The sequence below is a fragment of the Barbatula barbatula genome (genome assembly GCF_947034865.1).
Source record: "Barbatula barbatula genome assembly, chromosome: 7".
NCBI classification, from domain to species: domain Eukaryota; kingdom Metazoa; phylum Chordata; class Actinopteri; order Cypriniformes; family Nemacheilidae; genus Barbatula; species Barbatula barbatula.
This window is the reverse complement of record NC_136770.1, coordinates 13,585,900-13,657,988: the sequence shown is the minus strand read 5'-3', so window position 1 is coordinate 13,657,988 and position 72,089 is coordinate 13,585,900. Positions and strand designations below refer to the sequence as shown.

Here is a 72,089-nt window from a genome sequence, read left to right as displayed (position 1 = left end):
AGTCACATTTATCAAATTCAAACATATCTATCGTATAATGTATGTCTCAATCTGATTGTGTCTGTACATTTGACACTTTCATTTGTCACTTTCAAATTCTGCGTGCAAATGTCTTAGTGTTTGTTATTGTGGAGTAAAAACAAAACGGATAAAGCAGTTCAAGTTCAAGTTTCAGTTAAAGTGCTTAATTATAGTGGCTAATTAGTTAAAAAATGATGCAACTGCTGTTATATAAGCAAAGGTTTACTGACAACATCTGACAGACGTATTTATTGTATTACAGTCTAGCATGCTGCATCAAAATAATCTATTACGGTAAATCTATCAGAAATGCATTAGGTTCAATTATCAAATTATTTATTTGATAAATATTTAATGAATCATCTGTTAACCCTAGTCTTATTTAGATGCATTGCATATACTGTATACCAAACAACAGTATACAGTGTATGAAATGGTTGAATTGTAAAAAACAATTCAGGCGGATGAGGTGCTCAAATATTTGATTATTTACAGACTATTTCTATTATTAAATGTAAATTATAATAATTATAAATGGGATGGTATGGGGTTGATTGTTGGTTTTACAGAAGGGATGCTTTTTGTTGGTTTCTTCAACAAGGGAGAAGCCATCCCCTCGCATCCATTTACATTTAGTCATTTAGCAGAAGCTTTTATCTAAAAACGACTTTAAGGGAGCAAAACAGCAATATATCATACAGGAGCAATAATACAATAGGTGCTAAAACTAATACGTTTCCACAAAAGCCAGGACAATACCTTGCCGGTGTCGGCATCCACCCTAAAATCAAGACCTGAGTGTATATGGACATTACTGCCTCTTGAACCAGTTGCTTTTCTCCCAGATAGCAAAGGTAATTGATTTAATGTATCCAGTTTAACTTTAAATCAACATTAAATCATTAATCTTTGCTATTTGGGTTTTTAGACTATAAGTTGTCTGTCATATTAATAATAGTTTTCATTTTATGATAAGTGATGCATATTCAAAACATCGTTTTTATGCAGTGCTACATTCATTAAAGTGTAAAAGGCAGAGAAATTACACTACCCATACAAACCCATGATTAAGAAAGAAAAAACTCTGCAACCACCCTCTGCTGGTGGGATTAGATATAATTTAAAGTGTTAATCTCTCACATCCTAAATTATGGACTGTTTAAAAAAAATTATGTATTTTATATTATAAATGTATATATTACTACAAATCTCATTCCCTTATGTTTCTGGTGTCTTCGTTAAGTAACATTATCATTATTAACATTAAACATTCTGATTGTTTTTTGAGCATACAAAACTTAGCACCATTATGTATCATACCACAGGGCCATACATACGAGTTCCCTTAAAAACTGATTTTTTTAAACGAACAAATAAAGTGGGTGGAGAGTGCTTCATCAACCCACAGTTGCAGAACTCTTTGTGATGTTATTAATAACAATATCTACCCTGCAGCATCTGAATAAGAATGACTGTAGAACACAGTACAGCAGTTTCACAACTTATTGAATAATTCAACCCTTTTCACTCACAAAATTCTACACATCCTTTGATCCGTGCATTGTAGTTTACAAAAAATGTTGGCTCATTGGTAATGCTGTTATAAGTGCATTTTAGTTTTGCTTAACATTAACACAATATCAAAATCCATTCTGGAGTTCAATGTTCTTCAAAAGATCCTCAGGAAGACTTTGGTCCTTTTTTCCCTTTAAAAGTTCCTGTGCCCCGCTTATGGTATTGCTGCATACGCAAGACCGGATAAGATGTACTCACAGGGTTTGTGTCGTGTTTGTAGTGACTGGGGGTGTTTTCTTGTTCGGGTCGAAGGCTTATTATATCCAGGGAGGTGTTTGGACAGTAAAGGGAAGGAAGATTGCTTCGTGTTCGCTGTTGATCGGGCTGCACATGAGTGTGTGACAGCTTTTGAGAATGAAGTTCTGCAGGGTTGGGAAAAACACAGCAAGAGGAAGGTAAGACCAGTCTATGGGGGCGTTTTCTCAGTTTAGGGCGATAGGTCAATGAATGCTGCAATGTGGCTTTGTGGGAAGAAAGGATAGACCAAGCCTTCTTTGGAACTTCTGATTGATTCTCTTTGTCAGAAGAGCATTGGCTGGGGTTCAAAGAAGACCGGTAGTGACTGGTGGATTTTGACAGTGGTTCAGGTTGAGACTGGATGAGAGGTTTGTAAACAGCTGCACGGGGACGTCTGATTGGAGTTCCCTCTACTAGAAGATTCACTCCCACATATTGAGGAACCTCTACGGCTGCCTGCAGAAATCGGATATTAAGTACATAGCACATGTATTTGTATTATTTCTTCATATTAACAGGTTACAGTTTTGACAATATTTTTGTTAAAGCAGAAAATCTCTCTTTGTTACAGTAAAAACATGTCTACTGTAGGTTTATATACCTGCAATATATGCTATACAATGTGTGTACGGTACCTGTTTGTATATAAGCTGGAAGCCACCAGTGTGAGTGTTGCGGTCACAGCGTCGGTCCAGCACAACGCGCAATGTGTCTTTCTGTACAGCGGGGCAGAGTCGAGCCGTGACCTTTGTGGAGGTTGCCATAGTAGGGCTGGCATTGATCTCCAACAACCAAGGTCGTAGATCACGTCCTAGCATGAAGTCTGCTCCGTAGAGCTCAAAACTGGCTTTTCGAGGTTCCACGCTGTCCTGTGCAGTCAACAGTGTTTGGATCACGGCCTTCTGCATGCCTGGTACTACCACCCCCTCCCACAGGTAACCACGACCTGAAGCAGCCAACCAGGACCGGAACTGAGAACAGGACCACATGCACTCTTCAGGCAGAGAAGGGTCACGATCTGGGCTTGGCTGAAAATGCTTCTGAATGGAGTTATTACAGAGATGGACAGAGCTGAGGGTACAGAAAAATAGAAAAGATCTTAGCATTCCCAGGCAACTGACACCTAAGAAATTCTTCTTAATGTTTGTTGTTTGATTTCTTACTTGTCTAATGTATGAGTGGAGTAGGGTTGGGTAGAAAAACGGAGGTAGCATTCGCGGTAGAACCACACTGTGAGAGGGTTCCAGTCTGTGACCAGGAACCACTGCCTTATATCAAACTTAGTGCCATGCACAAGCAGAGGCCGTTCCAAGTACTTCTGCACCACCCACTTACTGTCCTTTATAAGGGCGAGGTCTCCATCTACTAAACTCAATATCTCATCCAGCTTCTTCATGCATATTATACCTACAAATACCACATGCACAGATAATATTTCAGAGTAAGTGAAATAGTTTTGTATTGTATTTGTATTTGTAAAATGATTGGGATTATTAATGAATAGCTTTATCCAGATATTACAGACTTGAGACATACAACTGCGCACTTTATAATATACCTCGGCCCCGTGACTTGGCCCCAGGTTTAATGATCCAGATGTTGCAGAGTCCATCAGTCTCCAACTGAGGGCAAACTTGACGCATGTGTACCAGCATACATTTACAACGCTCCACGTATTCTTCATTTACCTCTATCTTCACTCTACCTTCACTAAAATAAAGAAATGTAATGCTATTTTGAAATTTAGTTTTCATTTACAATGACCATTTTCCAGCCTCTTTCCAGCCTTATCCCAAATGCTGTGAAATCCTTAAAAGTGTGCGACAAGGAATGGTCGTCACAAAAAAGGGGCTTCTGACCAACCTTAAATGGGCCATTTCCCCTTTTGTAAGGAGGAGCCTCGTATTTAGGTGTTTGGGAACTATTGTATCTATACTATAGTATCTGTTCTACTCAATCTTTATTAGGGCACTAGGACTCAGAAGCAATTTGCTAGAGGGTTCATATTAGCAAAGGAATTCAGTTCTGAGTTAAACCCCCTAATTTCTTAACCAATTAAGATTCCTAGATGGGATCCCACCCTATTGGCTGATATGTTTGTACATTCAGGGGTCAGTCAGCTGTCACTGTCTGTACGATGGGGGATGCATGTTAAACGGCTTGGGCTGAGCATCTGTTACCTCCTCCCCTTCAACTGTCAGTCTCCTGCCAGTTCCCTTTTAAAATCCAAAACATTCCTATACATCCAATCAAATCGCAGAGAAAGACGAAAGCCACGCCCACAAATGTTTCTCATTAGAAATTCCATTTCAGAAACTTTCACAACTTCCAGTTCACGGGGACTTTAAAAACCTTCTGAATTCACATGGGTATTTAAACCACCAAATGTGCACATCTAATCTATCAGTATGGTTAAAAGTTGATTTTTAATAATAAGGTTGATATTTACTTACAGAAGAAACTTAATGTGTTGACAAATAGCATGGTTTAAATTTGTTTTGCTAATATTAGTTTGCATTATTGCATTAACAATATTAACAAATCAATAATGCTTTTTCCTAATTTGTTTAAAGTCATCATGAAATCAAGCAGGAAATTTCTTGGTGTTTTACACAGTGTTGCAGTGAGTATTATAAATGATTTATCAGTGCACACAACTATTTTTTCGAAAATTAATTTAGCACTTGTAATCTTTAATCAAAAACATTAAGCTCCTCTCCCCCTCTCAACAACAACTCTTTACCACATGACGTCAGCAACAAAAAAGAGGTAAGACTCTACTGACTGTCCAATGGCCAGGCATTTTTTGCCCCCCCCCCTTTAGGCCCAATTTACAACAAACCAATCAAAATGGGAAAGGCAAAATAAAGCCCCGCCCTACATTTTGTTTTCAAGCTGTTTCACTCTGAAATACGTCACGATACGAAAAAGACGTCAATTGCATCTTCAGTTTCATGATGACTTTAAAGCTGAGCTAACTTTAATGATCAAGATATTTAGTATAAACATAAAAATACTCACTGAATAACTAAATAGTAATTCTGAAGAAACACCTTCCACTGTTCCTCTGAGAGGGTAGGTACAGTTTGCAAAGTGACGTCTATGTCGCAGTGTTCTAAACTGTTCAAATAATCCTGACAAACATGCAATGCATTGTCAATCAACGAAACTCCCACTCTCTGAATGGTGTGTTTCTTACGTGGCTTGCTTACACCTACAAAGGAGGAAAACCAGTTAGAATATATGTGTGAATTCTAATAGTGTGTACATGTAAGAATGTTACATACCAGGAAATGTAGAATCATGCATCTCTCCTGTTCTCACCCGCTCCAAATCGCCTCCATATCTCTCCACAACATATAGCAGCAGACTTGTACATGCAGTTCGTCTAAAGTCCTCTGTAAATCAAGATAAAACATAAACATTTCTCATTCCTCCAGGATCAATCTAAGGTTAGGGTTACCTGGAGAGGGTCAGCGGTCATAAATACAAATTGTCCCTGAGAGCAAAGCACTTAACTCTTGATTGCTCCAATGCTATGGGTGTAGTATAAATCACTTTTGAAAGAATAAGCATCTTTTAAATCACAAGAGACCAGATGACCAAGCAAGAAGATCAATAAAGGCAAGGACAGTTCTTCTAGACTAAAAGAACTGACCAATAAAAGCATGTTTCTCATCCTCCGCTCCCAGTCTATAGCAGCGTGGGAAAAAATGATCAGGGTCAGCTGTGTCAAACCACTGCAGATTTCTTAAACTCACACACAAGCCAACCTGATGAAAAGAAAGATTACACAATAATGAATAAACAACAGAACTATATTTTACTTTGGCAAACTGTTATTTGTTGAGTTATGATGAACCTTGGTGGTAAAAGATACCGCCTTTGCGTAATGATTGGTCATCTGATCTTTATGTAAAGACCGACAATCGATTGAATCCCTCTTTGTTGTCCAGTACAAATATGAGGTCTCATTGCGAACCAGCCGCGACTAGGGATTTAAAATAAGAAACTGATGTTAATAAACTGTTCTTAAAATAATAATCCAATAAGTCAGTTGCTATAGCAACCATCATCAAAATGTAATTTCACATCTTACCATTAGGTCATACATGTCATCTGCATCCTCATTCCTCTCTCCTTCCTCTCCTAAGTAAGCACAGAAACAGATAAGGCTGTTTGACAGCAGTCAGTGACTAAAAGAGTGATATAGCACAGACGTGTTGGAACAGGTGATGGTGTCAGGTTATCAGACTATCATATCAAGTTTAAAATGACAGAGGGTCATTAACTAAACAGTTACATTTCTTAGTCCCACTCTAAACGTACTGCACATTTTACTTCACAGGTACAGAAACAAGCATGTCTTATCTGTCTAGTCACATTAAATGGTGATGTACACAGTCTCAGTCCTGTCCTTCCAGATACTCTCACCATCACCATCACTGCTGTCAGCCTCATCTGTAGCCTCAGTCTCCTGTTCCCCATGCAGTCGGAGCTGTGGATAAGAGGGCCGGGGTAGTCGACGTTCCACCCATCCTCTCGCACGTAGGGCAGCGCGGATGACAGGGTATGGGCCTTGAATTGAGAACACCTTCTTTTCCTGCAGGAGTATAAGCAATCAATTGAATGTTCATGGTTATCATGTCAATGGCAGAATAATAACAAAAGTTGCCATGCAGTTCTTTTAAACAGTGCTGATGAATTCATTACTATTCATTTGTTTTAGAAAAACTAACCTTTATTGCCTTGTCCACTAAAGTCTTAGCTGTCCTCAGTCTATCCCCATTAATCAGAGGCAGATTTATATAACTACAGCGAACTCTTCCCTCCAAGGAGGACACTGAAACAAACATACACATGATGTTATTGTTTATTATTTTATTGGTAAACAAGAGAGATAATTTGCAACATTTAAATAGGTGGTGTACCTGGTATGTGCTGCATGATCCAGAATTTTAAGTCTCACATAATTTCTCAACTAAAGGTAAAAAGAATGAATGAAATTACCTTTATTGCCATTTTCATACACTCTGTCACCCCCTCCCCCCACACACCTACACTCACAATGGGATAGGTAAAAGCTGTTGGCGGATAAAATGAGACGCGCACACAATGCATAGTTAAACACTATAATTTGCCATCGCCTGGAGACAGCTCACAAAACACTGAGTCTATGTACATTCCTTCCTAACTAAGAACAGTTATAGCCTACAGGGTCTAAAGTAATTACCAAGACTATATTACATTCTTATTTTAATGGTTAACATATTCACATGACATTATAAAAGTTATAGCCTAATTAAATAACATGGATAAACTCCACAGATCCGATTGCGACAAAAATGAACAGAAGAAATTCAGTGAGCAAAATCACCTGGATTACCACGGTCGCCTGTGGTTATGGCACCTGCAGAAACCTTCTGTCGAAATCGATTAGGTCACCGGTGCACAGCCCGCAGAGCTGCTGATGAAAGCTCAATCAGCACCTGCGCACTTCACACATACTAGCTCCAGCTTGGTGTTTACATCACCCCTAACAACGGTCTCCTAGAAACGGATGCGCCTTTCGGTAAGTCAGACGGAACTCGTAACGCTACAGCTAGAGACGGAGGAAGTATTTTCAATTGCTAACAAAAGCAGCTTTTGTATTACCGGACATATTTAAATATCAACTTGTATTACGATCTTGGCTGCATTAGGTTAAAAAACGGTATGGTTATAAATAAGTACGAACATTAGTGTTGAATTTAATGCCAGGGGGGTTGAGCTCATTAGCCTAGTCAGTGATTTCCCATGCTACACAATAATAGCCCTAACACTCGCTATATGAATGGACGAGTGTTAACCGAGGATATTTTTGCCCGTTAAAATCTAACCATAATCAGTGTCTTAAGAGTTGTTTGTCAAAGCGTCGTATCATCTCCGCATGATAGCTTTGCTAAAACACAGAGGGCACACTTGTCATTCAGTATGTTAAAGCCTAATGTGCGGCTCATTATTTAAATTTAAGTCCAATCAAATATTTTTAAAATACATTTGAGATACAAATACATTAAAAGGTCACAATGTACAAGACGACGTCTTTACACATTTTTTCCGCATCCCACTAGATGGCAATGTATGCCTTTTAAAGTTGAAGAGAAGCTTAATACGACCAGTGTGAAAGATGTATTCAGAATTGGTAAATAACTTTTCAGAAGTCAACCACTTTAATAAAAAATATTGAATGTATGCTTAGCCTTTTTAACACATTGCTCTCTAATCAACAATCAGCACTTTTGCTCTAAAATGATCAGTCAATCAAAACTATGGTTTACAAGTCCATTATCATATGCGGCTGAAAAATATGCAGACTTCACAGAAATGATAGCCTATTCAAACAATGCTTTATTCTGGAGGGCAAACAATGCTTTAACAATGCTGGAGATTCCTATAGGCGCCGAACCGCATCAATCGAGTTACAGCTTCAGCAACAGTCCCGGTTCGAGCTCTCTGATTGGCTAATCGACATATGATGCTGCGCCTTCTGTACCTCTTTGCAAGTCCTGTAGAGCGCGCGCACCTAACCTAACAACAGCGTTAAAGTACAGACAGGTTGATTGCGCGTATTATGTCCTAGCGTTAGTTTGACACGGCACTGCGTGTACTTAATGTCTCCCGCGTTATCGTTTATGCATCAAGTCATTTAAAGTTATGCTCTAGGAACTAATAATCCAATCAGCGTCACTGTCCGTTCTCTGGAGGCTGCTTTGCTCCATCGCCGCACCTCTGATTAAGACTGAATCTCAGAGGCTAAGTTAACCATGCCTGCCGAAAACAGCGACCAGGAGAGCATGCTGAGCTATCAGGTAGCTAAAATGATGCGTATTTATCCTGCTTACTGAGCCTTTATTTTCCCTTCCAGTAACTCAAAGACATTTGATTTGGGCAACAATCCGTGATGTTGTATAACTTATATTGCGTGACAGAAATATCAATTTATATGAAAAAGCCTTTAAAAGAATCAACTAAAATTGTATAGAAACGCATAACTGGGTGTCCCATTAATGCAAGCGAACGGGATCAATAGTACTGAGTGTTCCCTCTCGCCCCTTTGGCCACAAAATATATTTTGATGCCGCGCTTTCGGTATGCATTGAAGTCCTCTTCTGTTTTTGCATGATAGCTAGATATTACTGATACCTGGATGTGAACTCTGTCCGTTGATGTTTATTATTACAGTGTTGTGTGCAGCAGTGTTAAAGGCACGTGCAGCAGCAGTATAGTGCCCGGATCATATTGCCGGAGACTGCAGTTCACATCATTTGTATATTATCCGCCTCGTTGGTTGTGTTGTTGCCAGTATAGTGGCATTTTTAGAGAATGCAGAAGGGCGTCCTTGCAAAGGGGATCACACAGTAGCTTTGAATTGGACTGTTTGATAGATCGAGACGGCACGTAATATATCATTTACTAGCCATTACACAAATGCCGCAGCAGGATGCACACAATGCCACGTATTAATTTGTACACTTAAGCTTGAACCAGTTGACGCTGTCTGATAACATTGCAAAATATGGCTTCCTTGGGGGCGCGCATATTGTCTATGTACCCCGTTACCCTGAAATGACCTTGACGCCATCCTCTCTCTAACTGTCCGTGTAGCAGCCCTACTGGTGCGCAGCTATTCTGTTGAGCGCGAACGTAAACCCTGGTGCAAGAGTGAGATGGTTATGTAGTTTATCAGTTGTCACGAAGTGACATTGTCATGTCTCTTTTGATACTGTGAAACCCATAAGAAATTTTATACATTTAAGTCTGTCCAAATTTACTTCAAAATACAGACACAAGCAGCATGAGATCAGTGAACAGGGCACGTGTCATAATTATATTAGCCTGAGAAACACAAGAGTTAATTCAGACACACAGTGGAGATCGCGATTTTGAGCTTCATTGCTTCCTTTGACTTGAATTATTATGTTTCACAATGTAGGGTTTTCCCAGAGAACTGCTATTCTTGGTCTTTTACATAAATTTTCCATGTGAACATCCTCCTCACCCAAAAAAAGTTTCAAGGAGCAAGAATTACATAATGTACTCTGCCCAGAAAGGCAATTTGTGTTTAATTTTCAACCCATTATTATTTTGACCGTAATATAACTTGACGCAATTTCATCATTCTTTCTGATCCAGCTATATCTTACCACCATCTTGACATATTTCGCTTGAACAATGTTATACACTTGTACAGTGTGTAAAACGATCAATGAATGTGAAATGCAGTGACGACATCAACATTGGCTGGTTAGAACCCATTGATGGTGAAACTGCAAATGCATTTTGATGACCCACATACTGACCTATCGCATACTGACCTGTTGTTTTCTCAATTACACAACTCACAAAGGCTATGGTGCCTTGAAAAAGACTCAAAATAAGACATTTTTGCGATTGGGAGGGGGATGGCCTTGAATATGGAGTGAGTCATTTCATTGTCAGAGTAACAGGTACTGCAAATCTTTTTCTCGCTGTGGTACTTTCAGCCCTCACTTTTAAACCAAAACCGAAGCTTTCACACTAGAGCTGAAAGGGTATTATTATAGGCTGCTCGTGGCTGGGTGTGTTTCGCGTGTCAGTGTCTGTTTTCCGGCAGACTGTGGCATCTGGAAGTGGCAGACGTAGTGGTCTGTGTCAAGTTTAATAATGGCTGGAATAAACTACAAGACTTTTAAAATCTGAACAGGTTCTTTTAGACTACAAATCATACATTTCCAGACACTTTGAAAGTTTCAGATAGAAACCCACAAACTTATCAAATCTGCAGACTGGCACAGACTTTCTGCAACAAGTCCAGACTGAAAATCTGGGCAGAATTCTTAGTGTATTTTAGCCATAATATAACTGTCAAAGCAATGTGCTTAAGTGAGAGAGACAGAATTAAGACTTTTTACCATTAAGAGCAGTAAAAGTCGAAAAGAAATGCAAACAAAGACACTCTATCCGCTCTATAGAAACTATTTAATTACCTATTATTATTGCGTTAAAGTGCACAGCAAACAGGTAATGTGTGTGTGATGTGTATATACCTCTATGAACAGGGACTGCAGAAGTGTTGCCTAGTGATAAGGGGAGGTGAAAAGAGGCAAATGTTTTCAGTGGAAAATGTCTCTTTGTGAGTGACACACACACAAACAGAGTAGCTAGGTGACACAAGAGCGGTCTAGTCTCAGCTCAAGTGTATGTGCTCATGATAGACAGTCTTTTTATCTCTCCATTTTCTCCTGTTCTTGTTACTTGTTTGCCACTGATCTGTATGACTAGAACAAAAAGACTAGTTTAAATGATACTTGATGAAAGTAATGATAACATAACTACAGATTGAGATTCTGTAGACAGACAATCAAACACATGTTGTCGGACACTGGTAGGCTACATATTTAAAATGCATTGTGAGCTAGTCTAGTCGCACAGTGATGTCTGGAGGTCAAGCCAAACTATGTCATCACACTGTCTGTCGTGCATTAAATACTTCATCTTTGTTGGATGACTGACAGTGTCATATTGTTGATCCAGTTACTGTACGGTGGGTTTGAAAACAACCAAGCCTCTTTTATGTGTAATACGCGAATGTGTGAATTTCTTTCTATTAGAGAAGCAATTAAACTAGTCATGACTTTAAGCAATTATCTGTAGGTCTTTTGTACAATAATTGCAGTTCTGGTGGTCTTTGATAAGATGTTTAGAGGATAATTATATATTAGTTAATTGTATAATTGTATAAGTTGGTAACAGGGTGACTGCGTTATGGAAAAGTACTGGAAACAAACTATGTAATGCAATACTATGTGACCTCAATCCTGTCCCACACTATGACTGACAATCAATACTTTAACCAATCGAACATACACATCACCCTCAAGCAAAAGCTGAAACATTTCCCTAGTGGGATATGCACTTTAAGAATTGTATATACATTATGTACTATATACAGTATATACAGTATTTTGTGTGTAATAATATTTTAGGGTTAAGCGGTTCACAGGGTAAATATTTTCATATTTTTCAATATTTTTGAAATTTGTCTACTTCAATTCAATTTTATTTATATAGTGCTTTTCACAGTGTGTATTGTTCCAAAGCAGCTTTACAGGAGAAAATAAGAAAAACAGAAAAACACAGAAAAGGTAAATCATAGGACAGTGCTGGGTGTTTAAAGAAAGAGCAAGATCATTCTAGTAAATAATTTCTCCCGGCGAGCAATCCAACACGGCTCTGTGGCGAGGAACCCAAACTCCATTGACGAGACATGGCGTAACACTGGTTGATCAAGGGCCGAAGCACTCGCAGGATTTATGATGTTACCATTCCAAATAAGATTTCTCACAATCACAGCTGACATTAGATTTACGCATTTGGCAGTGACTTTTATTCCAAAGCAACTTCCGTTATACTATACACTACACATTTGTTTGTAAGTGTGCAATCCCCTGGGATCGAACCCAAAACCTTGGCATGGCTAGTGCCATGCTCTAACCACTGAGCTACACTGACCCAGCTGCTTTTTGGTGAAAGTGTCCGCTTTCGATGCACCCTGTCGGCCACGGAGCTCACGCAGCCCCGCGGGTGCATCTCAGACCTCCGTGACAGAACGGCCCTAAGGTTGCCAGACTGGTAGCATCAGGATAGTAGGAAAGGAGTACCAGAAGTGTCCTCTGGAGCTCGAATGGCGGATAGAAATGCCTCTGAGACCCGCTGAGTTTCCATGGATGAGGACTTAGGTTTTAAACGGCAAAATAAAATCATGGAGGTCTGAAAAATCAGCTGCGTTTTGGTGAAAGTGTCCGCTTTCGATGCACCCTGTCGGCCTCGGAGCTCACGCAGCCCCGCTGGTGCACATCAGACTTCCATGGATGAGGACTTAGGTTTTAAACGGCAAAATAAATCATGGAGGTCTGAAAAATCAGCTGCGTTTTGGTGAAAGTGTCCGCTTTCGATGCACCCTGTCGGCCACGGAGCTCACGCAGCCCCGCGGGTGCTTCTCAGACCTCCGTCACAGAACGGCCCTAAGGTCGCCAGACTGGTAGCATCAGGATGGTAGGAAAAGGATACCAAAAGAGTCATCTGGAGCTCGAATGGCGGATAGAAATGCCTCTGAGACCCGCTGAGTTTCCATGGATGAGGACTTAGGTTTAAAACGGCAAAATAAAATCATGGAAGTCTGAAAAATCAGCTGCGTTTTGGTGAAAGTGTCCGCTTTCGATGCACCCTGTCGGCCACAGAGCTCACGCAGCCCCGCGGGTGCACCTCAGACTTCCATGGATGAGGACTTAGGTTTTAAACGGCAAAATAAATCATGGAGGTCTGAAAAATCAGCTGCGTTTTGGTGAAAGTGACCGCTTTCGATGCACCCTGTCGGCCACGGAGCTCACGCAGCCCCGCGGGTGCATCTCAGACTTCCATGGATGAGGACTTAGGTTTTAAACGGCAAAATAAATCATGGAGGTCTGAAAAATCAGCTGCGTTTTGGTGAAAGTGTCCGCTTTCGATGCACCCTGTCGGCCACGGAGCTCACGCAGCCCCACGGGTGCATCTCAGACCTCCGTCACAGAACGGCCCTAAGGTCGCCAGACTGGTAGCATCAGGATGGTAGGAAAAGGATACCAAAAGAGTCATCTGGAGCTCGAATGGCGGATAGAAATGCCTCTGAGACCCGCTGAGTTTCCATGGATGAGGACTTAGGTTTAAAACGGCAAAATAAAATCATGGAGGTCTGAAAAATCAGCTGCGTTTTGGTGAAAGTGTCCGCTTTCGATGCACCCTGTCGGCCACGGAGCTCACGCAGCCCCGCGGGTGCACCTCAGACTTCCATGGATGAGGACTTAGGTTTTAAACGGCACTTTGCTCTTGGGTGGTGATAGAATTGCCTGAGCTGGAGCTGGGATGGTCAGTCAGTCCGCAGGCTCTCGCAGGAGGATGGCACGGGATGTTCAGCGTATTATATTTGTAGTATTATATTATGTAAATTTGAGCCCTTTGAATTTGTTTGCATCTATTTAATTTAATGAGAGGAATTCTGTTACATTTTTTATATGGTGATGTTTTAATGAACCTCTCAAAATTAGATTACTCATCATTAAAAAAATGTCCTCATCTTTTGAAAAGAATTCACATAAATGTGACCATAGCCTTGTGCCGTACCTATAAAAGTGAAAACAGACCATTTTCACAAATTTCACATGCAAAGAAGACATTTACATAAATGGCCATAAGGTCACAATGACTTTTCCTGTAGCTCAGTGGTAAGAGCATTGTGTTAACAATGCAAGGTTATGGGTTAGATCCCAGGGGATTGCAGATACCTATGTATAAATGTATAGGATAATGCTATGTAAGTCGCTTTGGATAAAAGCGAGGAACTAGGCAGGGAAGCAAATCCATCTGCAGTATATGATTTAATTAAACAAAAAACTAATTACAAAGTAAAACAAGAATAAAGCAACAAGAAGCTGACAAATGAAACACAAGGGTTATATATACAGGATAAGATAAATGTCCACAATATAAGGGGCAAACACAGACTGGGTCATGACAGTACTGTTCTGCAATTTGATACACTCTTAAATATAAATGTTCACAGCAATGCCAATAGAAGAACCATTTTTTGGTTCCACAAAGAACCATTCAGTCAAAGATTCTTTAAAGGACAATCTCTTTCTTACTTTTTTATTACCTGAGGAACCTTTTTTCGCCACAAAGAACCTTCTGTGAAACAAAAAGGTTCTTCAGATACTAAATGTTCTTTATGGAACCAAAATAGGCCTCTTTTTTTCACACTCATCATCTGAGACCTGTAGCAGAATGTGACCCTCATTTGAAATACATTCGAATTTAAATCGGATTACTGTGAATCCATTTTGTCCAACATCATAGGGATCAAATATACCCACAATGATTATGCAATAACCTATAGTGTAAGGGAAATTATTATTCATTTAATAAACAAATACACATTTTTGAGTTTAGGGCACAGACAGTTAGCTTTAAGAGATAAATTATTGAAGTCAATGGAAAGTCCCCACCATGAAAGAAAAACAAACGTGTGTTATACATAGTTTACCCCAAAACTGTTTGATTCAAATAAATCACCCTCCGGGGACATTAGGGATGCCCTTTAATTGCTAAAGATTAATAAATAAAGTATAAATCAAGTTTTTGTGCCCTTTTCTAAAAGCAGGCTAAAAATTAAAAGTTATTGTAGGGGTGAGACTACTGTCATCACACATACAGTTTATGTCTGTATATCTCTCTATATTTGTCTATTTGCATAGCTAAATAAACATATGTGTTTCAGAGGCCTGATGAGGAGGTAGTGGTGGACCATGGTGGCACAAGCTCAGTCCTTAATATCCATTATGAGCAAGAAGAGCTAGAGGGTTGGTAAAATAAGCACAAATACATTTATTTAAAAACACATACACTAATGTGATACAGTAGGTAGTTGAAATTAATAACATTTAATCTCTCCCCCGGTCTCTCTTTTACAGGTCATAGGACTCTGTCTGTCGGTGTGCGAATGCCTATGGGCAGACAGTCTCACCGCCACCACCGTCCACACAGCTCCAGACACCGCAGGAGATCTGAGAGGATACGGTCTGGAAGTTTAGCTCAGGAAGAGGGGAACACAGAAAGTTCTATAGCTTCACACGGTGAGAACAATATTCCGAGGCCAGGAAAGCAAACACTGCAGGCTCTTTAACAGAAACATTTTTTTTCACTCACTGTATATCACACACATTGAGATAAAAAGACAAGGACTTAAAAATAAAATGAATGACAGTGGTTGGTAACTGATAGTAGTTTACTTACATAATAACTGAAATTAAGAATGGTAAGAATTATATATTGGCCATACAACATTTGAGCATACAACAGTGAGCAAATTAAACTGAGAGAAAATACTGTTTATACAGCATATAAGTATGGGTCCCTATTGTGAGTTTCCATCCATTTTGGCCTCTTGGCTGCTTTTTCTTAATTGTTCAGTCTAGTCATGCATTTAGTGTAGATAGAAGTCGTACGGTAGAATTATTTTAAATATTTTGTATTAATTTAATAAAATTGTGTGGACCATTTTGGACTCCTTACCCCACTAAAATCTAAAATGATAAAGTCATTGTAATGATAACAAAAACTGTAATCCCCCCCATTTATGGCCGTTTACATGATAACGATAACTATAAAAAATAACGTTCTTAATTCAGGAGAATAGCGGGGTTCACACCTTACGATAAATATACAGAGAACGATACCATTGGGATCACTTTCAGAATATTTTTTTCCCAGCTGAAACATACTGTCAGACAGTTTCTGGCAGATAAGATTTGACTATTGGTGATCGCAACACGTCTTTTATTTCAGAAATAAAGACTGTAGTGGTCGGAAAGCAGTGTGTTTACGGGAGGATATTATATACTGTATGTAACGCTTATGAGTCAGCAAGCTGGCAAAATATATGCTTTACAAAGGACATGAGAGCACATTTTGCCTTCAGATAGAGCATCCAGCCTTTGCTGTCATATTTTGGAGAACAGACATTTGAGAATGAAAACAAAAGCATTTACATTTATTTAGTGACTGAGAACACTGCAGCACGCAGGCTTAAAAAAATATAACGTTATTGTTATCATCCGGTGGTGTGGAAAGCAAATATAGTTATAGTTACAGTTATCTCGATAGTTATCATTATAATGTGAAAGGCCCTTAAGACTTTAGTTTATTACAGTATGTGTCCTTGCTGCTTTGTCATAGTTCTTTACTTGTCTATTTTTCCTTCTTTCAATGTCTCTTGCTCAGACACTCCATCCCAGAGGGTTCAGTTTATTCTAGGCACTGAGGAGGACGAGGAGCACGTGGCACATGAGCTCTTCACAGAACTCGATGAAATCTGTGTTAAAGATGGCAAAGATGCGGAGTGGAAGGAAACTGCTAGGTTTGCATATATTTCTGAAAGTCACTGTAAAATTAATCTAAAAAATGTAGATGTAATGTATCTCACTTAATTGACCATGAGACCATTTTGAGAAAATCTCTTTTGTTTTTGTCATTTTTCAGGTGGTTAAAGTTTGAGGAGGATGTTGAAGATGGAGGAGAAAGATGGAGTAAACCTTACGTAGCTACACTCTCTCTCCATAGTCTGTTTGAGCTACGGAGCTGTATCATTAACGGAACCGTCCTGTTAGACATGAGGGCCAACAGCATTGAGGAAATCGCAGGTCAGTCTGGGGTCAGAGGGTACGGGTGTACTGTTTTAAAAGCATATTTTTGAAACCAAGTCTGTTGTTGGTTTGCAAACATTACAGGATTAGATCATAATTTATTATGCCATAGAGGGAGTTGTTATTTAAAGTTGCAGTTTGTCATTTATTTGGCACTAAACAGAAGCCAAAGGAATCATTATTTCCCAAGCACTTTTCTCGTCTGTTTTCTGCTTTGGCCCCAAAAAACTCAGACCACAGTACAATTTGGTTACTTAAAGTTGTCTTTTTATATTAAACCGCATTATTCAATTTCTGCACCACTAGCATCACCATGCAGAATTGCTAAAACTGACGGCTTCGAAAACGATTCCTTTAGACCCTTTCGCAGTAGGTTGGACAAACATATTACTGCCGTTCATGCCTTCCGTCGATGCGGTGTTACAAATGCAAAGAAAATGCAAAGTATGAAAATCCTAAGAAAATGCAATGAACAGCTCAGGATGAACAGGATCGACAAGGTTATATTTACTGTACTTTCATTCATTCAGTACACGCCGTGAAATAAACTTCAATGTATTTGTTTGCCTACCTGAAACCTTACAGATATAGTCGCACACTCCTATTCATGTTGCTGAAACCCATTCATAACATATACTCATGGGTCCTTTAAGCGACAATGCTGTCAGCTGCACATCCCACGTTAAAGAGAGAGAGACAAGGTAAATAAGATGTGAATACAATATTTAGATTGTGTAATTATTTAATGTCAAAGACGGAGGATGCAAGAGAAGCAGTATAAGTATTTGGGAAACAAATGTATGTGATACGTTAATTCCACCTCATGTGCATGTCCCCCAATAGCTACAGTTGTTACAGCCATCAATACGTTTTTATACCTAGAGAATTTCATGTGCACACACATATCCAAAGAAATTGCTTAAATATTTTTGTACTATCGGAGCCAACGGCCTTGTGTGCAGTCCCCTGTCATATAGTATGTGCTGCAGTATCACTTCAGGTGACTAAAGAGTTATTAGCAGTACTGTACTTGAAACAAGATTAATGCCAGAGACGGACAAGGTGACCAAAAGGAGGTTGATTATTCTGTAGAGGAAATAAAGTAATGAGGGGATGAGTGAAGCTGATCAACAGCACTGCCTCAGCTCTAATTGAAATTGTGAGAGATTTAATAGAATGAGGGTCTGAGGAAGTACAATTGAAATGTTTGGCATTCCTGAAACACTGCCTTTCCTTTTACATGTACTTTGAAACATGAAGTTGGTTAGCTAAAGTTGACAGGTTTAAAATGCAGTTAGGTCTGCATTTCACATTAAAGCTGTCCAGTTTCCTGGCTAATACATTTAATAGGATGCAGGAAGGAACCGTGGGGTAAGCTTTTACACTATTGTGCTGTGATCTATTAGAAGATGTCATTTAATACATATTTTCAGTAAATACAGGTATATTCTACATTTTCTATTGTTAGTATACTTTTGTTACTGTAAATTTGTAAAGTGACTTTGAAAAAGAACTACTGAAGAATCAACTGTTCACGTTACATCACAAATCAAAGCACTTTGTGACAATGACCATGTAAATTTCCTTACTTCCTCAAGCAGACAAGATTTTGGAACATTGTCAAATCTTGTTGAGATAACATGGATCATCAGGTTTTGCACATTTTTGTAAAGCCATGCCAGCTCACACATAGGTTTCTGTTAAAACAAAAGAGGGTCATACCAAAATACTATGCAAATTATGAAATGTACATTGCAAATATTACACTTCAACAAGTCAAATGGTCTTGCCTATGATTTAATCTGTAATTAAACATTATGGATTTAATTAGAAAAATACAAAATAAATGAATTGTCTCAAACTTTTGGATCTCTCCGGATATGTAAAACGTAAAGTAAACTTACATATAATATTATTGAATACTTTTTATTTAGGAAATATAAATCATATTCCTTTCATTTTCCTGCAATGATTAACTTCCCAGAATGCACTCTGCCAAGTATTCACACAAGAGCTTTGCATGCTTATGTGTACACAATTTGTTGTTTGTAGACCTGATCCTTGATCATCAGGAGGCAGCTCATGAACTAGACGACAGCGTGAGAATGAAGGTTCGAGAAGCACTTCTCAAGAGACATCACCACCAGAGTGACAAGAAGAGGAATAACCTGCTGCCCATGGTCAAATCCCTCACTGACTCAGGCAGAAGACAGAGTGAACCTCATTCTATGGATAAGAGCAGTGAGACATATTATAGTCATTATAGACACAAAATAACTGAATCATTTACTTTAAATTTTCTTTATTAATGCGAAATAGATTTTGGAGATGTAATGTGTGGACAGCATGTCACAGATGCTGTGGACCATTGTATTAATCTTACTGAATTCCCTTAGGTTCTGCCACCTCTCCTCAGCCTCCGCCTACAAACGCAGATGTAAAGAATGGAGCAGTGCAGGATACTGGGCAGATGGATCTCAGTAAGGTACTACAACCATAACAAAAAGACAACATTATAGTTTTTGTGCCTAAAAAAAACATAAACTGTGAGGGAATTAGTTCTTCTTAATGCCAAGAATGAACAGTTGACAGTTGATGCCAAAATCGGCAAATGGCCTGATATTGAATAAGTAATACGGCTGGTTGACATCACTAATGTCGTCACATTTTTTTCTTTCTTGTTTAACACCATTCCAGCATCTATGGCTTTATTATATAAAGTAAATCCAACCTAGGCCCCTTTACTATATTTAAAGCATCAAATGGTGCTCTTTAACAGTAATCCTTCTTAAATAGTCTTTATTTTTATATACATTACACCTACTGTATATATCAGGTGCAGAGTACACCATCAGACATGGACTCTTAAAGGGACAGTCCCGGAAAAAACTTAAGCAGATAATTGTCTAGCCTTTAAACCAAACATATTAAAACTGTTTGTTTATGTTTGTGTCCCCACTTTTTACTGGATGCACTAGATGCAATTTATTGATTTACCAAGAACATCTGGGACAAACACACTCACACACACACACACACGCACACACGCACACACGCACACACACACACACACACACACATAAACACTGCCATCTGGTGAGCCTTAGAGGAACTGCAGATTGTTTGTGTAATATTATTCTAATGATCAAGGGACAGGAAATGAACAGTAATGAGCCAGAAGTCAGCCATTTAGAGTGATAGTAAGGATGGCAGAGTGCAGCCACAATCAGATTACCTTCCTGCTGTGTTACTTATCCATAATTGTCACCCAGACCAGCAGCTGTTAGTGACTAAAACCCACAGTAGTAGATTATTATTATTATTATTCTATATTTAAGCGATAAGGTATGAGAAGCAGTTCTGTGCTTCACGGCATCACACCTATCAATGTACTGTAGCTGTGATTATAATATTATATCACATAATAGCCTTATATGTAGTCTATTGCCTTGTTGCTTTCATAAAACAATTTCTATATAATATTAAAGTCACCATATTATTGAAATGGAAGATTTCTGGCTTTAAGACAAATTCACCAATTTTATTTTATTCTATCATTATTAATTATCCTTGTTCAAAGCCTGTATATGATTCTTCTGTGGAAAACAAAAGAAAATATCTTCAGAGAGATTTCGGTGGTTTCGTGTCCATACAATCAAAGTCAATAGTTGACCTTTTTCATTTACCAATGATCTTCAGAAAAGGTTTTTTTTGTGTTCTGAAGAAGAAAGAAAGTCATACAGGTTTGGAATGACATGAGGGTAAGTAATGATAGAAGGATTTTTATGTTTAGATCCCTTAAGGATGTCAATAAACTTGTGTTCTCCAAAATGTTGACAAAATGCACGCTTGGAAGATATAAGCAAGTCTCTCACTTCGATTTTGATTATTTATTTACATTTTACAACAATGAACAATCTGAACTTAAGTGTCTTATAAAATTCCAGGAAACTAAACACTACTTTAAAAAGTCTGAGGGCTGAGGAGCAACTTAGTATGCCCAATCACATATACTCATTAAACAAAGCTGTGTTTTAAGTCACTGCAGTGGGTCTTTAGGGAAAGAATATTATTACACTATCATAATTTTATTATTTAACTCTACTCAGATCTAAAATCAAAGTCAAACAAAAGCTAAAATAATAAAAAGCTTTGTGCGAGGAGTAAATGAGTCTTGGTCATGTAATGTACTAATTTAAATATATATATATATATAATATCCTCTCTCTTTTTAGGTGGACACACATTTCATGAAAAAGATACCAACGGGGGCAGAGGCTTCCAATGTACTAGTTGGAGAACTGGACTTTTTAGAGAGATCCATAGTTGCCTTTGTTCGCTTGTCTCCTGCTGTACTGCTCACAGGACTTACTGAAGTTCCCATACCGACTAGGTAGATGCTGAGGGTTTGTCTTGTACCGTGGCCGTGAAGTGCAAAACGAAACAACAAATCGCAAAACTGTAACAAATCTTAGAAGCAAAATAAAAAATCCAAAATCACAATTACAATTACAAATTTGAAAACGCAATATAAAATTTAAAAACAAAACAGCAAACCATAAAACACAACAACAAATCAGTCAAACGGGAAGAGGTGGGTCTTTTGTTGAGATGGGATAGCTACTGTTGATTGGACGAAACTCCTGTCAATCAAGATATCCAGGATGCTCACTTTGAGGAAGGACATTCATATGTGATACAGAGCAGATTCATTGATTAACATCACATTTTGTTAAAAGTTAAAATGGGCTCATATTGCATTAGGAGTTGATGTGTGTCCGGTGCGCTAATTTTTCACACTGGATGCATGAACAGAGCCTTCGCTTCACATGAGCACTGAGCACCTGTGTAACTTACCATCTGCGATTGTTTTCCCCTCACATGATACACACAATATAAGCATATAAAATGATATATACTTTTATCTGTGTCTTATGCTGTCAATCACTCTTTCACCATAACCTGCAGAGACAGATAAATGTACATATCATGTTAAACTTAAATGCTTATATTGTATGTATCATGGGAGGGGAAAACAATCATGCCATCACAGTCGCATTGCTCAGTGCTCAGGACTGAATGTCCTTCCTCATACAGTATGGTGCGTTCCAAACGGGTTATATTGGCCTCCGAAGGCCCCTTCGGGAAGGGGACACCTCACAAAACATCGCAAAAAATGACATTGTTTTTATTGCACTTTTTGCCAAGTGTATTTTAAAAAGACACATTAGGAGATACAGTTGTGTTGTTCCATCCAGAGTTTACACATCGAGAGCTTAACTCTTCAAAGGGAGTGGGCATAGGGATGATCACTTTGGTTTGGAAAGCGAAGTGTCCTCATTATATTGATTGACAGGGGTTTCATCCAATCAGCAGTAGCTATCCCATTCCAACAAAAGACCCACCTTTTCTGGTTTGACTTATTTGTCGTTGTGTTTTCTGATTTTTCTTTTTGTTTTCTGAATTGTGGTTGTGTTTTCTGACATGTTAATTTATTTCCCGAATTGTTGTTGTGTTTTATGGTTTGCTATTTTGTTTTTAGAATTGATATTGCGTTTTCAGATTGTAATTGTGATTTTGAATTTTGCTTTTAGATTTGTTATTAGTTTTGTGATTTGTTGTTTTGATTTGCACTTCACGGCCACCATAGTCTTGAATGCAGGAACCCATATTCAATTTAAAAATCATTAAAATGATGAAATATATCTGCAGATTCTTGTTCATCTTGCTTGGTCCGGATGGAAAAGCCCAGCAGTACCATGAGATTGGACGCTCAATGGCCACCATAATGACTGATGAGGTCATTGCTAAACACAATATTTTACACTAGTTCTTCTGATATTATTATACATCATATATGTTAGATTAAAACATGATTAAATGTTAGGCATTCTTCAATATAATTATGTTGGTCCATCTTTAGATTTTCCATGATGTTGCATACAAGGCAAAGGACAGGAGTGATTTATTGGCCGGTATAGATGAGTTTCTAGATCAAGTAACAGTTTTGCCTCCAGGAGAATGGGACCCTTCTATACGCATTGAACCGCCTAAGAGTGTCCCTTCACAGGTATAGAAAAAACAATGACACAAATGTTCAAAGAATATTGTATATAATACACTTTTCAGTAACATTAGACTTCTGTTTTGTTTACTGTAAGCGATCGATTATTATACAGTATAGTATGTTAAATGGTCTGTTTTATGGAACAGGAGAAAAGAAAAATGCCGGGAGTTTCAAACGGAACAGCTGTTCAAGGCGAGGATGAACAGCATGGGGAACATAGTGGACCAGAACTACAGAGAACTGGGAGGTGTGTGTTATGTGGCTTAAATGTGTGATCCATTCTTAAGGATAGGAGAAATGTTTTCCTGTTTAAATGGATAAACTATATTGATGACTCATTTTGCATTATGCTGATTTGTTTTTTAATAAAATGCTCTTCCAAATCAGAATGATGCCTCTCTATCTTCTCACTTTCATAGGTTGTTTGGGGGACTAATTCTTGATGTGAAGAGAAAAGCTCCATTTTATCTAAGAGATTTTAGAGATGGTCTAAGTTTGCAGTGTGTGGCATCATTCCTGTTCCTCTACTGTGCCTGCATGTCACCAGTTATTACTTTTGGAGGACTTCTGGGAGAGGCTACAGAAGGACGTATTGTAAGCACACTTTTGCATTTGTGTGAGCCAAAGTGATGCAAAAAGCCAATGCATATGACTTGATGATATTGTTTTGTTCTAAGTAAAGATAATCTTGATATCTGAAATGCTAGTATAAGAGACTAAAACACAGCAGTATTATAATGAAATAAGTGATATTTGTGTCTGTTTGTTTGTGTCTGTCAGAGTGCGATTGAGTCTCTGCTAGGAGCCTCCATGACTGGAATAGCATACTCTCTGTTTGCTGGACAACCTCTAACTATACTGGGCAGTACTGGACCTGTTCTTGTGTTTGAAAAGATCCTCTTCAAATTTTGCAAGTCAGTTAACCAGATCAAGTGTTAACATTCATTTAGTTTCTTTGTTAACACTCATTTTACAAGTTCACCTGTCAGTCTAAATAGATAAAGTCTTGACCTGCCCCATGTTAAGGCTCCTCCTGAAGCTACATTTAGAACTTCATTCATGGTTCATGGATTTGCTACTCAGAGTAAACTATGCATTGATTATAATGGAAATAAATGACACAAAAATATTATTTATTTTAAACACCTTATGACCTGCTAGATATGTTTTAGCTTCCTAAACCTAAGCCAAATAAAGTCACTGTTGCTTTTAGAGGATGTGGAATATATTTAGCTATTAAATATTCATATCAGATAGATCTGTTTCACATCTGCAGTGTTTTTGCTGCTTAAATTAACACAGAGAGGGCGATTTACCTCCAGATGGTAACTAGTCAGATTGAACATCGCTTATAGGACCTATAACCCTCAATTGTTCTTTCTCTGTCTCTGTAGAGACTATGATCTCTCTTACCTGTCCCTGCGCACTTGCATTGGTCTCTGGACGGCGTTCCTCTGTCTGATTCTCGTTGCGACGGACGCCAGCTCTTTGGTCTGTTACATCACACGTTTTACGGAGGAGGCTTTCGCTTCACTCATATGTCTCATCTTTATTTACGAAGCTCTGGAAAAACTTTTGCATCTTAGAGAGCTGTACCCCATTAACAGACACGGAGACCTGGACAAACTCACACTGGCCTTGTGAGTATACATGGATATACACACACATGCATGCATCCTTATTGTACCAGGATCTCAACACTGTGTTGTGTGCTATCAGTTGCAGGTGTGCAGAACCTGATAATCCCAGTAATAACACATTAGAACAGTGGAGTCAGAGGAACATCACATCCACTTTGGTTCCATGGAGCAACCTCACTGTATCGGTACCTCAACCTCGTATCCTCATATCTCAGCACTATGTCTGCAATGAGTGTACAAATGTTTTGTTTTGTTTTATACTGACAACTAGTGCCATAGATGGGGCATTACACAAGATTGTTAACAGGACCATTGTAGAAAAAACACTTAATTTGAAATTCTCTACAACCCTAAATCATTGCTTTGTAACCTCAGGCTCTGAAAGGAACACTTTTTATAGATTTGAATAACATTGTGATATCACAGAACAGTTAACCTTGGAACTAGCTGTCTAAATCTACAGTAATTCCCCGTGAGGTGAATGTGATCTAAAACTGCACATAAAATTAAAACCCACACACTGAACAATCTGACATCCTGTTATTCACTTCCTATTCCATAACCGCAGTGTGGTCTTATTTCACAGTGTAGTCTCACACAGATTGCATTTAGGACTAATCCTATTTGCACATTTGAGTCAGCGCCTCGGCTGCCAGTACAGTTTAACAGGAGCCAAACTCTTTCAATATGTGTGTGTAGGAGTGCTTAGATCTTCACGGTCATTTTATTGGAACATCGTGTGGACACCATGGTCCCTACACCCCCGATGTTCTCTTCTGGTCGGCCATCTTGTTTTTTGGTACCTTCTTCCTGTCAAGCTTTCTTAAACAGTTCAAGACTAGCAGATACTTTCCAACACGGGTGAGGCCAAAATGCTCATTTACAAATGCGTAGTGTGTGCATATAATCTGTAGTGTATGCATATAGCATATACTCCCTGTAATTACAGGTGCAGGAGTTTCACATGAAATAAAGGCATTTGTTTGTTGTTGTGATGAAGGTACGGTCAGTGATCAGCGATTTTGCCGTGTTCCTCACCATTGTTCTCATGGTCCTGATTGATTACATCATTGGAGTTCCATCGCAAAAATTACAAGTACCCAGTAAATTTAAGGTATGAATTGATTAAACATTTGAACAAAAACACATGATTTGTTTTTCGGGGTCCAGCACAACACATACAATTAAATTCAATGTTTGATGAAGGTTTAATCGAGTGTGCTATAAATATTAACTTCACATTCATATTCTCCTTTTAATTACATTTTTTATTATGTTCTGCTATAGGCTATTTGGTTAATGCAGTTATCTTCTGGGATTTCTTGTGAGATTCGGTTGATGTTATGTTTTGCAGCCGACACGCGACGACCGTGGCTGGCTGATAAACCCTATTGGGCGAAACCCGTGGTGGACCGTTCTGATAGCTTCAATACCAGCTCTTCTCTGCACCATCCTCATTTTCATGGACCAACAGATCACTGCAGTCATAATAAACCGCAAAGAACACAAACTACAGGTATGGAGGCTAAGCGTTTAGTGTACCCTTTACAGATGATGCGTGTGTATGCTGATCTTTAAAAAATGAGTACTCTATCGACACAGAAAGGCTGTGGGTACCATTTGGACCTTCTGATGGTTGGAGTGATGTTGGCTGTTTGCTCCATTATGGGGTTGCCCTGGTTTGTTGCGGCAACTGTGTTGTCGATATCCCACGTCAACAGCCTGAAGCTGGAGTCGGAAAGCGCCGCCCCAGGAGAGCAGCCTAGATTTCTGGGTATTAGAGAGCAGAGACTGACTGGTTTGGTCATTTTTCTTCTGATGGGTTGCTCTGTCTTTATGACTGGAGTATTACAGGTAAACTCACATCTTATGTTATGTATTACATACTGTAAAGTAACCAAGTGATAAATGGATACTTGAGACACATTTAAAAACACCCAAAAATAAATATTCTGTCATCATTTATTGACACTTATGTCATCAAACAAAATGTATATGACTTTCTTTTGTGGAACAGGAAGGGTGATATTTTGAGAAATGTCTCTATAGTTGTGTATCCATACAATGGATGTCAATGAGGACCAATGACGTTTGGTGATCAGCGTTCATCAAAACATGTTCTATGGTATTGAGAAAAATAAAGTCAGAAAGATTTGGAATGACTTGATAAAGATAAATTTTTAATTTTTGGGTAAACTATCCAGACTTTTCCAAGCCTGAATGAATTCTGGTTATTTATTTAGCATGAACTATTTTGACAACACTTCAGAGTTGGCTGCAATGCCAACAGGTGTTAACAACAACAGCCCCACACTTCTGGCAGTTTTGCATCAGTCGTTGGATAAGATTAAGGGGTTTCATTTTTTACAGACCAACAAGATACTGAACCTATATACTTTACATACTTCTGAATATAAACAATTTATAATTATTTTATTTTTAATTCATTAACAAACAGTACTATAATGCTTTTAAGGTGTTTGGTAAAAATGTAGTAAAAATAATGAGGGTACTCCAAGGTTGCCACTGTGTCACAATTCCTATTTTTTCAATAGTTTCTCACCAAAAATAATGTTTTCGAGCCATGTGGCTCTTCATCAAACAATACACAATACAAGACTTTATACAGCAGAAATGCATCACATTGACCAAACCACAAGACAAGAAAAAAACAGCACCATAGTGATGTCAATAGCATCTTTGTCTCAGCCTCAGACGTCCACGATCCGTTGGTATGAACCTCACTGGCATTACATATTTTTATTTCCCTGTGAATGTGGACCTATTGTGAGTGTGTGTTTGTTGTCTGATCAGGGGCGTGATTTGGGTATAGCAGGGGTTACCCTATCTTGGCTGTGGCACGAGTGTCTGCCGTACCTTGGCCTTAGGTAAATTGATGGCACTTGGTCTGATGGAGATTAGATTAGATTAGATTCAATTTTATTGTCATTACACATATACAAGTACAGAAAATGTAGTTTAGGTCTAACCAGAAGTGCAGTTAGCAAGTGCAGGATATACAGTTAGAATAAATACAGAATACAATAGTGAGAATATAATACAGTGGGCATGGACTATAAAAATATTTTGCAGTAGGTGTGTTCTATGAAAATATGACAGTAGGTATATACTATGAACAATATATACAGATGACTATATACTATGAACATTAATGTACAGGTGGATATGAACAGATAATAATTTAGACTAAAATAGTGCAAGTGACTTAGGTATGCATAAATTATTGACATTGGCTATTAAAGTTGCAGTGCAATAGGTGAGTTAATGCAGTTGTTGAAGTTGCAGTTATTACAGTTACGGTGCAGTATATGAGTTAATGCAGTTATTAAAGTTACGGTGCAGTATATGAGTTAATGCAGTTAATAGGTTGCAGTCCAGAAGATGAGTTAATGCAGTTAATAAGGTTACAGAGCAGTTGATTAGTTAATGCAGTTACTGAAGTTACAGTGCAATTGATGAGTAGATGCAGTTAATAGAATTACAGTGCAGTAGATAGGTTAATGCAGTTATGGAAGTGGTCCATTAGTGCAAATGAGCATTCAGTTAAATATTCCTGGTGTGCAAGTGAGCAGTATAGAGTGCAAATGATGCTGTGTGTGTGTAAACAGTCCGGTAGAGCAGATAACATAAAGTACTGGTGTGTACAGTTCAGTCATGCATGCAGCCCTGTAGTGCAATGTAAACAATGTAAACAATGTTGTAGCAGCATTGGAGTTAAGGGTATTAGAGGTAGTGGAATCAGTGAGGGGCAGAGTTCAATAATGAAACAGCTCTGGGAAAAAAGCTGTTTCTTAGTCTGCTGGTTCTTGTCCGGAGGCACCGGAAGCGCCTACCAGAAGGCAGGAGAGTAAACAGTCTATGAGCAGGGTGAGAGGAGTCCTTGAGAATGCTGCGAGCTCGACGCAGACAGCGTTTCTTCTGGATGTCCTCAATGGCAGAAAGTGTAATCCCTGTGATGCGCTGGGCTGTTTTCACCACCCGCTGCAGTGCCTTGCGCTCAGCAACAGAACAGTTCCCGTACCAGACTGTGACACAGTTGGTCAGGATGCTCTCTATCGTGCAGCGATAGAAGTTCACCAGGATAGTTGAAGACAGTTGGTTCTTCTTCAGAGTCCTCAGAAAGAAGAGACGCTGGTGAGCCTTCTTGAACAGGCATGAGGTGTTGGTGGTCCAGGACAGGTCCTCCGAAATGTGAGTCCCCAGGAACTTAAAACTGGAAACACGTTCAACAGCCATTCCATTAATGTGGATGGGGTCGTGTGTGTCTCCTTTCGCCTTCCTGAAGTCCACGATGATCTCCTTTGTCTTGGAGGTGTTAAGGAGCAGGTTGTTGTCTGAGCACCATATGGCCAGGTGCCGGACCTCCTCCCTGTAAGAAGTCTCATCGTTGTTGCTGATGAGACCAATCACTGTTGTATCGTCTGCAAACTTGATGAAGGAGTTAGATCCGTTCACAGGCCTGCAGTCGAGTGTGAAAAGGGAGTAGAGAAACGGCTTGAAGAGCCACATGGCTTGAAGTGGTGTGCTGACTTTTTGTGATACTGTACAAAATAGAATGATCAGTTGATAAAATAAGTTATAAGTACACATATTTTTTTATTTATTTCCAAAGAATCACATTGTTTGTTTGTGGATGCCACTTTATTGGTTATTTTCTTTTGAATGCAATAATGTTCTGTATACATTTCTTTGTGGTGCTTTTTTTACTACCATAGCGAAAATAAATATTACATGGGAGTCAAAGGGGCGAGATCTGCTTGGCTAATGACATTCTTACAAATAACTTCCTTTGTGTTTAGCAGAACAAAGAAATGTATACAAGTTTGAGAAAATTATGACAGATTTTCATTTTTGGGTGAACTATCCCTTTAAGTTTCCAGTTATCTATAAGGCAACTGTTACTGGGTCGTTGACAAATAAACCTTAAATGTGTTCTATGGTGCGATAAAAACAATTTAGATAAATCTCTGTCATGCTATTATATATTATATTATCATAAAAAATAAAACAAATATATTATTATTAACAGTTTGTTTTCTAAATATTTGCTATGTCACACCATAGGACACATGCCATGACATTTATGCCTGTCATTTCCCAGTTCATTCCAATGTCAGTGCTCTATGGTGTTTTCCTGTACATGGGAGCATCATCTCTGAAAGGAATACAGGTAGACACTTCACCTGACACTTCCTTTGAACATACACATGCACAACCACACAACATTCACTCATCAGTCTCTCTCTAATATCTCCCAGTTCTTTGACCGTCTCAAGTTGTTTGCCATGCCGGCGAAACACCAGCCAGACTTTATCTATCTACGGCATGTTCCTCTGAGGAAGGTTCACCTGTTCACTCTGACCCAACTTACCTGCCTTGTGCTGCTCTGGGTCATTAAAACCTCCCCTGCTGCGATCGTCTTCCCTATGATGGTACGACTCTAAGCATGAGCGAGTATACTGTGTGTGTGTCAAACTGGTGACCACGGGCTCAGGAACGCTGTTCTTATTTTTTAAAATGTTGGTGCCATTGTCACTTTTAATAGCACAGTATAATCTCTTTGACTGATTTCTTGTGCACACAGGGTGATGGACTCTTAAAATATGTTTGTTCTGCAGGTTTTAGCACTAGTGTTTATCCGGAAGCTGCTGGATTTCGGTTTCTCCAAGCGAGAGCTCAGTTACCTTGATGATGTGATGCCTGAGAGTAAGAAGAAGAAATTGGATGATGATTCCAAAAAAGCAGAGGAGGTACCACCATTGTGTAATAAAGTAGTTCTGAAACTGGGTTCAGTAGATTAAAGAGAAATCCAGTAACTATTTGTTGTTTTTATTTGAGTAGCAGGAGTCACAAGAGATGTTGGTTGATGACAGTGATAAAGAAGATAAAAATACAGTGCAGATCCTAATGGAGAGCAAACCTATACACTCTACACCCAAAACCCCAGACCCCAGGTAAACCCCATGAGATGTGATGTCATATGTGAGTGTTTTTATCCAGAGTGAAATTGTATTGATGGATATTGGAAGGTTCTGATGATTATTTGGGTTAATTTAACCCTCTTCTTGTTTGGACAAAATAATATGAACACTTTTATAGGGGTTTATAATTGTTTAGGCTAATGTGAAAAACAAACATACAACATGTTGTAACTATAGACCGTTTCATCGGACATGCGCGTCTGGACTGCAGCTTATTTGTGGTCTGTGTTTGTTCATCGGTCTGGATAGAAATATAACTTTTTCTATTTATATTATTTCATTTATGTTCATATTAATTAATATGTTATAATAATTTGTATAAAATAAAAGATTTGTTAAATGTTGTTGTATGTTGTTGAATGGTTCCTGTAGTTTAGTCGCATTTAAAGAAACCGCATGGGACACCGACGTCTAGTAGTTGAGCTCGGTATGGTCTAACTTCCAAATACTGGAGAGACTAAACTGTTGTTTTATTGCGAGAAGTTATAAAGCTGTATTAAATGCAACGGTGGTCCATCCAGTGTTCACATTATTTTGTCCACCGGCTATATGTTTAGTTTGAATCTTGTCCGTTTTCAGTTCACTGTGCATGTGAAATGTTAAACATTTGGCTTTGTGATACAATTTTTTCCCTGAAATTCCTCTCTTAATGTTTTGTTTAATATAATTGTCTTATAATGCCCTTCGTAAAGGTAGGGCCCAACTGCACCAGAGTGGCCACATAGTGTTTTTTTTTATTGTGTATTAACAGATATTCTTACACTTACCTCTCTGCTTTTCCCCTCGTTGCTCCTCTTGTCTCCTGTGTCTTGTTGTCAAGGACTGATCCCTCTGATATTAATATATCTGATGAAATGTCTAAAACTACTGTATGGCAATCCCTCAATTCCAATCACAAGGATACAGCACGCTCAAGTACACATAAAAAGGCAAGCACACTCTCTCCTTCGTAAATTTCACGTGTTGCTTGTTGTCCCATCTCCCTGTATTTCCTTTCTTTCCCCTCTGTATTACCTGTCGCCATATCTCACATTATGATGACAAGGGTACTACAGTGCTATAAAGTTTATTTGTTTGGAGATGTAATGGTTGTTGTTCTGTTGTTCTGTCCTCACAGGAGATACTGTGAAGTACTTCCACAAACTGAAGTTACGTACTTGGCATCGGTTGTTTAAAATTCTGTCAGTCATATGCTATAAATATACATATATACATATATTATTAACTCTTTCCCGCTATTTTACACACACACACACACACACACACACACAAAAGTAGTACTGTACAGTAAATGACCCCAGTCTGATTTATAGCTGTGTGAGTGTGGTGTGATGTACAGGTGTGTTAATATGTGTGAACGTTTGTGCATAGAGGAGAACACACTCCAATCAAATCCAGGCTATTTTTAATGTTTCATTCAGTTTTAGCAAATGTTGATGTCTCTGTGCTTTGCTGTTTAGTGTTGCGTGTCTATTTTTTGTTAATTGTCTCATTCTCATTCGTAGAATAATTGACTAAATGTTTTAGCTGTAAACTTGCTGAAGATGTTATTGTATATTTATGCCTTGTTCATCAACCAAACAACAAACAATAAGTATGTGTGTTCAGGCCAATCGGCTGATCAGAATAATAACCTCAGTTTGGTATAAATAGCCGTCAGTTATATAAGACCAAATTGCCCATGAACCAAATCAGTCCTTATCTCGTAAATATAATATTTTTATTGAGTGTGTTGTATTGAAACTTGTTAATACTGAGCAATAAATGGCTTTTATGTAGTTAGGACACCAGGCACACTGATGGATAAGTATGAACTTGAGGTTTCTTTGTCACAGGTGTTTTACCATCCTTTTTCAATCAGTAAAAACTGAATATAGACCAGGAAACGTAAGTCTCGGGGGCACCAAGTACAAAAAACTATGATGGTAAACTGTATTGTTCAGGCTTATATTTTAAGGTCCTTTCCGGTCAGTAGCCCCAGTATTAAGCCATATCCTTTAGACTACCTCCCCACATGGTTGCTGCACTGAAAGAGGTAAAAATGTGGTTTAACCTTTTAACCTCAGTAAAGTTAAACTTTATTTACAGTTTTTACTTTGTGTAGATATTTACTGATATGATTTTATATTTTGAAATTAGTATATAGTTATATTATTATAATACTATATTATTGTATATTTAGAATTATCCTATATATTATAAGAACTTTCTGATGCACGGCACATGATATGAATCAGTTACATTTCTTATAAGACCAATTTTCTGTAAAAGTGGTAATTTTAGTCTCACTTCAGGTAGCAGGAGGTCAATTCAGTATGTAATTTGCTTTTGAATGTCGAGAAATGCTGAATGTTCCCAGCGCTACGCTACTCAATAATCTTTATTGTTCCATTCATGGTCTTGAATACAGAAATGTTATCCCTAAGTTGATTATAAATGTTATGGTAATGCTGGGATATACTCAAAGAGAATGTCACACCAATAAATTGGAGCTTTTCTGAATGATATTTGAATTGTTGGCCGTGTCTATGTGTTTGCAGATGAACCTGTGCGCAGTTATTAGAGCCAATTTGATATTACATTGATTTTATATTACTTTTTGTCCCATTTAAATCAATTACAGATTGTTTTTTCAACTCTGCTTTACAATTCATTGCAGGTATTTATTGTCAGGAGTAAAGAAAAAATTTGAATTCTGGAGCGAGATTGTCTCTAATGTTTATAATAAGTTATATGTCAATGGCTTTTACACACTTTTGTCTTTCCCAGTTTAGTTTTTTTTCAGTGTTTATGAGGATAATAAAAATAATGGAGTAAGAAAGCTTTAAAGAATCTAATAAATATTGCTATCAAGCTGAGCAAATGTTTAATGCTTGGTGAAGAAAACAACAGTGTAATATTGTACAAATAGTTAATAACATTCATTTCTAGTGTTAGATTCATTAAAATGTATCAAATATAATTTATTTATTTAGTTTTGTTGGTATCTGAAAACAAAGCCCTGCCCTCACACACGTGGTAGTACAGAATAAGAAACGCCAAACGCTTTAGCGCATTTCATTGGCTTTACTTTTTCACAAAGAGGGATTGCTTGGAAGCTCAGAGGTCGTGAAATGGCAAACGCAGATCAGCCTGACGTAAGTAATTCTTAACAATTACTTATCATTTGACTAGTAAAATGTACGTGGGGCTGACATTTCAACTGTCTTGCAAACCTTAAGAAGGATGGGCAGATTAAAGATCATGTGTAAATAATTTTTTAAAAGGTAAACTATGTTTTTTTGGCATGCCCTTGCTTTCAGATTGAGAAGAAAAAAATACTGCACAGAACTCATAAAATTGTGGATCAAAATTTAAGTAAATTAAAGTAAGATTAATATTATTGTTGTTTATCGCTTTAAATATTTTTTATAAGCATTGCACAGAATACTTCAAAATAAATATGGTCACATGTTGTTCTAAATGAACCATATCAACTTTATCTTTACAGAATGTCTTTTGTGTGGGAAGGAATTTACGTGGTCGGAATGCGGTCAGTCATGATGGACACATTGGCATTAAAGATCTCAGCATTAAGATTGAGAAAAATGCATCTAAAATATTAAATGATTTTGCCAAAATACATATAAATTATAAACTTAAGATCTTGGAATACCTGTCTAAAATAATCCCTAACTATCCAACCCCTGTTGCATTTCATATCTCTGAGGTGACTCATGTCACTGACGAATACAGTTTGCGGCAAATCTTGGACTCAGGGGGATTCCAGGGTTTTGGAAGAAGCAATGATAAGTTTTCGTGGTGGAGTCTGAAGATTGACGATGAGAGCATAAGTGCTGCTGAACAGCATTATCTAGAGGACACGTTTCCAAACAGAACCCGAGAGCAAAGAGAAAGGCAGAAGCCGTTCCTGAATAAATTCACAACATCACCTGCATTTGACAATGAGGAATCACGCTATGGTAACTTTCGCTTCACGTTTAACCTGACCGAAGTGATGGAACGATACAGGAATCAGATGTGTGGAGGGCAAGATCCAGTTCTCAGGGAATATAAGACCGTATTTTACAGACAAGAGATCATGTATGTTGTTCTTATACACAGCCCAGCAGTCAATGAGAAGTTTAAGGATTTCCCAGAGATTGAATCCAGTTTATTTTGTGATTATAAGGGGGACAAAATTATTTGGAAAGCACAAGCCGTTTGTAATAACCTTCAATTCCAGTTGTTACCAGATGAAGAGAACAAAATGGCAGTCACTGAACCTGTTATTAACCAGTTCTATGTGTGGGATCACATGACCCTAGCGTTTTACTTGGGCGGGGTCCTTCATTTCCCTGAAGAAAAGCTTAAAGAAAGTCTCACTTGTTGTGAAACTGCCAACGTAAAACTTGCACGAAATGGTAACTTGTCCCTTGAAGAAGCTAAAGAAATATTGCGCTGTCTTACAGTTCCAAGTAATAGATGATGACGCTTGGTCCCCTACACTCTTCATCCTTTCAAAGTTCTCACTGCGGAGGGTAAACCCTTTTAAGGGATTAGGGTATATTGAATTGGGCTCCTAGAATGGAATGCAGTTTTGTAGTCCTTTTCACTTGAATATACATTGTAACACGTAAAAGGACAGTTCACAAACAAATGGAAATTCTGTCATCATTAACTCACCCTCAGATTATTTCAAACCTGTATAAATGTCTTTGCTGATGAACACAGAGAAAGTATGGGGAAGAATGTCAGTAACCAAACAGATCTCATCCCCCATTGACTGCCATATTAGGGAAAATAAATACTATGGAAGTCAATGTGGGTGAGATCTGCTTTGGTTACTGACATCTTTCCAAATATCTTCTTTTGTGTTTAGCAGATTTATACAGGTTTGGAACAACCTGACTAAATCGATCAAAAACCTCTGGTTCACACAGACATTCTTACTGTAATTTCACCTGCTGTAAAAATGATTAAAATAAAATAACCAACTTAGTTTTTAACAATTATTTTGAAACATATCTAAATATACATAAATATATCCGCCTTTAGTTGTTAAGATATAAGGAGTTCAAATGGATGAGGTTGACCTACTGTAATTTAGGAGCATTATAAATTATTACATCATTACAGTAATTAGTTTTGTGTAAGGTTACTTTATTGTAAGTGTATTTTTGGTATATATTTATACATAATATATGAATACATAAAACATTTATACATAAAATGTAAAGTTATAATTGTGACATTGCACTCGATATTTTGATATTTTCAGTATACCACACGCACACACTTTTCCAGCAATAAAAGCCAAGTAACACAGAATATGCAAACACTTTTAATTTACTTAATTGCAAGTTTACACAAAAGAAGGTTCACACCTGACTAGTTTAAGGATGGCCTACAGACCATGAGGTTACCTTGGGATTAAAGTTTACTTTATGCTTAAATGCTTATTCATTTTAACGGGAATGGCATATAAATTGGATCATTTTAAATCAGTTACTTAAATAAATGTAAAGTTTCATGGAGCTAATTAGAAACTAAGTACTTTTAGATTATGTAAAGTAAAATTATACAGAATAATGATTTGTAAAGATAATTGTTAACTTTAGCTCGTTTTGATATTCCAGTTGTTTTGTAAGAATTTATTGAAGAATTTAATATTTCTTCCTCTTTATTCTGAAAACAGGTTTTTGCAAGCGTCCAAATACTGAGAGTAGAGTTTGGCACACTCCTTTGCTGTGTCAAGCTGTTTTTCACACCATCCAACAAGGAAGGTCCTCAGCACAGTCACTCTGGAGCTATGGAAACGCTCAATCTGCCACAAAATAGCTCTATAATTAGATGATTTGCCCTACATTCTCTCAAAATAAATATTCAATCAGCATACAAATTTGAAAATATAAGATTTCTTAAAATCATCCAGAAACTTACGTCCTGTTTAGACACAGATGAGATGAGGGAGAATTCTTTCTCAGTAGCTTTCTGAATCTCCTCCATCTACAGATTTAGACACAGAAAACATGATAATTTCTGTTTGTACTTTGTTGCGTCACCCTCTGTCCTTTGTTCAACCACACATTTAACATTTATGTGCCAAGAAATGCAGAAGAGAGAGGTCATGGGCAGAGGGGTGGGAGTGTAGCACATTCGTTCATTGTGGAGATTTAATCATTGACTTTTCCCCCACTTTCCCTTCATTCCTATAACTGTCTATCCATCTGTTCTTTTTGTCAACTGTAATGAGTTGCATTAGACTCTTTGTGTGTGCCATAATATGTGCTCTGCAGACACCGCTGAAAACACATAGGCCTACTGTATGTTCTGCAGTTATTTATTCCACTATCTATATATAAATACAGAGATGGAAACAAGTCGAACCTTGACAACAGGCATTGTCATGTTGGAATAGAAAAGGGCCGTGCCCAAACTGGCACTCAGAGCATGTCCGAATCCACTTTTGCTAGCTTGGTAACGTAAAATGGTAGTCTAGTAAAACGGTCAGTGCGCCTGGGCACAAGGTTACATAAATAAATGTAAATGTAACCTATCCAAAACAGCTTGTAGAAATGTTATCAATGTGGAGGGAACGTAACATACCACATCTCTTTTATTGGCCTTGGCTTTTTCTGTGTTCTTCTTAACCGTTTCCAGCTCGATCAATTTACAAGTTCTTCTGAAAAGCATTTCCTGCAACAACATAAAGACTGGGATGTAGGGAACTTCCAGAAGAGGGGGTCCCCATTAAATAAGTCTACAGAACATCATTACTGTTTTATTTATAAGTGTTCAAATTTATAAGTGAACACTTTTTTGCTAATTTTAAGGTATGTTTTTTTTTTATCTTCATAGTGAGTTTTTACAGTACAAGTAAAATTGAATTGAAAATGTCTCTGTTCAGATTTATACATTGAGCAAAACTTGTAAAAAATGTTTCTTTATAAATATATAGATCAATATGTATTTAAGGAAGGGTCCTTACAAAAGATTCATCATATTCGTGGGTCCCTCCCATGGTAAAGTAATAAAAACCCTGCTATAGCAGACATGCAGTTGCATTCCAGAGCCTCATAAGATTGGCAGAAAAATGCCAGGAGTGGGCAGAGCTGCATTGTAGGCTGTAATTTGTTCCAAATCTTTTGGAAAGAGTGGCTGCACAGCAAAATAAAATTAGAAATGTTTTTGCAAAAAACATACTTTCTCTGCTTCCTCATAGCGAGCCTCCAAGTCCAGGCCCAAACCAAGAGTGGAGATGTTGTTATTGGCAACTTTTTCAAAATTTCTCTACAGAAACAAAACCAAATAAAAAACATTCAAATCAAATATTATACAAATGATAGGGTTCATAGAATATTGTAAAGTGGCCTTACCTTTACTGCTTCAACAATATCTGACAGCTTCAAGCAAATCCTAAAGAAATCACAAAAAAATATGAATAAACCACAGCTTGCCACTGCAGGCAGAAACACGGGGTAAATTTAAGAACTAAATTCTACTTGGAGAAAGCAACAGCAGCTTCATCATCCTGATTTACACAGAGATGAAGACATGTGGAAAAATGCCCACAAGCCAAAGCAAGCTCTGTAAACAAACAAACAAACAAGCAAACACATTGACAGACTATATATTCAATGTGTACTTATCATGTAAATGTAACTCTGCAATGACTTACTTTGCTCAGTCAACACAACGTCAAGTAATTTCTAAGGACAAACAAAATGCTCACGGTTAAATGACAATTTACTAGCCACATACAGATTAAGAAAGATTAAATGTTGCTTGAGTACCTCTGTAGCAACCTTTGACAAAGTTGCAAGATTTGTGTTTTTATGTCTCTCTTTCTGAAAGAAGTCATCCACATCCTGAGGGTTGAATACTTCAGAATCAAACATATTATACATAATCCAATAGGTTCATATATAAATATATACTTTTAAAATAACTTTTTAAACCAACGTTCTCATGATCTCATAATCCCCCTTCTAGGAACAGTTGGTGTATGCAATTCATTTCAAGCCCCCTCCAATACACATACCTTGTGACTTTCCTTTCTCATCTCTTCCACAGCCTGACTGAGGCGATTTAATATTCCTTTTCTTCCTCGTTGTTTTCCCGGAGACTGAACAAAATAAACATGCAATGACAAGTGTAAGACATTGTTAACATGTCAACAACTCTTTTTACAATCCATGCCCTTAATTAACATAGGAATGTTCTATTACAGTAAAAAAACATTTATTTATCCATAGTTTGACAATGTAATAATGCACTGTGCCCCTCTGACATCATTGATAACCCCACACCTGACTCCTATTATACTCCACACGAGTTGTAGTCTATGGAGGACTAAAAATGACAGAAGGAAAAATAAATAAATAAATGCATAAATAATAGTGAAAATAAATACATTTCAGTAATATAAATGGCTATTTCTGTATTTTTGCATGTATTTATTTATTTATTTATGCTTTTCTATATGTATTTATTTATGTATTTATGCATTTATTTATATATTTATGTATTTATGCATTTATTTATTTATTTATATATTTATTTATTTATACATTTTTATTTATACATTTATTTATTTATACATTTATTTATTTCTGTATTTCCACGTTTCTACATTTATTTATTTCTGTATTTCTGTATTTCCACATTTCTACATTTATTTTTCCGTGCGCCTGTATGCTAATTGAGTGGGGGCTGCCAACATCAATTTCTAGAAACACCGCTTTTAAAGCTTTATTTAAATGCAGATCGTCTGTGTGTCTCCTCAATATTATATATTTTGTTTTACGTTTAGAATTTCCGTAATTGAAGAACATATTTGTTAGAATGTTTGCATTATGCATGTTGTGAAAGCAATGTCTCCGTCTGCAACTTTTGTTTAACAGTTACTGTTACTGATATTTCCATCAAATAAAACGGGTTAAAATTGTTTTACCTGTAGCCTACTCCTGTGAAATTATGTTTTTAATGTGTATCCTATAGTAAATGTGTTGTTAGTGTCTAAATGATTAGCTACAAAATGCAAATACATGATTTTAATACAGTAACATAACTTTGTACAAGTTTAACTGTGGAATGGCTTTTGAAAGCGTATTATAGCGTTTTGAAAAAACATGCTTTCCTACTATAATGACTTATAACTAATGGTAATGGTTTACTGTAGCATTTGGGAGAAATTGAAATTTATCCAATTTATTGTGTCTATAACTTTTGAAGCAGAAAAATGACAATTTTGGCCATCCGTTTTTGAAACTTATTAGAAATCATGTTTCTATAGGCATTTAAATTGGAAAAATGACAATTTCTCCCAAATGCTACAGTAAAATGTGTCCATATATGGTGTGCACATAGTGTGGGATGCCCCCTACAGGAAGAGACCATCCGTTTGTGAAACTTATTAGAAATCATGTTTCTATAGGCATTTAAATTGGAAAAATGACAATTTCTCCCAAATGCTACAGTAAAATGAGTCCATATATGGTGTGCACATAGTGTGGGATGCCCCCTACAGGAAGAGACCATCCGTTTGTGAAACTTATTAGAAATCATGTTTCTATAGGCATTTAAATTGGAAAAATGACAATTTCTCCCAAATGTTACAGTAAAATTAGGCCATATTTGGTGTGCATATAGTGTGGGATGCCCCCAACAGAGTCCGACCATCCGTTTGTAAAACTTATTAGAAATCATGTTTCTATAGGCATTTAAAGTGGAAAAATAACCATTTCTCCCAAATGCTACAGTAGAATGAGTCCATATATGGTGTGCATATACTGTGGGATGCCCCCTACAGGAAGAGACCATCCGTTTGTGAAACTTATTAGAAATCATGTTTCTATAGGCATTTAAATTGGAAAAATGACAATTTCTCCCAAATGCTACAGTAAAATGTGTCCATATATGGTGTGCATATAGTGTGGGATGCCCCCTACAGAGTCCGACCATACGTTTGTGAAACTTATTAGAAATCGTGTATTAAAACCACTAAACTTGTTTTGAACAAATAAAAATCATGTTAATTGTCGTAGGAGTATAGATATTAAACAAATAATTGAATTGGATAAACTGTTTTATATGCAGGACAAAGGTCTATAATAATAGGCTAGTTTTAGACGGAGACATTGTTTTTACAATAAAGTAGGCCTACTTTAGCCTACAGAAATTATAATGCAAACATTCCGAAAAAAATACATAAATTACTACAAAAACGCAATATATAATATTGAGGAGACACACAGACGATCCGCATTTAAATAAAGCTTTTAAAGCGGTGTTTCTAGAAAGTACCGTAGTTTACGAAGTATGCGCGCATAATGAATCTAAACGGCGGCTGGCTTGACCGTGTATTTTCGAACTGCGACTGGCTTGACCGCGGTCCCTCAGCCGATCGGTTGAAAGCCACGCAAATCTTCCGAAAGTCGCGGTGATCTGAAATCACCTTAGAATTGAAATCCCGAAGTTTCCAACGCTGCAGGGGTTTGCACTCGATGTAGTTACAATCGTATTCAGGAAAAACATACTTCCACCAGGCGACCAGAAGTAGATATTAAAAGACGCGCACATTTCAGTACTACGCGGTTTGGAACACATTGTTGAGACAGAATGTTCGCGCGAGTGGTTGCCATGTCGTCATACTTATTTAGATTTGATTCAGCTAAAACTGGCACAACCCATTTAGGGGAGAGTGGGGTGGTTTGTGCCAGGGGGGAAGTAGTTCCACCCCTTGTTTTTGGAAACCCATAGAAGAAATTGGTCATGTGACCACATAATTTTGAAAAGCCATCCATTTTACTCATCCTCCAAAGAAGGGTGGCACACATGGCATGAGACGTAAGCACATTTTAGCTCAAAAAACTATTTCCCTTTCTGTCGGTCTCTCGACGTTGTGTCGAAGCCGACAGATGGGGTTCGCCCTTGAGAACCAGTCATCTCTGACTATTTTGAAAAGGCCAATGAAATTTGACGAATGAAATTTGCATGCCGGGCCCCGCCCCCGGAAATCCGGGTATAAAACGGGAGCCGGCGTGCTCATTCATTTACCTTTTGTTCTTCGGAGCCTTCGCATCGAATGACTACTACTACAGCTGAATTCTTGACGTGGTGCAGCGGATTGTCCCTTCCGAGCGATCATCCCCCCGGCGTTTCAGCAGTTCCAGAGGTGTTTTCTGAAAGAGGTATTTTTCTGAAAGAGCAAATTTCTCAGCGCCGGCACCTAGACCGTTTGGGGTTACGGGTCAACCGAGAGAAGAGTAACGACCGACGCCTCCTTACGGGGTTGGGGTGCGGTGTGCAAAGGGCACACAGTGGCGGGTCTTTGGACGGAGTCCCAGCTGTGTTGGCATATCAACCGCCTAGAGTTGTTGGCTGTTCTGTTGGCACTCAAGGGACTACGGTCCCTCGTGCAGGGCCAGCACGTTCTGGTCCGATCAGACAGCATGACTGCCGTAGCGTATATCAACCGCCAGGGGGGTATACGCTCATGACAGTTAACGCAACTTGCCCGACGCCTCCTCCTGTGGAGTCAGCAGGTGACGAAGTCTCTGCGTGCCACTCACATACCGGGCGACCTGAACCAGACAGCCGATGCGCTCTCTCGTCAGTCGACGCCCCGTGGAGAGTGGCGACTCCACCCCCGTGCGGTCCAGCTTATTTGGGTGCAGTTCGGGCGGGCACAGGTGGACCTGTTTGCCTCCCTGGACACCACCCATTGCCCGCTTTGGTACTCCCTGACCGAGGGCCCCCTCGGCACGGATGCCCTAGCGCACAGCTGGCCACAGGACAAGTGGAAGTACGCCTTCCCCCCAGTGAGCCTCATTGCACAGGTCCTGTGCAAGGTCAGGGAAGAGGAGCATCAAGTGGTACTAGTTGCGCCGTACTGGCCCAACCGGACTTGGTTCTCGGAGCTAATGCTCCTGACCACAACTCCCCCCTGGCCGATTCCCCTGACGAAGGACCTTCTTTCTCAGGGGAAGGGCATGTTGCGGCACCCGAGACCAGACCTCTGGAACCTCCACGTCTGGCTCCTGGATGGGACAAGGAGATCCTGAGTGGTCTACCCCCCGCGGTGGTGGAGACCATCACTCAGGCTAGGGCACCTGCCACGAGGCGGCTGTACGCCTTTAAGTGGCGCCTCTTCTCGTCTTGGTGTTCTTCTCGCAGAGAAGACCCACGGATTTGCTCGGTCAGGCACGTGCTGTCCTTCCTGCAGGAGAGGTTGGAGAGTAAACTCTCTCCGTCCACACTGAAAGTGTATGTAGCCGCTATCGCCGCTCATCACGAACCAGTTGCTGGAAAACCTCTAGGGCAGCATGACCTGATCATCAGGTTCCTCAGGGGCGCGAGGAGGCTTAACCCACCTCGATCGCGCTCCGTACCCTCTTGGGACCTCAATGTGGTCCTGGCGGGCCTCCAGAGGCCTCCCTTCGAGCCCCTCGGAGAGACCGATCTTTCTCATCTCTCGATGAAGACGGCTCTCCTGACGGCGCTCGCCTCCATCAAGAGGGTGGGGGATCTGCAAGCATTTTCCGTGTCCACAGAGTGCCTAAATTTCGGGCCCGGTGATTCTCACGTGATCCTGAGACCTCGGCCCGGCTACGTGCCCAAGGTTCCCACCACTCCCTTCCGGGACCAGGTGGTGACCTTGCAGGCGCTCCCCACTGGGGAGGAAGACCCAACCCTGTCCGTGTTGTGTCCAGTACGCGCCTTGCGCCTCTACGTGGACCGCACGCAGAGCTTCAGAGGCTCTGAGCAGCTCTTTGTTTGTTTTGGAGGTCAGCAGAAGGGGAAAGCTGTCTCCAAACAGAGACTGGCGCACTGGATCATGGACGCCGTCATGGCTGCGTACCGATCTCAAGATTGCCCGTGCCCGCTGGCAGTGAGGGCGCACTCCACCAGGGGTGTTGCCTCCTCGTGGGCACTGGCTCGGGGCGCCTCTCTGGCAGACATATGCAGAGCTGCGGGTTGGGCTACGCCCCACACCTTCGCGAGGTTCTACAACCTCCGCGTGGATCCGGTGTCAGCTCGAGTCTTGCAGGATAACACCAGGTAAGACCGGCGGCCGGCAGGGCGTACGCCTGTGACAAGCGCCAGCCCCCCTCTTGGGGGGGGGTCAGTGCGCAATCGTCTGCCTCCCTTCTTTCCCCTCGGGCGAAGAATAGATTCCATCCATCACTAAGCACTCAAGGCAGCGGGCTGGGCGGAGCAGCCTGCCACCTTTGGCGGGCACAAGTTGAGTTATCTACGTGTGACTCTAACCGACCTCAGTGCTCCAGACGTGGTAACCCCCCAGCAGGGTGGTTCCATCTGAGATTCCGTCATGAGCTGTTCCCCCGGAACTCGTGACCTTCCCCGGGTGAGCATCCACCCTGCGGATTCTCGCACATACCTCCCATGAGTTCTTCCCTGCCGGTAAGACCATGCTGTTTCTCCACTGTATTCCCCCCCGAGGGTGGGAAGTGGTCTCCGTAGCGCACCTCCCCCTTGAGGGAATAGCGCTTACCCAGTGGTCCTATGGCCGGACGGCTCTCGCCATTGGGGCCGTCTGAGTTGACAGAGGACAGGGGCTACCCATCTTTTCTTGGAAGCTCTGGGTCCCCCTGTCTACCTACTGGAAGGTTACAATCTCGCGAGAGCGCTTCGTCTGACTCGCCTAGGCTGGCAAACGTCGCCTCGCTGGAGATTGTGACGCGGCTATTGCCGTGGCGTTTTCCATAGGAACCCCATCTGTCGGCTTCGACACAACGTCGAGAGACCGACAGAAAGGGAACGTCTCGGTTACGTATGTAACCTCTGTTCCCTGATGGTTGTGTCCTTCTTGCCACGACAATAGCCGTCCGCTGCAGCAGTCACGAGATGCTTTTAGGCTCCTCAGCACAAAAGGTAAATGAATGAGCACGCCGGCTCCCCTTTTATACCCGGATTTCCGGGGGCGGGGCCCGGCATGCAAATTTCATTCGCCAAATTTCATTGGCCTTTTCAAAATAGTCAGAGATGACTGGTTCTCAAGGGCGAACCCCATCTGTCGGCTTCGACACAACGTCTTGTTCCCTCCATCAGGGAACAGAGGTTACATACGTAACCGAGACGTTTGTCTTTCAAAGTAAAATTCCTATGATCAAGGTTTTTTGATTGTAGTGTCTGAACAATTATAGACAAGTTGGAAAAACATTTCACACATGTTTAAGCGCTATAGCCGGCTACACAATATGTATATACAGTAAGCATGATGTTAGCTTTTCACTGCTGGATCATGCTAGTTTTCAAACGTGTGGGTGTGGGGTGATTTGTGCCAAAGGGCCTGGGTTAAGTCGTGCCAGTGGTATAACTCACCCCCACTTATGATTATTTTCAACATATTATTAATTTGTAATTGTACTCTTACATTTTAGCACTTCAACTATTTGACATACACACACAACAGCGAAAATAATAGGGCTGAAAAACCGAAAATGAAGGAAAATTAGAAGAGAGGGTTTCTGAAAGTGTCCAAACCAACCAAAGCCCAAAAGAAAGCGACTATCTACAGTAGAGAGTGACATCTCCAGCGTTGCAGGTAAACCAAATCCTATAACTACGTTGGATTGGTGGAGAAGGTTGAGGGTGGAGACATGAGCAAAAAAAGGCAAAGTTGTAAGAAGTCTGTGGATGGAAACCCCATCTTTACATTTAAAAAGAATTATGAAGAAGTCATCCCTAGAGGTGATGTGCTCAAGGAACTACCCACACCCCATAAACAGGTACAGCCAGAAGGGAGCAGAAGTTTATATTCCCCTGCAGCATTGAGAAGTGGGATGTTAAGGAATAGACAAGATAGCTAGGCCTATTGTGTAAAACTACAAAATATGACTTATTCCAACAGTTTAATAAGGTGACAATATCTAAATAAACCTTAAATGATCAATTTTGTATTTCATTTGTCTTGCTTTCATATAGCACTACAGTTCACAACATTAGAATGTTCTGTTTTACTTCAGAAATCACTGGCACAATTTACCCCAGCGCATTCTCCCCAAAGGCACAACTCATCCCGCGTCAGGGTCAAGTTGTGCTACAAGACCACTTTTTTCCCAAAAGCTATATTTCTGAAACAATTGATTTCAGATCCAAAGTTATTGTTCTCAGGGATGCACCACATCCTGAAATATATGTACAATCTCAAGTTGAAGGCATTACAGTCATGGCCTTACTTTAAAGTCACTTTGAGTAAAAACTGGCACAACTCACCCCACTTTCCCCTACCCTGAATTTGCGCAATTTGCCACAGCAAAACAAGAGGATCAACGTGTTCATTGCCATATCAATTTCATTAATAAACGTCGGTTTACATTCAGGTCTAGTCAGGTTTGAAAAATAGACGATGGGTCGGACTCGGGTCTAACGTTATCGGGATTGTCTCGGTCGGGGCTTTAAAATAAAAACGTTATCAGGTCTGTCTCGGGTTCGGGTAAAAAGTGATTCGGGTCATTTTAGGTCGGGTAAAGATCTTTAGACCCGAGAAGACCTTATTGCTACTCCTCAGGCGTATTGTTACAGACAAATACCATGTTTATTGTGGTGAGCACAAACTGTAGGTTACTATGGTTATACTACTTAAAAACATTAAGTTAAGCTATGGTTTAATGGGTTCAAAGCTCATTTTCGCAATATTGCACCATTACAGTTCTTTCAACAGATTTACATACTGCTCAAATGGGCATATAGAGATAAAGGGGTGCTGATTCAATCACAATATTTTTATTTTGGTTAATATTATCAAAAATTTTTAAATAAATAAAATTGAGTGGGTATGTCTAAACCATGCTACTTGTGTTCATACAGCACCTCTGATTTAGTAAGAAAGCTGTCCAATGCCTTGCATTGGCTGAGTATTGGGTGTGTCGCCACCTGCTGGAGATAAAACTCCAACGCTTGACAATAAACCTGCCAATCATGCCCGAGAGCCAAGAAACCTGCAACATAAATATACAACATTACATACATAAAACTATAATTGAGCTGTGAAACAAACAAAATTAGTTTTCATGTCAATTACATACAAAATTAAACATACCAAGTTGTTTGAGTGATTTAGATGCTGTGTTTAACAGTGATGGTGCTTTAGATGGTAAAGGGGGGAACTATGGAAAGATACAATCCTGTTAATGTTCTGATGTAAAACATGCCTCGTGTATTTTTACAATGTGACTCACTATGACTCCCTGAAGTCCAGGAACATTTTCTTGTGAGAAAAGATTCTGCTGAAGCCAGTCAAAGTCCTCATATGTTTGAAAGACACACACCCCACCACTACTATTCAACTGAGCAAAAAAAAAATCAATGACAAATCAGATGTTTTAAAGGGACATCTTTTTATGAGCCTAAAAGTAAATCTATGAACAACTTACTTTCTGGGAAGTGATGGCAAAAGTCAGAATATCTCCATCCTGTGTCACATCAGTGATCCTAATGCTGCTTGCAGTAACACTTAATTTTGATTCTGCATTTGAACTGTCCTAAACCACCCACAAACAGACTAATTTAAACAGGAATTTTGTAAAAAAATATCAATCCAAATCATTGTATGTAATGTGGCATTAATAATCATTTGGTTTACAAATATCTCAAAAAGGACGAAATCTGAAATAAATTCACTGTTATTACATTTAAAATTTTATTTTGTTACAAAATGATCATATGATGATCATAAACTCAACCAAAAGCGGTTACTTACCATCTCCCTTGCATTCAATTGGCTTCCAACCTCTAATCTGTGATTCCAAAGAAAAAATTGTGACACATGTGAAACTGTGAGTTTAACAATCAGAGTTAAAAATTCAACCACTGTCCTCCCTCTCTCTGGTTGACAGAAAAACTCAAAATGCTTGCACATACATTCTTGTGGAGACAGGATATCCTTCGAGCCAAAGGTCACCGTGTTGTGGTCCTGTGATTCGGTTGTGTGTGTGTTTATTTCATCCAATATATACTTTTGTGTCCACTTTTCAAGAGCATGTAAAAATGTGTGAGTTTACTGGATCCGTGTATACATATTCCACTAAAAACAATGAAGCTTGTAAAACACTTATCATAGGCTACTGAATAACCAAACACAAAGTTGTTTCACTGGAGTCATGTGCAAATTATAAAGTTTGACCAGTGTACCAAAAATGCTCACGCTGCATTTTGCACATAATATTCATCCTATTACTTTTACGCATTTGACAGACACTTTTATACAAAGCGACTTTCATTGCATTATACTATGCATTTGTTTTGTATGTGCAATCCCTGGGACCAAACACATGACCTTGGCATGCTAACGCCATGCTCTAACCACTGAGCTATACAGGAATGGTTATAACAAAATACAGAATGCAAAAACTTTGTCTACAAAACAGATTTCTGTGAAAATAATGAAAGGGGCTTAAAAAAAGTCTCATGCTTGCGAAAAAGAACAAAGAAAGCATAACATGGACACAGTAACAAAGCCTAAGCAGCTCTATTTAAATCAAAATGTTCTGTTCCTTTAAGACTGAATACACTGATTTTAAATATTTTTCCTAATAGTGGGTTAACTTCCTTCTTAACAGGGCAGTGTGTTGACCAGTATCCCAAGATTAGTGGAGAAATTATTTACAGACACATGCTTTTATTGTAAACAAAAGATAACATCTGTTTTTATTGATTTGTCTGTACAATGTTAAGTCTCACTGTCAAATCTTAAAGAATAGATTATTGACAGAAAATCTGCATTAAGTCATGCTTTAACACACAGCAAAAAAAATATATAAGATAATCGTAACATACATCACATAACATATTACAATCCAAAGGTTATGTATTTTAATTCCACAGTTCAGATAAAATTTGTTTCCAAGATTTATAGTTCAGTTGGCATGTTTGTAGAACGATAAAAGGTCATCTAAACTGTGTGTGTGATCCGTCTGTGGTTGTGATTGTCGCATATGTTGGTATTGTGAACACGTGGGTATGTTAGAAGAATACGCTGGGGTGGATGTGTTATCTGTGTCCCTTTCTGTGGCGCTCTGGGACTCAGACCATTTAAAGTGAAGTTTTGCTTTGCCCTGCCCCTTCTCTGCAGCTCGGCTGTAATTGCCCTTTCTGTTATCTGTGAAATAAGCAGAAGGTGGAGCAAACTCTGTATCACGCTCATCCCGACGGCGATTTGTCCACTGACCCAGGGAGAACTCTGGAAAAGAATAGGTTTAATTGTAAGACTTTAAACATAACACACAATGAAAGTAAAACTGAACAGATATTAAAGCAAAGAAAAACAGGAATATCCAACAGGTTCAAGTTTACGGCAGTGTAAACCCCAGATTACCTTTGCCCCTGTCCCACTCTCTGATGTGTGGAATGCCATGTATAGTGTCCTTCCTCTCCTGGATCTCTACCTCAACTTTTGGAAACTTTTCAGGAGGCGGAGGTTCGATTACAGCTTCATCCTCATTGTCTTCATCATCAATCTCAGCACCACTGGCACCAGCTACAAGCGAGCAAGGATCAGCCAATCAGCCAAAAAAATAACCACATCCACCTCCACATTTATGAATGCATCACCAAAATAAGGTCACACATGCTCTGTACGCTTCATAACAAACAAAGAACATGCACCATTGCCTTCAGCTTCTGACTCGAGCTTGCCTTTCTTCATCCTCCTCATCCTTACTTTAGCTAGTCGAGCCTCAAGCAGAGCTTTTCTCTTCTGCTTAAATTGCTCTCGTTTGGTGCGTTGATCTGTGGTCTTTGAGAAAAAGAGAATTCAGAAAAACATTAATTGATACTTTTTCTGTTTTGTAAATATTTATTTTTGAAGTATACGGACCTGGTCTCTCAACATGTCTAGAGTCTCTCTCTGTTTTCTGCGTTGTTCTACATCCTGGGAAAAAGCAAAATAACCAACACCAAGCTCTCTGGCCTCTGAAACAGACAGACACATTTTTTAATGCGAGATGCTATGCAGATTTGATTCAGCCTTTGCTTAAAATCTCTTATTATCAAATATTACATGTATGCATTTGGCAGACGAATTAAATTGCATTATCCTATACATTTGTTTCTAAGTATCTGCAATTCCCTTGGATCGAACCCATGACCTTGGAGATGTTCACATAACAACGGCAAGTTTTTAACACCATGCTCTTACTACTGAGCTACTGAGCCATGTGTTCTGTGCATATTCAATTGTATAAGTGTATGTGTCGTGTGAGATCAATTCTACTCGGCACCTTGCTCTCTGATATCCTCATAGTGAATGGGACCGACAGGTTTCTTCATCTGTTCCTCCTCCTCTCTCTCCCACTCTTCTCTTTGCATTTCCCTCCTCATGTCCTCAGATAACAGAGTCCGATCAACTCCAATCACCCTGCACACAATGACACAAATTAGAAGTTAGTTAAATAGGCAGCTGGTCAATTAACTACTGTTCCTACAAGTAATGACATGGTCAGAAGACGATTTCAATTGCCTCTTGCTCTGGAGATCTTGGTCCATTTTCAGAAAATCTGGTAGATCTTTTCTCAGACATCTTCTGGAACGTCCTAAGGCATCAACATAGTCCACCCTTCGAGAAGGACAACAAGTAACGCTATAGAAATTCAAATGTAAATCTTGTTGTGTTTCCATGTGTACGATACATATGCTTATGCATACCATTCCTCATCTGCATCCTGGGGGTGTGGAATAGCGATGTTCACCTCTGGGACATGCTCATCACGGTCTTCTGATACATACGTTTCATTCCTCTGATTGATAATCTTTTGGGTAAAGTCCACAAGGTAAAGACTTTCAGTCTCCTCATCTAAAAAAGACACAATGCCTCATTTCATGGCTTTCTGTTTCTGTTTATTGTCAGGCTAAATAATGTCTAATGGAGTGTTTCAAGTTGTAAAAGAAGTGAAATGTTGAAGGAATGCCTGCCTATACCTGGGAAATCTCCCTTTGTCATCTGTTCATAAAGAAGTGCCTTTTCTTCCAATTTCTGTCTGTGTACAGGAAAATGCATATTGTGAACAAAAACAGAACTGCATTTTACATAATATGTATGTATAGAATAAACTCTGTTATTATAACACACAATATTTCTTTCAATTGTATTTATTCTTTTAAACTATGTAACAATAGGTATATCATTATTATATCAGAAGAAATGACACTGTGAAAGTACACCTTTAAAATAAATGTACGTTAAAAGTAGTATTTCATCTGATATAATGATGATATACCTAATGTTACATAGTTTAAAAGAATAAATACATTTGAAACATTATTGCGTTTTTGTCATATAGTTTTACACAAACATAAAAGAGTTACGTAAAGCGAAAATGACCCTCTGGGTTTAAGGAAAATACAGATAAACATATCTATCAAAGTACAATTATAGTGCAGAAATTGTCTTTTGTTATTATTAGCATAATAAACCCAGTTTTATTAATCACTTACCTGGATTTATCTAAGGTGACTTCTTCCTCCGTGGTCTGCTGAACGTCCTTCTGCGCTCGCGCATTCACTCCTTCATTTTGTTTAACCCAAATATTTGGCTTCTGCGAACACACAAAAACATACACAACGAATCAAACACAACAAAGTCTTTATGAAATCATACACTTACTACATATAACTGCGCCTTACTTTAGTTTTGGTCTTGGGCTTCTGTGCAGCTCCCGCATCTTGGCCAAGTCGGTCGTGCTTAAATTTCTCCTGTTTCCGATATAATTCTGCTTTCAAATCAACCAGCTGAAATGCAGAATAAGAATAAATGTTATGCAAAATGCAGAAAACGACCAAGCAATCGTTATCAATTATCATTATTAAATGATAAACAACTACACAAGACAAGCTCACCCGCAAATGTCGTGCTAAGCTAACGTTAACTGCGTTCAGCGTAACAATCAGGCTACATCTGCAAATCTCGCTCAGAACAACACATTCACACACCAACTACTCACCGATGAAGCTGTGACATTATACTGTTTCTTCTTTTTATCCATAGCCAACTGTTAAATCTTTAGTAATACATTCTAGAATCTAGATGAACAGGGTAAACCGATGTTCCAAACAATATTGTATAATGGGGAGTCTGCCCTCTACTGTATTGGAGTTGACATCACAAGAATATTCATTTTGATCTGAAACCAGTTTCTTTATTTTTATTACAATTTAAACTTGTTAAACTTTTACGAATATGAAAACATTACAATTCATAATCATGTATAAATGATACATAAATAACATAAACACAATACAAAACTAAATGTGTAAATAAATACAAATGGGTCATTCTGTGTCAAATCAACAACATTTTGAACATTTCCCAGCTCAAATTTTAGAATTTTTACAATATTTTTTACCGAAGATGTTCTAGAGGGGGTATAAATAACAAATTTCACCTGATTGAAATCTGAGAGCCATGTTTTCCTCTTTAAAATAAAGTTTAAAATTTTTGCTAATTTACCCACAGTTGCTTTTTGATATCTGAAATTGTGTGCATTTTTTCAGTTACTCATGATCAATATTTATGAAAAGGGAAACATTAATCATCATGTCAGGGCAAGCTGTGTTCAGCTAGAGAGCCTAACCAATTCATTTAAGTCTGGAACTCAAGGCTTATGCATGTATAGTGTATGATACAATACTTCCATATATGCTGGTTTCACCAGACAATGTACAAAAGTCTTACAAATCTTAACGCTGCAGCATTTAAAGATATTCTAAGGAACTGTGTGCTTCTAATTTTGCAACCGAGTGAGTGAAGCTGTGTGGTGACTAGTATTGTAATGCAACCGTTTGGACAGCACTATTTTCTATTCCAACATGAAAGTGCCTCTGTGTTTAAAGCTTGGCTCAGAAAGAAATGAAAAACAAAAAGTATTAGGGAAATGTTGCCAGATAGGTCGGAGCAGGCTGTTTTAAGACATTTCAATCAAAGAATTTTAACCTGCAACTAGGCTTAAGCTTCTTCTGTGAAATGGGTAAAAGGGGAATATTGAACGATGCTTAGTTCAAAGATCAATAATGGAACTGCTTTTTTTTAAATAAGCAACGTCTCGGAGATCCTGCGATTGAACCTAGGACCTGATACATGTTTTTATACTCACGGTAGAGCAATGGCTTAGGGAAGCATTACTCAGTGCAAGCTTCTTTTTGGTAAGAGTGCCTAAACAATCCATTTTAGTCGCGTAAGCCTTACCTTGTGAAACCGGGCCCCAGAGAAGTATTGTAAGTTCATTTCTGCAGTGCAGCGGCTTAAACATCAGAAACAGCATGCGCTGTACCACTGAGCTACATCCCCATGTACTTGGCTTTGAATGAGTGTATTTGACATAGGTTTTATGCTCAATGTAGACTTATTGTTCACGAGTGTCCTTACTTTCTTGTGTTTGAGCAGTCCTCCTTACTGCAGCCCCCTACTTTATTTGGCTTGTTGTTTGCATGTAGTTGGCAGGGACTGGTGGCTCGTTGGTCTGGGGGTTTGATTCTTGCTTTGGGTGCGAGATGTCCCTCAATGTGACTTTCAAGAAAGTGTTCGTATTACTTTTTGTGCAACGAGCAATCCTCAAGGTAGTCTTTTCCAGTAATGAAAACAGGGTGTTTCACCCAAATCTGAAGTCAGCCCAGCTCTCTTTGAAGACAGTGGCTTTTATCCTCATGGTAGAGCAACGGCTTGGAAGCATTGCTCGTTATGTCAAGGCAAGCTTAGCGAGACTAAAACATCAATTTTAATCGCATTCTGGACGTAAGCCTTACCTTGTGAAACCGGAACCCAGGGAAAATTCTGCAATGCAGCTGCTTAACCTCCAGACAAGACACAACTTGGAGCCCGGCGAAACCTCAAGGAAACACCGTTATTCGCTGACACGCACAGTCTAAGACTGGTTGCGTGTTTGATGTTTGTTGAGATTTCATCTAGATCAAACCCCACCATGAAGCTTTTCTACTTTGCTCACAACAAGAAAGTTCCAGGAGATTCTGGGAATATTTTGTTTGAGCAGTGCTCCTTACTGCAACCCCCATGATATATTTGGCTTTTTGTTGGCATGTGGTTCGCTGGGGCTGGAGCATGGACTGCGGAACGCATCTGATCAAGAGGGGGGCATAATTTCAAGGTACGCGGAGGTGGTGGGGCGCATATGCATTGAAACAGACAATTGATATATTAAATGACGTTGCGGAGCACTTTATTTTATTCCGACACCACACATATATTCATAGATTATTCATGCGTTGTCATGTTATTTCTTTGAGCTATTCTGAAAAATGTGACTGCATTGTTTTATTCAAAATTTTTAACAATTTATATGTTGAATAATGTGAGTATATTGACCCCCCCCCCCTCAAACCCTGTGTCCCGTCACACTGATAGTATTTAAAAAACAAGATCCGAGGTTGGCAGATCTGCACTATACTTATCTGGAAAGATTTCAACACACCACAGAGTTTGTAAATGGACAGAAACATACTTTCCCAAAAGTTAGTGAAGTGAATGTGAAGCATCACTGCACACCTCTGGCAGATATGAATTGGCTCAGTCTTTGCTCTATAAGTGTGGAAGACCCTTTGTGAATAGAAAGTCATCTGTGATGTATTAATACATTGTCTTATTAACATCTTAATTTGAACTTCATATATGGACATTTTATTGATTGCAAGTTCCTAACATGAATGTTGAGTGTTTAAACTTTCGAATAAAGATCAGTTTTTGATAGTCGATTGAATATTTATGTAACACAAAGGTAATAGACACGCTAACAAAACATTCTATTCACGTTAAGGTGTTAATTCACATGCAGTTTAATATCTTTTCATTCATTGAAAATAAGGCAACAAGACAGTTCCACTTTGACATTGGTCGTTGTGTTGTAGCTTTGTGTTCATCCAAATAAACTGCACTTGATGTATTGCATCCTAAAAGTCAACAACATTAGACGTAGAGTAAGAACTGAACATTCAGATTTGAGCTTATTTAAGTGAAATATGTTAAATTACATAAATTCATCATTTTCTTTTTTCTCCACAAGCTGACTGTTTCGGGGCAATGCCTTTAACAGTGAATCTGTTTGGTAAGCCGTATACTATGATCAAAAATACAAAAGTAAATGAATGAATTTGCGCTTTGGAATAATCGTGATTTTGGATTCAGTAGAAGTTTAGTTGGCATCTCTACTGTGTCTTTGTCTAAATTGTCATTGTTGTGTTTCTTTTATCTTTCAGTAAGAGGAGGAGTCAGTGCGGTACTGGGTATGATATCAATGTTTTTCATTCCATTAATCTGTGCTATCAAAGAAATTATTCACCAGAACATTGTTTCTCTGTTGGAATGTTAGGCTTCGTTGCAAAGGAGGTCACCGCCGCAGTGATAAATAAATGTTATAAAAAATAATTGTTTTTTTTTTGTTTAGTGTTTTAATATTTTTATTTAAATAAATTGTTCAAATTAAAGGAGGACATGAGTAGTTAATCAAAGTGTAAAACTTGACACTTCCTGTTGCCTGGATGTGGCGCTATAACTAACTGAATTTTACCATGCAGATGTGTTCAGGCCGGGACTATGATCAAACGTGTGATGTTTGGGGCAGGTCTGACATTGTATGCCTGAGTTATAACTTCCTGTTTCATGGTGAAATGCAAAACTTTGGAATGACGCCATAGAAAAAACTCCCTTTAACAAAAAGTCAATTTAGCATCGCAAACGCCTTAAGACTGAAAATATGATGTTGATCTTATCAGAACTCTAGGAAGAGAACTCCAGGCGTGGGCACATTTTCATGAGTTTGAGCATGTTTAGGTCTTCAAGATTGTGATTAATTTAAGAGAATAACAACAACGAACGAACGAAAAACAACAGGGCTCTTTAAAAAACAATATGTCCAACATGTTCAAGTTATATATCAAATGAAATCACGTATTAGTTATATGGATCTACAGTTCAATTTACTGATATTTTGCCACAGATTGAATGAAAGTCAAATTAAATACGATGCATGAAATTTATATTTGTAAACAAACACCACATCCATCGAATATCTAATATAATAACTGCATCACACCATTACACTCCTACATCATCTTTTTCATTAGGTTGTTTTCCTATAGGAACCTTGATCGACTGGTGGGGCTGACAGAAGGTGCAGAGGGCTCCGATGCAGCCGGTTTCCTCCGAGCTAACCTTTCCAAATAGACTCCAAGGCAGAGACATCGAGATTGATCGATCACATTGTTTATAAGATGGAAGAAACGACTCTGGATGGCCGCGAACCCTTTTCTTTCGGGTACTGAGATGGCAGGACAGTTCAGAGATCCTAAAAGGTGCTCGGCAGGCATACCGGGTTAAATATACACAGGACAACATCATGTTGCTGTTTTCCTGACTTTAGTCCAACCACAACGGCTAACAAAACGAGTTTTAATTCAGTTCTGAAGAAGATGCAGAAGCACAGGGTCTATCCGGTGCTACTCGAGCTGCAACATAAGGGCAAGAATATGATGTTTGATTCAAAAAGCTGAAGATTTTGTCAGCTCATTGGCACAGACACAGAAGATTTAAGATGCAGCTCTCAAAAGTAACAGGATCACAGCGGCTACTGGCTAAACACTCAATTGTATACAAATGTCTGTTACAAACACATACACTAATAAATACACACTTGAGGTCTAATTTTACTACCGTTATGCCATAAAGAGTGTGACAATAAACCACAATTTTAATCTACATAATTTAAAACCCTTTCTTTACAGTTCCGTAAAAAGCTTGAATATACATTTTTAGCACTGACACTGAACATCTTAAATAACAATTAAGCACATACTACAAATGAGTTTTTTAAACAAAGGGGTCATATGGCACGAATACGTGTTTTTCTGTGTCTTATAAGTTGTGTTATAAGTTGCCCATGCATGTATTAGACACGTAAAAGGACTAAACCTTAGTGTCGGAACAAAAGATACATTCCATCTAAAAGCGAATGCTCACCCAGATCTGCCTGAAACCCCTCGTGTAACCAAACCCCCACAAATCTACGTCACTTCATGGTATGATTTGACTAAGACTGCCCACATCTATACGCAAGTAAGGTGAGCAAACAGTACAGACATCAAGCATTGAGGCCGCATTACTAGCTTATTATTTACAGACTGAACGTGTAACCGGTCCTGACTCGCATGTCTCTGCTACTACGACGTTGTGTTGTGCGATGTAATGAATAAAGACTCGAGTCCAATTGCTGGTTCAGGGTTTTTTATCTGCATGAGATGAAAATACAGTAAATATTTGTTGCATTCAATGTAGTGCAAGTTTAATCAGCCTTCTCCTCGCTCTGCTCAGACCTCCCGCAGACTGAAGCAAGCTCACAATGTACAGGGATAAATCTCATTTACAGTAATAAAGAAAATGGTAATAATGAATATCACATCAGGTTTAATAGTGAAATACAATATACATTTATATATATATACACATTGACACTAACCAAGCTCAAATAATATGTCTTTAAATCACCCACATTCCAGCATTTTATAGAACCAATACGGTTGAACACAAAGAAATCACAAAAACAATTCATAAACATACCTGCATGAGATGAAAATACAGTAAATATTTGTTGCATTCAACGTAGTGCAAGTTTTATCAGCCTTCAAACAGTCGAACATAGAAAAAATATCAGCAGACACACTTCACAGGCCAACTTTACACTAACATACAACACAACGTGATACTGCATTCACTCGGTTAAACTTTCACTTGTGCAGGAAAAACAGCTTTAAGAGGAAAGATCACATACTCATCTACATTTTAACAAAACCGATCACTTAATTGGTGATTATTTTACTTATAACACTCTTTTGAACAGGAGTGCACACAATACATACCTCGCTCTGCTCAGACCTCCCGCAGACTGAAGCTACAGCGCACAAAACACGTCAATGACGTCACGCAAAACTCATAAAAATACAGCAGAAATATAAGGATATTGTGTGAATTTAAAATAAAACAAGTTATAATTTAAACCTGATACAAACGTATAATACCCATGCGTATGACATCGATTTTGAAAAATGCAGCCTCAGTTTACACAGAGACTACTTTCAGTAAAGCCCTGAATGTTCGTCATAAATAAAGCATGTTAAAGGTCTGGAGTTTATTCTACATGTGGCGTTTGCATTTGAAAGCTGTTGCTGTGAACCCATATCATGGGGTTCAGGGAGATCTTCATGCAAGTGAAACAGACCATGTGCGAAATCACAACAAATCCATCAGAAAGATGCCAGGAACATTAAGAGCAGTCAAATGAACAATTTGGTACATTCTGAGACAAATATTTTACGCTAATTTACCAAAGAAATCCTGGACGTCTATGAAATAAATGTGGTGGATGACATTATCCTCTCCATGAGGAAGAAAAACAGTCACAACATGTCAATTTAACAACAATCAAAAACAGCAGGCAAAATGAACATAAATAACAGACAGAGGTAAAAATATCAGATATGCAGTCCAAACTGGAAAACAAGAATAAGGTATTTCAAAAAACAGTAATCCAATAAACAAGCAATGATCATGACACAGAACAGAAACAAGACAATGACATGAACCCTCAACATACGCTGATAAACTGACGATACTTCACCATGGACAAATGAAATAGGAAAGACTTCAATACTAAACAAACAGGAAGTGTGTGTGTGTAGAATGAGAGGATGTGATCAGCCAATGAGGTAAAAGGGGCGTCACCTAGTGGCATGTATGAATGTGCATATTGCCTCATTCATTACATTTGTAAATTTAAAGCTGTGAAATGAATCAAATATACTGTTTAAATTGTGTAAATGTAAGTAACATTTAATCTGATTAACTGAAATATTTATATTAGAACTCACAAAAATATTAAGAGTTTATTAAAAATATAAATTGTTAATTAAATGTATAATTTAAGTTTATTTAATGAGAAAATAAGTATGTACATTTTAGAGTAATTAACTGTTTCAATTATCTTAATATTTCCCACTGAAAAAAAATCCATTAAATTATTTTATTAAGTTAATAACTTACAACTATTGTGATGTTCACTAAGCCACATTATTTTTTTTTAGATTGAAAAAGCAGGTGTCTCCTTGGGTGAGTATATCTGAGCTTTGTTTTGGTTATGATGTCATTTGAGATTTATGTGTTAATTTTCTTCTCTTTCTTTATAAGCGTCTAAAGTGGTTGAGCCCGTAGCCACCTTTATGGGAGTCGGTGCCGCAGGTGAGTAATGTACCAAACTATATCAAACTAGTACTCAAGTTGCACCATAGGAGGCATCCAATTAGGTTACAAACAAAACATGTGTTACAACATGGACGTATTTACATTTTCAGAATACCATGGTACAGTGATGGTATCATATAGAATATATTACAATATCAGACCTGACAACCTGTATGCATTTTGCGTAGCAGGTACACATTTTGACCTCAAAGTAGGCTTGTATGATTTTTCACTCTACACTACACAAAAACCTGGTAAAGCTCCGGAGTACACGCAGTAGTCTTATCAAGCAAAAGCAGAGTTCAACCAATCATAGCACTGGATTGATTCCCCCAAAAAGCAAGCTTGAAGAAACATGAGGTAAACTACCTGTGCTCATTGACTTTGCCAAAAAACACACGGCCGTTGAGAGCCAGAAGGGATAGAGCGCTCAACTGGTGCAAAATCTCACCACTTCTGGCCTTAGATGTATCCCTTCTATCCACAACCAGAAGATCCACAGTGACAACAGTGCACAACACGGTCATATAATATGATGGTCACAGAATTTGTTGCAAGGTAGCCAAATCTTGACAGGTATGCTATTTATCCACAAGCACAATGTCTTGCTTCTCCTGTTGCAGCAGATTCGCCTCTGTGCAGTGCCCGTGAGCAGTAGAGAGAAGCAGCACATTCTGTTGACCATACCGAAGCAATTGAATGTGTACAAAACAGAGTTTACTGTTACTGAACATGAATGAACAGAGTTCATCTGTAAATATAGACGTAGTTTGTTACTCAGACAGAGGCTTTGTGCTGCATGATACACAGGGGCACAAGGGGCTATGCATCATATGCAGTGCATTGGGGCGATGGCCGCGCAAGGGGGTGCCATTTGTGTTAAAATATTCTAAATATATTCATAGATTATTCATGCGTTGTCATGTTATTTCTTTGAGCTATTCTGAAAAATGTGACTGCATTGTTTTATTCACATTTTTAACCAATTTATATGTTGAATAATGTGAGTATATTGACCCCCCCTCAAACCCTGTGTCCCGTCACACTGATAGTATTTAAAAAACAAGATCCGAGGTTGGCAGATCTGCAATATACTTATCTGGAAAGATTTTAACACACCACAGAGTTTGTAAATGGACAGAAACATACTTTCCCAAAAGTTAGTGAAGTGAATGTGAAGCATCACTGCACACCTCTGGCAGATATGAATTGGCTCAGTCTTTGCTCTATAAGTGTGGAAGACCCTTTGTGAATAGAAAGTCATCTGTGATGTATTAATACATTGTCTTATTAACATCTTAATTTGAACTCCATATATGGACATTTTATTGATTGCAAGTTCCTAACATGAATGTTGAGTGTTTAAACTTTCAAATAAAGATCAGTTTTTGATAGTTGATTGAATATTTATGTAACACAAAGGTAATAGACACGCTAACAAAACATTCTATTCACGTTAAGGTGTTAATTCACATGCAGTTTAATATCTTTTCATTCATTGAAAATAAGGCATCAAGACAGTTCCACTTTGACATTGGTCGTTGTGTTGTAGCTTTGTGTTCATCCAAATAAACTGCACTTGATGTATTGCATCCTAAAAGTCAACAACATTAGACGTAGAGTAAGAACTGAACATTCAGATTTGAGCTTATTTAAGTGAAATATGTTAAATTACGTAAATTCATTATGTTCTTTTTCCTCCTCAAGCGATCTGCTTCAAAGCATTGCCCGCCCCGGTCAATATCTTTGGTAAGCCATATACTATAATCAAAAATACAAAAGTGAAAGGAAATGAATAAATTTGCGCTTTGGAATAATCATGATTTTGGATTCAGTAGAAGTTTAGTTGGCATCTCTACTGTGTCTTTGTCTAAATTGTCATTGTTGTGTTTCTTTTATCTTTCAGTACGAGGAGGAGTCAGTGCGGTACTGGGTATGATATCAATGTTTTTCATTCCATTAATCTGTGCTATCAAAGAAATTATTCACCCAGAACATTGTTTCTCTGTTGGAATGTTAGGCGTCGCTGCCAAGGTGGTTACAGCCGAAGTGATGAAAACCATTTTTAATAAATAAATGTATTTTTTTTGTGTTTAATTTTTTTATTTAAATAAATTAAAATAAATTGATCAAATTAAAGGAGGACATGAGTAGTTAATCAAAGTGTAAAACTTGACACTTCCTGTTGCCTGGATGTGGCGCTATAACTAACTGAATTTTACCATGCAGATGTGTTCAGGCCGGGACTATGATCAAACGTGTGATGTTTGGGGCAGGTCTGACATTGTATGCCTGAGTTATAACTTCCTGTTTCATGGTGAAATGCAAAACTTTGGAATGACGCCATAGAAAAAACTCCCTTTAACAAAAAGTCAATTTAGCATCGCAAACGCCTTAAGACTGAAAATATGATGTTGATCTTATCAGAACTCTAGGAAGAGAACTCCAGGCGTGGGCACATTTTCATGAGTTTGAGCATGTTTAGGTCTTAAAGATTGTGATTAATTTAAGAGAATAACAACAACGAACGAACGAAAAACAACAGGGCTCTTCAAAAAACAATATGTCCAACATTAAATGAAATCTGGTATTGGTTATATGGATCTACAGTTCAATTTATTGATATTTTGCCACAGATTGAATTAGTCAAATTAAATATGCTGTATGAAATTGATACAAGAAATATCTGCTTCCATTGACAAAATCTATAAACTTTTGAGTCTTGTCTCGAGTCTCATTCAATGTCCGTTTGACCTGACGGTTCCACCTTTCTGCTGCCCAATCTGGTCATTTGTTGTAAGTTTTTGATTTTCATCACAGTCATTAAGTGTCTCAAGCCCTTTAACATGAGGAATAGCTTCATGCCTTCAAGAAGTCAGAGAATTCTCTGAAACCTTCAGCGTCCTTAGAGGAAAACAAGCCAAATGGCCTAAGATTCAGTCTAAGTGCCTTCTGTACAACAAATGGCCGACCATACCTTTGGATCAGCTTGTTCCATTTATCCTTATCATCATTCCTGTAGAAGATGCCATCAAGGTCCTTATGTGCTGGCCCACCAACATACCTTTTTAAATAGTGCAGCTTGTCAGCAAAAGAGCCTTAATATCATAAGGGTTCAAGACATAACACGTATGTCTAACTAGACTGTAGTTTGTAGTTCTTTCTTCATGTAAATTATAAAGTCAGGGGAAACATTACAGTATTTCAAACTGACTTGACAGAACGCATAGTGAAATGAGACCAGGTGGAACGAAGCGAAGTATATTGAGTATTTTATTTTATTTAACAGTAAAAAATATAAATAAAGTAAAACATAGCTGCGCAAGCTTGGAACAGATCGTGCAGTGTCGTAAATTGTCGCAAAACAAATTCATCATTTGCTCATGAGCGGTTTCTACAACGTCGTTTTGCGCATGCGCGAACGGATCGCGTACTGACACTATCATTGCCCTCGGATTGATCCAACCCTACGAATTGGTCCAACCCTACGCCTTAAACAGAAGATATATCATTATAAAAATATCAATGTTTTACTTCACTTATTGATCAGGATGTTAAGAGACTTCCAACCAGCATGACAAAAAACTTTCTGCACTACTCTGCCTTTAAATGCTCAAGTGACAGAGGGACGCGAAACCTGGCAAGCGGACACGCGCACACACAGACGCGCTCTGACAGTTATTCTTGACTGTATTCTATAGGTTGACAGGAATTAGAGACGCTGCCTATATTCGCTAGGTAAGGTCATTTTAACTTGAGGTTAAGCACTTTTATCTGGATTAAACATAAATCCACTAAAAATGACAATTAAAAATATCAAGACTGTAAACTAACATTATTGTTAAAATGTTTCCATGACAGATAATGAAGAATAGGGAAGATTTCTGGCCTTACGAGGCGACTGAGGAGCCGGCGGCAAATCCACCAGTGAGTATGGCAACCTATTTAGTACATTAGGTGCTAATACAAAGTTACTAGTTTCACACAAGGTGAAACACTTAAGCAAACTTGACAGACTTTGAGTGTTTTGCATCAGAATTCTTCATATGGATTGGAGAACATGGGAGGGCTTGAAAACAAATTCCACTATCAGCGCTGGCCTTTTGTTTTTCATTGAAACAAATCCATATTCTTTAAAATATAAGTCACATGTAACAACATTCAGCGTACTCATTCGATTGCAGGATTATGCAATTATTATTACGAAAGATTGCAAAAATAAGATCTGTGATTAACAAAGGTTTATGACACGTACATGCAAGATAATCTTTACAAGTTTACACCACATGTATGAAAGAGATGTATATCTGTATTATATTCTCACTATTGTATTCTGTATTTATTTTAACTGTATATCCTGCACTTGCTAACTGCACTTCTGGTTAGACCTAAACTACATTTCGTTACACTGTACTTGTATATGTGTAATGACAATAAAGTTGAATCTAATCTAATCTAATCTAATAACACCACATGTATGAAACCCAAGTACAATTGCCAAAAATAAAAAGCTAACATGAAGATATACTGGTACTGTAGTTGTATGTGTCCTATGCTGTAACATAGCAAAATTTGGAAAACAAAATAATATTATTAATATTAGTATGTATACTGTAATATGAAATAGTATAAGAGAGATTTATCTTCATTGTTAGTTTTTGTCTTAATTTTGACCTATTAAGGAGGATTACTGGCCATATGAGGAGGTGACCGAGGAGATGCCGGCGCCAAATCCACCAGTGAGTATGGCAACCTCTTTTAGCATAATACAGTGTTAACAAGTCAAACTCCAGATATCTCTTCTGTTATTTTGACTCGTTGTATTTGTAATTGGTATAACAACTCATCACAGGCAATGATGATATCTAATATTATTTTGGCTAGTCATAATGTTCATTCCAGATATCTACAACGCTGTTTTGACTAGTTATATTCTTCCGTTGACCTCCATTTGAAAATATTTTCAATATGTATTATATCTACAAACGACATCATGAAATTAAAGATATCTTTAATTGATTTATACTAGGCATAATTCCAATAATCTCATAATATATATTCCTAGTGGTTAGAGCGTTGGGCTTGTGATCAGAAGGTTGCCAGTTTGAATCTCAGTGCCAGCAGGTCATGACTGAGGTGCTTTTTCCAAAGCAACTTACATTGCATTATACTAGGCAGGGCTCGACATTAACGCTTGTCCGGGACAAGTGAATGTTTTGTATGGGCAAATGAGGGAGACTTTTACTTGCCCGACTGGACAAGTAACATTGAACACTTGAAAAATAATTGTGATACGGAAAATCGGTCTGGGCTAAGAATAATACGAATAGGTGCATTAGACAGAGTACCCAGAATCCTGTTATTTCCATGTGTCATCTGGCTGTTATACGTGAATGAGGTGCACAGCTTAAAATATTACACGAGTGATGGTCCAGGATTTGTCTGAGGATACATGAGGATCTAAACTCATGAACTTCATCAAGAGTTTATTTTACAAGTATTTTACTGTTTGAGTGAAGCTATCGTCAGACACACTAAAACTAAAGCGTCTCCCCGACGACACGTCAAATTAAAAGTCCTGTTAACTTGAACACAAAAAAAACTTTAGTAATTGCTAAAGGAAATTGTAATAAATTGATAATCTGTGGTAAGGTTCAGAAACACTATTGTATCTAGGAATTTTACTTCAGTTTACTGTAGTAACAACTTTATCACTATAAATTTGCTGTAATTTATGTGGACAAATATACGATAACTCTATTGTATAGTAAAAAAATTAATACACAGAACAGAAGAAAACAAACGTATATGGTACTAATTTATCCATGTGTAATATTAATGTAAATGTAAGTAAAATTTTATCAGATTAACTGAAATATTTATATTAGAACTCTATTAGAAAAATATTAAGAGTTTATTAAAAATATAAATTATTAATTAAATGTGTTAAAGGTTATTTAATGAGAAAATAAGTATGTACATTTTAGAGTAATTAACTGTTGGATTTTTAATCAATTATTTTAATATTCCCCACTGAAAAAAAGATTTTATTAAGTTATTAACTTACAACTATTGTGATGTTCACTAAGCCACATTAATTTTTTTTAAGATCGAAAAAGCAGATGAATCCTTGGGTGAGTATATCTGAGCTTTGTTTTGGTTATTATGTCATTTTAGTTTTATGTGTTAATTTTCTTCTTTTTCTTTATAAGCCTCCAAAGTGATTAAGCCAATAGCCACATTTGTGGGAGCAGGTGCAGCAAGAACTTAACATTCAGATTTGAGCTTATTTAAGTTAAATTACGTAAATTCATCATGTTCTTTTTCCTCCCCAAGCTGTCTGTTTCGAGGCAATGCCTCCTACAATAAATCTATTTGTAAGAGGAGGAGTCAGTGCGGTACTGGGTATGATATTAATGTTTTTCATTCCATTAATCTGTGCTATCAAAGGAAATTATTCACCAGAACATTGTTTCTCTGTTGGGATGTTAGGCGTCGTCGCAAAGGAGGTCACCGCCGCAGTGATAAATAAATGTTATAAAAAATAAATGTATTCTTTTTGTGTTTAATTTTTTTATTTAAATAAATTAAAATAAATTGATCAAATTAAAGGAGGACATGAGTAGTTAATCAAAGTGTAAAACTTGACACTTCCTGTTGCCTGGATGTGGCGCTATAACTAATTGAATTTTACCATGCAGATGTGTTCAGGCCGGGACTATGATCAAACGTGTGATGTTTGGGGCAGGTCTGACATTAAGAGAATAATATCAACGAACGAACGAAAAACAACAGGGCTCTTCAAAAAACAATATGTCCAACATGTTCAAGTTTACACATTAAATTAAATCTGGTATTGGTTATATGGATCTACAGTTCAATTTATTGATATTTTGCCACAGATTGAATTAGTCAAATTAAATATGATGTATGAAATTGATACAAGAAATATCTGCTTCCATTGACAAAATCTATAAACTTTGGAAAGTCTCGAGTCTCATTCAATGTCCGTTTGACCTGACGGTTCCACCTTTCTGCTGCCCAATCTGGTCATTTGTTGTAAGTTTTTGATTTTCATCACAGTCATTAAGTGTCTCAAGCCCTTTAACATGAGGAATAGCTTCATGACATGCCTTCAAGAAGTCAGAGAATTCTCTGAAACCTTCAGCGTCCTTAGAGGAAAACAAGCCAAATGGCCTAAGATTCAGTCTAAGTGCCTTCTGTACAACAAATGGCCGACCATACCTTTGGATCAGCTTGTTCCATTTATCCTTATCATCATTCCTGTAGAAGATGCCATCAAGGTCCTTATGTGCTGGCCCACCAACATACCTTTTTAAATAGTGCAGCTTGTCAGCAAAAGAGCCTTAATATCATAAGGGTTCAAGCGCGTAGCAGGGGCGAAAATAAGGCTTTTGGAGTGCATAAACAATTGTGTATCACGTGATATTTGACATACCCAAACTATTGATGTCTTATGATTGCTCTCCGCATTCTGAACAACTTTGCCTCTGGAACCACTTCTGACGATCGAATGGTTTGCGAGTTGTCACATATGATGTCAAAAACCTACTTTCGTGAACTAGTCCTAGGCTTTCCAACTGACCGACTGATCGAACCAAACCAATGCAGATGCCTTTCGGTGTGAGATTGTAAATAATTATTTAAAAAAACAATTGTCTTTATAAATCGCTGTATTTTATCACGGCTTAGAACTCAGCTCAGCCAATCAGAATCACGGACCAGAACTGACCGTTTTATAAACACTAATAAATACACATTTGCAGTCTAATTGTACTTCCGTTATACCATAAAAAGTGTGACAATAAATCACACTTTTAGCCTACAGGCTAATTGAATACCCTATTGTAGCACACGGCTCAGTTTCTAGATCTATGGGCAAGACTCAGAAGATTTCCGCATCAACTCACTAAAGAAAAACCAGCAAAATGTATAGTAATAATCTATTCAACTAAATAAATAAAAAAAATCACTCAGATTACTGGGCTGCGATGAATTAAATAAAAGTTAAATGTATTCTCACTTTGTTGGTTGTTGAGATATTATATAAATGAAATAAAATACACAAATGACAAAAACAGACAGTATCTCAATGAAATGACATACACAATCAAAATGTCCCAATGTCACTTCTCAATGTTTCAAGTTCAATTTCAACAGTTGTTGTCTCAAGTTCAAGAAAAGGAAATAAGAATGTTCATTCTCAACTGAAACAGTTCAGTCCTTGAAGATGGAAAAACTTAAATGCTCGTCTTCCCTAAAAAAGGAAAAAAATATGTAATGTGTGTAGTTGTGTCCTACCCACTCACAAACTCGCACAACCGTTTTTACAGACTTCCAGGAACAGAATGATTGCTCGCGCTCGCCAGTCCAACCAGGGATAAGAAATCCACAGCAGGACAGAAATCGGAATCTCAGATCAAATGAAAGAAAAAGAAAAAACCAAACAAAACAAACCCGGCCTTAAAAACAAAGCCAAACACAATTATTAGTGTATCATTCAAATAAACATTTTTTAACAATCAGTATGACTCTTCAATCATTAAAATACATATGCATGCTAATCACCACGTGCTTGATTAACACAAATCTATATGCAAGCTAGCACCGCATGGCAAACACTTCACATTATAGAAAAACTCACAATCTCAACACCTCTGCAGTATTTAACGTCACTACATACAATCACATAGTATATTTTAACACATTTTCGTATTATTACTCACTTTCCCGATGTATCGTTTACATTACAATTACAAAATCCAGATTCTCATTAATTAAACACTTCTCATAAATGAAATATTACTCACCGAGGAGAAATAAAGATCAAGGAACAAAAGTCTCCAAAGAAACGCTTCGATATTTCTCTCATCTCTTCAGTATAGTTTCTGCTACGGCGCGTTCAGTCTTCACGAGGCGCTTCTCACACGGTAGGCCTGTAGTCAATATATATAGACTTATCGCGCAATATATGGAAATGCGTCGATCATTTTTGGTGCTGCGATATATTATGATTGATTTTTATAATAATTATTATATTATTCTTAACATAAAAGTAAAAGTCACCAACATTTGACTCGATGGCGCTGCGTCGTCTGGCCTCTGTGGCTTCATGCAGCGCGTCTATCCACACACACGCACGTGAGAGCCGCAGACAGCGGAACGCAAACGGTGAAGAGAAGTGAAGCCACTGCGTTGTTAAGTGTTTCATGGCAACTACAGACAGTTAGGAAGAACAAGTCCCAATGGATTTGGTTTTAAAGCCGCAATCTTCAGCTCCGCTGTGGGAACATTTTGGCTTTAAGCAGAATGAGAGCGGAGAGCCAATTGCGCGAAATGGCGCACACTCACGGATAGCGTAACTCTGCATTTCTTTCTCGGAATCTGGCTGACAATTAAAAATACACTTGCAGATATGGCCTGTTGAGGCATCTGTGCCTCTTTGAGACGCTGTAAGTCTAAACCGACTTTGTAAAAAATATAACTTTGTTTTGTTCTACTTTTTTCAACAAGGGTGTATTTATTATTAGCCTATTTATTTGGTTTTCTTTAATTAAGATTTTGAGACAATGTCTAAATATTCGTAAGAATAAAACGTTCTTTGAAAGAGTGTACTTGCATTTGTATGCAATTATATTGTAATACTGTCATTATATAATCAGTAGTCTTAAAATAGCAATAAAATCGCTTATCACAATAGATTTTGGTGCAATATATCGCACAACAAAAGGTAGTTGTGGTGAGGAAGGCGGGACGAGAGCCGTGACGCGGGGCCGGTGGCGTGAGTGATAAGTGGAAGCAGCTGTGCGCGCACCGGTCCCGCATCTTATCACGGAGGAGATTGGGAGCTTAAAAGGATGGTCGGCAGGACTGTTGACGAGAGAGGACCGGGCCCGAAACGGTGTTTAGTTTGTGTATGTTTTATGGCCGGCAGTCTACCGTGACGTGGCTGTCGGTCAGTTACTTCAGTGTTTATTGTTTATTTAATTAAAGTTTTCGTGTTCGAATGTTCGCCGGTTCCCGCCTCCTTCCTTCCCTTCTATGGAACTTTATTACACTGGTGCCGAAACCCGGGAGGAAGGAGGGACATGCTGTCAAAGAGCCCTCGCTGCCGAGGGTGATCGCGGTGCTGAGGAGTTCAGGCAGCGCGGACGGGGGAAGTCCGCGAGTGGCTGCCCGAGGCGGTGGTGCTGGATCAAGAAGTCGGATGGGATGAGGACCTCGCTGCCGTGCTCCTGGGTCGAGGTGGGGTGGCTGCCGTCCAGGAGGGAGCCAAGGCCCGTTCGCCGTGGGCCGAGCCTTCTGCCAGCCGCCATGATGGGGAGGAGCAGGGAACGGAGGACCAGCTGCCCTCAGCTGGAGGGCCATCGCCGGCCGCCAGGGGGCGGAGGAGGATCAAGCCGTCCACCGAGCGTCCAGTACCATCGCATGGCACCGCGAGGAAGAGTTTCTCGGCTGGCTGAGGACCGAGCGACAGCTTGTCAGGGAACCGGACAATTTTTCTTTTCCTCTCTCCCCTCTCTCGTCCCTGTCGCTCCGGAGGCTCCCGTCTCCGTTCTTTTGTCTCGCCGGTGCATACCCCCAGGCGCCGCAGACTCCGAGACTGGCTCCCCGGGGGGGGAGTAGGTACAGTCTCGGTGGTGCCCCCCGGCCTGTAAGGGGTGATGGGGGTATGTGGTAAGGAAGGCGGGACGCGGGGCCGGTGGCGTGAGTGATAAGTGGAAGCAGCTGTGCGCGCACCGGTCCCGCATCTTATCACGGAGGAGATTGGGAGCTTAAAAGGATGGTCGGCAGGACTGTTGACGAGAGAGGACCGGGCCCGAAACTGTGTTTAGTTTGTGTATGTTTTATGGCCGGCAGTCTACCGTGAGGTGGATGTCGGTCAGTTACTTCAGTGTTTATTGTTCATTTAATTAGTTTTATTGTTTGAATGTTCGCCGGTTCCCGCCTCCTTCCTTCCCTTCTATGGAACTTTATTACAGTAGTTATCGCGACAGGCCTACACACGTGAGCTCTCTAAAGAACTGCTACCTCATAAATCTACTATGCTTGTTCATTTACCGATAAATGATCACTGTTCATTCTCTCTTAACTCATTAATTCGATTTAATATCACTCTCGTGTTGTTCACAATCTCTCGTCTGAGACGGTTGCCAACTCCTCAGTAAGGAAAGTTGCTATTGGCTGTCCTCAAAGTCGCTAGAAGTCGCCAAATGATGTCATCACATACTTGATGACATCGCATAATTGACCATGTGCATTGTGCATGTAATTGTGATGGACGCTGTCAGTACACGATCCGTTCCACCTGCACGATCCGTTCTGAGCATGCGCGTAATTACGTATTAGAAATCGTCATGGTTTTCCAACACTATTGGTACCACGCAGGCGATGAAACATTGAACGGCCAGGCGGCACAACTGGCAGCATATTTTTGTTTTGTAGGCTAACGTTACATAGTTTAACCGTTCACGGGCGAGTCTGTTTTTATGTTTTTAAATGTTGCTTACGTTACCATTACGATGTGTTTATGTGGTTGCCAATCCAAAACAATAGAGTTGTTACATGAACATAGATGATATTGGTTACATGAGGAATAAAGTATTTTTATCGACTGCAAATCTTCAGTTTCCTCAAAACTCCATTTTGCGATTCATTGCTGTATCATGTCTATTTACCTTACCGTGTTTCGATCTGAGGTCAGTAGTATTGTCAATTTTTTTTTATTAAAATCTGATAATACAAGTTAACTTTAAATGAAGTAATTTATTAGAATGGGTCTATATGGGCTAATATATCCATCCATTTAATCTAAATTAGTAAAATAAACCCTTCAATGGCGTTTACAGAAGCCAATAAGGAACATAACACGTATGTCTAACTAGACTATATTAATTTACATGAAGAAAGAACTACAAACTACACAGTCAGGGGAAACATTACAGTATTTCAAACTGACTTGACAGAACGCATAGTGAAATGAGACCAGGTGGACAGCAGCGAAGTAAATTGAGTATCATTGTGAGGGTTCTTCCACAAATTTTCAGGAGGCATTCATATAATGTACAATAGTGGTTCTTTATTAACCGCCAACTCATGCACTATCCACCGGTGCACACAAAAACAGAACAAAATAAAATTGGAAGGACAAGATATAACAGTGGAACCCTCCACATTGGGCTCTGGGTCTCAGATGTTTCTCACAGGAGCCCTCACCAGAACTAACGCCCCACCGAAAATTCAACCCTATTTGAACACATGGGCTAAACCATTTGCTAATTGCATGGGTCTCAGTTCAGAAAATAAACTCAATAAAAATATATAATATACACAAACCAAACCCCACATACATGGAATCACATGCAACAAAGCAAATAGTTACAATAAACACAAGAATGAATTCTAACAGAGAAGTTTAAATGAACACTCCCCACCCATAGGGTAGTACCAACTACATTTCCCATAATGCCTGCCCCAGGATATAATGGTGATCAGGAAGTGCAGGAAGTTTGTATACAATTTATTTTCCTTGTTTGGTTTTCAACCTTATGGTTTAAAATAAGAACATTTTTAACCATAACATTTAAAAACGAAACGCTTACACAATCTATATTAACAAAATTTTGACTGAGACATGATGAGCTAGCAAACTAGTTTGTCTTATGTCACAGAGAGGCACACACACAGTGGACGAGAATAAAGTGACTGAGGTTGTGAGAGGATTTATTTCTCTGCGGTGATTAAATTAGTTTAGACAAAGAACATTTTATATTTCATGCTGAATTGTAAACCAGGGCAGGATCAGCCGGCGGCGGCTTTCTGCACATGCGCGCCATCATTTGGAGTCTGGACGCGGAGGGGTGAACATCATCTGCTCTGACTGCAGCTGGGGGAGGGGCTGCTTCACGAGGACTGAGCCGCCTGTGAGTGCTTTGGTGCGGGCGCGCGGCTCACGGCAGCACCGCTGCTCGTTGTGAAGAGTAAGAACGATATGTGCTTTCACTTCAGAGAGTCTCCAAAAACATCAGA

General features: G+C 38.7%; 4 protein-coding genes across 4 annotated transcripts; 1 reads left to right on the top strand and 3 right to left on the bottom strand.

Annotated features, from left to right (window-relative positions):
- Positions 1–1,701: 1,701 nt before the first annotated feature.
- On the bottom strand, positions 1,702–6,780 carry ttll3 (tubulin tyrosine ligase-like family, member 3; the record flags this gene model as incomplete). The annotated part of the gene is made up of 12 exons (XM_079461023.1): positions 1,702–2,289; positions 2,469–2,904; positions 2,997–3,240; positions 3,392–3,543; positions 4,855–5,047; positions 5,121–5,231; positions 5,492–5,606; positions 5,696–5,824; positions 5,933–5,982; positions 6,262–6,436; positions 6,573–6,676; positions 6,765–6,780. 12 exons carry the CDS (start codon positions 6,778–6,780, stop codon positions 1,702–1,704), a joined length of 2,313 nt encoding a protein of 770 aa, XP_079317149.1.
- Positions 6,781–15,364: 8,584 nt separating this feature from the next.
- slc4a8 (solute carrier family 4 member 8) lies at positions 15,365–31,928 on the top strand (the record flags this gene model as incomplete). Its single annotated transcript, XM_079461022.1, has 23 exons — positions 15,365–15,521; positions 16,669–16,804; positions 16,927–17,087; positions 19,143–19,331; positions 19,487–19,575; positions 21,326–21,483; positions 22,803–22,890; positions 23,014–23,160; positions 23,304–23,404; positions 23,577–23,751; positions 23,938–24,071; positions 24,552–24,797; positions 24,877–24,982; positions 25,497–25,658; positions 25,798–25,911; positions 26,152–26,313; positions 26,400–26,651; positions 29,920–29,988; positions 30,077–30,250; positions 30,437–30,568; positions 30,660–30,772; positions 31,620–31,728; positions 31,917–31,928. The coding sequence occupies exons 1-23, from the start codon at positions 15,389–15,391 to the stop codon at positions 31,926–31,928; spliced, it is 3,162 nt and encodes a 1,053-aa protein (XP_079317148.1). The 5' UTR covers positions 15,365–15,388.
- Positions 31,929–35,928: 4,000 nt separating this feature from the next.
- On the bottom strand, positions 35,929–47,638 carry LOC306896061 (sorting nexin-5). Its single transcript, XM_079459730.1, has 14 exons — positions 47,508–47,638; positions 47,182–47,289; positions 46,987–47,094; positions 46,848–46,914; positions 46,619–46,746; positions 38,823–38,906; positions 38,575–38,649; positions 38,460–38,490; positions 38,284–38,368; positions 38,158–38,197; positions 37,985–38,071; positions 37,388–37,477; positions 36,722–36,787; positions 35,929–36,605 (listed from the first exon to the last, which is right to left on the bottom strand). Exons 1-14 carry the CDS (start codon positions 47,508–47,510, stop codon positions 36,462–36,464), a joined length of 1,116 nt encoding a protein of 371 aa, XP_079315856.1. The 5' UTR covers positions 47,511–47,638; the 3' UTR covers positions 35,929–36,461.
- A 741-nt stretch (positions 47,639–48,379) lies between these two features.
- ccdc174 (coiled-coil domain containing 174) lies at positions 48,380–51,893 on the bottom strand. The gene is made up of 11 exons (XM_079459794.1): positions 51,745–51,893; positions 51,428–51,532; positions 51,239–51,339; positions 50,723–50,781; positions 50,450–50,597; positions 50,265–50,360; positions 50,026–50,162; positions 49,623–49,717; positions 49,412–49,541; positions 49,122–49,283; positions 48,380–48,986 (listed from the first exon to the last, which is right to left on the bottom strand). Exons 1-11 carry the CDS (start codon positions 51,784–51,786, stop codon positions 48,664–48,666), a joined length of 1,398 nt encoding a protein of 465 aa, XP_079315920.1. The 5' UTR covers positions 51,787–51,893; the 3' UTR covers positions 48,380–48,663.
- Between the last annotated feature and the right edge of the window lie 20,196 nt (positions 51,894–72,089).

What these genes read in the sequence shown, in the direction of transcription:
- LOC306896061 (XM_079459730.1), bottom strand. An exon ending in CTGGACTTCAGGGAGTCATA is followed by an intron (nt 46,915 to 46,986) that starts GTGAGTCACATT and finishes ATCTTTCCATAG; the next exon opens with TTCCCCCCTTTACCATCTAA. An exon ending in TGAGAAAGGAAAGTCACAAG is followed by an intron (nt 38,650 to 38,822) that starts GTATGTGTATTG and finishes TTCAACCCTCAG; the next exon opens with GATGTGGATGACTTCTTTCA.
- ccdc174 (XM_079459794.1), bottom strand. Translation starts at nt 51,786, where the DNA reads ATGGATAAAAAGAAGAAACAGTATAATGTCACAGCTTCATCG. An exon ending in ATAATGTCACAGCTTCATCG is followed by an intron (nt 51,533 to 51,744) that starts GTGAGTAGTTGG and finishes TCTGCATTTCAG; the next exon opens with CTGGTTGATTTGAAAGCAGA. An exon ending in AGAGTGGGACAGGGGCAAAG is followed by an intron (nt 48,987 to 49,121) that starts GTAATCTGGGGT and finishes ATTCTTTTCCAG; the next exon opens with AGTTCTCCCTGGGTCAGTGG.